General features: G+C 39.6%; 1 pseudogene; it reads right to left on the reverse strand.

Annotated features, from left to right (window-relative positions):
* Nucleotides 1–11,385: 11,385 nt before the first annotated feature.
* Nucleotides 11,386–36,442, reverse strand: LOC127218571 (F-box only protein 33-like; annotated as a pseudogene).
* Nucleotides 36,443–72,089: the final 35,647 nt, after the last annotated feature.

Raw genomic sequence — 72,089 nt, forward strand, 5'->3', positions numbered from 1 at the left:
ACCTACATGACCCCAAATGGAATGGCATTCCCCTACATATGGAATTTGGGTGGGGTGATGGGAGGGGAGGATGGTTAGAGTGCATGTGAGAGGGCAGAGAGAAAAAAGGAAGGGAAGGAGGGAGGGAGGAAGAGAGGGAGAAAGACAGGGAAGGAGGGAGGGAGGGAGAGGGAACTGGGATCGACATTAAAATAATAAATTAAATTAAAAAAATGCTTTGACTCCAAAATTTAAGTTCAGGGACAAGTTACTGGGGAAAAGGATTTCTATTTTTGTTTCCACAGAAAATGAAAAGATGTGGATTCCTTCCAGACTAATGTGGATTGATCAAACCAGACCACCTGAAACAGAGTACCAGTTGATCCTACATTCAAAACAGCTGGACCAAGCTTCCTTACAGACTACAGCCAGGATATCTGCAACTTCTTGGAATACCCTGTGACAGCGCCCCTTACCAGCAGGAAGTATTTTGGAAAGAATGACGCCCAAATTCCCAAATATTGTCTATAAATGTTTGTTTTCATTTAAATGGACTTGGTTATATAAAATTTAAAAAAAGTGTCGGGAGCCGTATTTGCCATTACAAGATGGCACTGGCTTCCTGCTTCCTGGTTCTTGTTTACAGCATTAGCTATGTTAATTGCACATGCGCTACTATATGGTAATTTCTATATGGTAGCTCTCCCTATCAGAGAGGCTATATCATTTGGGCGTTTTGCGGAGCACCAATCACAGACGAATACGTCGCCCTGCGGGCTATTTAAGCCGTGCGCATTTGGGGCTTGGGGTCCTTCTCCATCAGCATGTAAAGAGCTCTACAATAAAGATTCTGCTGGACAAATCTTCGGTTGCTGCGTCTTCCTTATCGGCAAAGGTTGCGTGCGACAAGTGGTGCCGAAACCCGGGACGTGCCGACCCTGGGCGGAGGAACGACTCGAAGGACCCTCGACTGCTCGTCGAAGGAAGATTCAAGCCAGTGGAGCGAGAAGCTGCAGCACTTTTCAGCAAGGTATGATCTCCGTGGTCTGGGTGATCCCGTTTCTTGTTGTTCGTTTCATTTTCGTTTTACTGTGTTGTCTGTGTCTTAATTGTCATAAACGGGAAAAGACTTGCTGCTCACCTTTTTGTGACCTAGCTTAAGTGGCCCTAAGTTTCAGGTAAATAACTGAGCCGTCACACCCTCTCCTGTAGATAAAGGAGTTATGGGGAACCAGCCGACCAAGCCTATTGCAGATGCAGCGCAGGCGCTGCTGAAGCAGAGAGAGCTGAAGATTCCAAACAGAGTTTTGCAGAACTTCCTTAAGGAGGTTGACCGTGTTGCTCCCTGGTTTGTGGTCTCCGGGACCCTCTCCAAAGGAACATGGGATAAATTGGGAGGAGACCTTATGCGGGAGAAGGAGCAAGGAACCTTAAGGGCTGGTGCATGGCCATTATATAAATTGTTAAAGTCTTGTATTGAAGATGAGAGATGTAAGGAACAGGTCAAGGAGGGGCAGAGAGTGCTTTCAGACCATCAGGATAGTCTATCAGAAGCTGAAAAGGGAAAGAAGGGAGAACAAAAGAAGAAGTTCTCCAAAAAGAAGTCAGATAAGAATGAGAATGTGCACAATAAACTAGCGGAACTAGAAAAGAAAGAAAAACAGCTCGCCGAAAAGAAAGAGGAACTTAACCGACGAGCTAGAAGTTTAAAGCTTATGCCTGCTCCAAAAGAAGGAGCATGTAAGGATTGTGAATGTGAGGATCCAAAATTGTACCCTCTCCTCACTGAGTTTAAGCATTATACTATAGATTCTTCCTCCGAGGGGGAGACGTCCCCCGGAGAGGAGGATGAATCTGACCTATCAGAATCAGAGGGAGATCCAGAGCTGAACCCTGCCGAGCAGGCAGAATTAGATGAGGAAGCTGCAAAATATGAGGTAGGAAGGTATGGGCGTGCCCCGCCTTATGCATCGGGCTATGAACCAACGGCACCACCCTATGATGTCATACAGCAACAAAAGATGCCCAAAAAAGGAAGAAATTCTATGATTCCAGATAAGGAGACAAAGAGAATACAGGCAGCATTCCCCGTATGGGAGGATGCCCAGAATCAGAGGCAACATACTCCATTGGATTTGAAACAATTGAAGGCTTTAGTGGAAGCAGTGCAGACATATGGAGTTAGCGCCTCCTTTACCACAGCCCTTATTGAGAGGCTAGCCATGAATGCAATGACTCCAGACGATTGGAATAATACAGTTAAAGCATGCTTATCTATGGGTCATTATTTAGATTGGAAGTCCATTTATCAGGAATTGTGTGCGGCCCAAGCGAAAATAAATATAGCCAATCAGCGACCTCAATGGAGCTTTGATATGCTCACGGGTCAAGGCCAATGGGCTGTGAATCAGACTGCCTATATGTCATTATATGGATGACATTTTGTTATGCCATTCTGATCACGCCCTTTTGCAGCAAGCCTTTGGCGTTTTGTCTAGTGAATTGAATAATAAGGGTTTGTTTATAGCTCCTGAGAAAGTACAAGAAGGGGATATTGGGAATTTTCTTGGCTCTACCATTTATCCTATGCAGGTAAAGCCACAAAAGATTGTTATTAGAAGAGATGTTCTTAAAACACTTAATGATTTCCAAAAGCTTTTAGGAGATATTAATTGGATAAGATCATATTTAGATCTAACTACGGCAGAGCTTAAGCCTTTATTTGCTATTTTGGAAGGAGATTCAGCCATTACATCTAGTAGGCAATTGACTGCTGAAGCTGCCCAAGTGTTGGATAAGGTGGAAAGGAAATTGGGTGAAGCTTCTTTAAACCGGCTAGATCCATCTAGCCCGTTTCAGCTATGCATTGTTTCCTCACCTCAACAGCCTACAGCTGTGCTATGGCAAAAGGGACCACTATTATGGGTCCATCCTCAAACTTCTCCTGGCAAAGTTCTAAGCCATTATCCCACTCAAATAGGAGAAATGGCCTTAAAAGGTTTACAACTAGCTTTGACCCATTTTGGCTGTGAGCCAGAATCTATTATTGTGCCTTATACTGTTTACCAAGTAAATGTGTTATGTGCCACCTTGGATGTTTGGGCGATTCTTCGTTGCACCTTTTCTGGAAATATCGATAATCATTATCCTAAACACCCCCTGTTACAATTTGTCTTAACTAATGCCATTATTTTTCCAAAAATTACTAAAAGTCAACCGATTGTAGGAGCTATTGATGTTTTTACTGATGGGTCCAAGACAGGTATTGGCAGTTATGTTGTTAATGATCAGATATTTCAAAAATGCTTTAATTTTTCATCCCCACAATTGGTTGAATGTGCCATTGTAGCTGAGGTTTTACGAGTTTTCCCTCAACCTCTGAATATTATCTCCGACTCATATTATGTGGTTGGAGCAGTACAAATTTTGGAGACAGTGGGACTAATTTCTTCAAAAAGTGCTGTCGCACAAGTTTTTGCTGATATTCAGCAATCAATCAGAACGAGATTACATCCTTTTTTCATACAGCATATGAGAGCACATACGCTGTTGCCTGGACCCATGACAAGAGCTAACGATTTGGCTGATAAAGCTACTAAGGCATTCTATTTTATCCTTAATCCCATACAAAATTCTGTTGCCTTTCATGAGCTGTATCATGTTCCGGCGGATACACTCAGAAGAAAATTTGGCATTTCACGAGCGGATGCCCGTGACATTATACTTAAATGTGTCAATTGTGCAGAATTTAGATCTGTACCTACTTTTGGTGTCAATCCTAGGGGATTAAAACCCTTACATATTTGGCAAATGGATGTCACCCATATTTCTGCCTTTGGTAAGTTAAAATATGTTCATGTCTCTGTGGACACCTGTTCCGGAATTGTCCACGCTACACCGTTGTCAGGAGAAAAAGTGGCTCATGTCATCACCCACTGCCTGGAGGCATGGGCAGCGTGGGGAAAGCCACGGCAGTTAAAGACTGATAATGGACCTGCTTATACTTCTAAAACATTTCAACAATTTTGTGCTAAAATGGAAATCCACCATGTGACCGGGTTACCTTACAACCCACAAGGACAAGGTATGGTGGAACGTGCTCATAGCACTATTAAAATGTACTTACAAAAACAAAAGGGGGGAATCTGCCCCGCCATAAATATGGGTCAGAAAGCTACTCTTTCCCTCACTTTATTTACTCTAAATTATTTAAAATTGGATCCCAATGGACAGTCTGCTGCAGACAGACATGTCACTCATGCATCTCCAAAAGAACTGGTGAAATGGAAAGATGTACTTGATAATCAATGGAAAGGACCGGATCCTATATTAATAAGATCCAGGGGAGCTGTTTGTGTTTTCCCACAGGGTCAAGAAAATCCAATTTGGGTTCCAGCGCGATTGACTCGAATGGTGAAACATGATGGCCCCGCTTTGGATTCTGACACTGCTGGGAATGCTGATGAGCTCGCAGACGACGAGTCAAGAGATACGCTGGGGAATCCTGTCGACCTTCCCTTGGAATGACTTTATTTTTGGGACTGTTCCTCTGTTTTTGGTTGCTTTGCAGATTCAAAAGACAACAACATGCTAAAAATGTGGCCATTGTGCAAGCTATGCTGGCTGTTGAGCAGGGAGCATCCCCCCAAGTATGGTTAAGTATGCTAAGCCATTGAGACGCTGTCAGAACTCCAAACACTCCTGAAGGGCACAGGTTCCCATTGCACCAGGATGTTGTTCTGGACAGACCTCTGCATCTCCTAGGGCTCAGGTTCCCATTGCACGGGGTCTCCGATGCAAAGGGTCTCGTTTACTGTGTAACCTCCTTGATCGCTCAAGCTGTTGATTCAGCAGGCTGATCGGAAACCTCATGGTAATGTGTCTGGCTCTGCATATAATTTAAAAGAAAGGGGGAGATGTCGGGAGCCGTATTTGCCATTACAAGATGGCGCTGGCTTCCTGCTTCCTGGTTCTTGTTTACAGCATTAGCTATGTTAATTGCACATGCGCTACTATATGGTAATTTCTATATGGTAGCTCTCCCTATCAGAGAGGCTATATCATTTGGGCGTTTTGCGGAGCACCAATCACAGACGAATACGTCGCCCTGCGGGCTATTTAAGCCGTGCGCATTTGGGGCTTGGGGTCCTTCTCCATCAGCATGTAAAGAGCTCTACAATAAAGATTCTGCTGGACAAATCTTCGGTTGCCGCGTCTTCCTTATCGGCAAAGGTTGTGCGCGTCAAAAAAGGAAAGAAACCCCAGTTTTTCCTCAGTTCTTCCACACAGTGACACACTGCCACAAACAAGGCCATACCTCATAATAGTACCACACCCTTTAGTAGCCATTTTCTTTCCAACCACCACAGTTGGCCTCTCAGATTTTGAGACACCTTCACCCCATCTCATTTTGTAGGCTCGACTACATGCAAGTTGATGGTTTTGTTGCTGAATTGGTCTCTCAGTCCCTCCACTGGACAAGTCACGTCCTTCTAGAATATGGCAGGTTGAGATTCTGGATACCCTATTACTAGTCTTAGCTGGCGTCACCCTTGTAGATCCCTGGGAGTTTCTATTGTCCTAGGTTTCTAGGTCATCCCTGACATGTGCACCATAATCTACTCATCTCTCCTAGTACTCTCTTCCTCTCACTTCCACCCTTACCTATGCTTAAGTGCTTCCATGCCCATTTGGTTTCAGTCCACTCACTAAATCGACTCTATTTCCCATTCCTAGGGAGATTCCTGAATATTGTCTCCCCTACTCCATGTTACTTAGACTCTCTGGTTCTGTGAATGTAGCATGGTTATCCTTTTTTGATATGTTTGTTTTTCTGGGTCTCTGTTACCTCATTCCAGAAGATTTTTTATCTAATTCTGTTTACCTGCAATTTCATGATATTTTTCTTTTTCTAAGCGCCGAGTGACACTCCATGTTGTAAATGTACCATGTTCATTTATTGTTTCTTTGGACTGTTTCTAGTTTCTGACTCTTACTAATGAAGCTCCTACAACATAACTGGGCAAGTGTCTGGTGGTAGGATGGTGTCTTAGTGGTTTTATTGCAGTGAAGAGATATCATGACCACAACATCTTTTATAAAGGAAACATTTAATTGGCGTGGCTCACTTACACATTCAGAGGTTCAGTCCATTATCATTATAGCAGGGGGAGCATGGTGGCACACAGGCAGAGTAGGTGCTCAAGGAAGAGCTGAGAATCCTACACTTTGCAGTCCATAGGAAGTACTGAAAATCTGGGTGCTATCCTTTTTTAGGAAACCTCAAAGCTTATCCCCACAGTGTCACACTGCCTCCAGCAAGTCCAAACACACTCTAACTCCAGAGAAGCCTCATCTCCTAACAGTGCCACTACCTGTGAAATTAGGGGGGGGCAGTTACATTCAAACTCCCACTTTCCACTCACTAACCCTCAGAAATTTGTAACAATAACATAATGCAAAACGCATTTAGTTCACATCTAAAAGTCCCCATAGTCTGTCACAGAGTCTCAAAAATGTTTTAAAGTCCAAATTTGCTTCTAAGACTCATGCAATCTAATACCTCTAATCTCTTATAAAAATCAATATCAAAATGCAGATCACATGCTTTTAATACATAATGGCACAAAATATACATTACCATTCCAAAAATAAGTAAGGGAGCATAGTGAAGAAATACTCTACCAAAGCAAGACTGAAAACCAGCTGCCAACTTCAATCATACATCTCCCTGTGTGATCTCAAAACACTCTTCAGTTTTCTAACTATGTTCAGGTTTTTTAAGTGTAAGGCACTTTGCTATCTTGGGCTGGTTGCACTCTCTGAGAGTATTTCTCTTTAGCAGGTATTCCTGGCATCTCTAATAATTGGTTCTCTAAGGCTATCCAGGCTTTACATTCATATTTTTTCACAATGGTCTTTGTACTAGGCCTCCATTCAGGAACACCCCAGAGTTTATTCCATAACTCTTTCTTCCGTCCTGGAACTTACTGTGTATTCAATTTGGCCTCCAGAAGATCTGCTTGCTGGGATTGAGAGGACCCACTACTGGGCTCCAAGTCCAGTTCTTATGTAAGACATAAGAAAACTGACAGAAAAGCCTGGAATTAGGCAGGTGGATAAAGAATCAGAAGATGAGCATTTTAGTTCAGTATTTCATTCTTCACTTGCATGCCAATCCTCTTTACTCTTTCTTTTGCAAACACATGGGTATATTTTATTTTTACACATACACAGATGCTGAGTCAAATTATCAGATTTGTCTATGAATAAAAGAATCAGTTGACACTAGAAAAGTTCAAGGAGAAACAGTGCCTGTGAAGTAAGAGTCTAGAACAATAAAGTAAGGAAAGGTAGAAAAAAGAAAGAAGCTATGTTCTTTCCCTTTGTATGATAGCTGTTAATATCAAGGACCAAAAAAGGAGATCATATTAAGAAAATAATAATAGGGCTTAGCATGTATCTAACAGTGGTAACAATCTCTGCATCTAATAAATGTAAAAAGAGGCCCATTTAAATTACTGATAATGTATACTAAATGTATAGTACAGAGGGATTTTGTTAAACAGTCTAGAGCCTTTTTTGTTTGTTTTTTAGGTATGGTCTAAAACAGCCAAAGCTGGCTTCAAACTTGCACCAGTAGTTGTCTGCAATGGTTTGAATAAGAATGGCCCATTGGCTTATGTTTCAATATTTGATGGACAGTTGGTGGAACTCTTTAGGAAGTATTAGGATGTGTGGTCTGTAACTGAGTTTGGGCGTGATGTTTTGAATGAGAATGGTCCCTGTAGCTGATATATTTGAATGCATAGTCACCAATTGGTAGACTGTGAAAATTAGTAGGTGTGTCTTTGTTGGAGGTTGTTTGCCCTGGGAATGGCCTTTGAAGTGTCAAAAACCCATGGCCGGTCAAGTCTATCCCCATCGCCTGGCCCCACCCCATTGCCTCAGTATGAAGTTGTAAAACTCTGCTACTTGAAGAAACCATCCTGAATGAGGTAACCCAGTCACAAAAAGAGGAACACAGTATGTACTCACTCATATATGGATTTTAGACCTAGATGAAAGGATCACCAGCCTATAATTCATACCACCAGAGGAACTAGGATACACGGTGTATTCTAAGAGATTCACATAAAGTTCCCCAGAGAACCAGGAAGGGAGAAATCCCCCAGAGCAAAGGGGGAATGGACGGGGGAGAGAAGCAAATGGAGAGAGAAGTAGGAGAAAAGGAGTGCAACCAGGAATATTGAGCCCGGTTAGGAATAGAAGACAGGACAGGAAAGAGGGAGAGAGAGAGAGAGAGAGAGAGACAGAGAGAGAGAGAGAGAGAGAGAGAGAGAACATAAAAGAGGGAGCCAATAATGGTTTGAAGATAAAATTAAACACAAAGAAAGGTCTAGAGAGCTACAAGACTGCTGCCAACTAACAATTTGAGCTTCTGTTGAAAGGCTAACATAACTGTCCTACCCGGAGAGTGAGATCAACAACTAACTTATCCATGGAGCCCTCAACTAATTCCTGATGGAAACAGGAGTAAACACCCATACATAAACACTGGCTCGAAGTAGAACCCAGATGCAGATGGAGAGGACAAGACCAGGTTGCAGAAACACATAGAGACAGCTGATGTGAACAGAGAGGAGCTAAAGGGCCACCAGACTGAAAGCTGGAAAGCCAGCATGGGACTGACTCAGGGCCCCCTGAATATGGGTCTCAGCCAGAAGGACTGAGCATCTAAGGGACCTCAAACAGTGGAGCCAGGATGTATACTTGGTGCACAAAAGGACTTTGCGAAGACCTCCCCCTTGGAGGGATAACTGCCTTAACCTAGAGACAGGAGAGAAGCCCTAGTCCCTACATCACATGACCTGTCATATCTACATGACCCCAACTGGATGGCATTCCCCTACATATAAATTGGGATGGGGGATGGGAGGAGAGTGTTGTTAGAGTGCATTTGAGAGGGCAGAGAGGGTTAAAGGAGGGAAGTAGGGAGGCAGGGAAAGAGAGAGGGAGGGAGGGAAGGAGGGAGAGGGAATTGGGATCGACATTAAAATAATAAATTAAATTAAAAAAATGCTTTGACTCCAAAATTTAAGTTCAAGGACAAGTTACTAGGGAGAAAGATTTCTATTTTTGTTTCCACAGAAAACGAAAAGATGTGGATTCCTTCCAGACTAATGTGGTTTGATCAAGCCAGACCACCTGAAAAAGAGTACCAGGTGATCCTACATTCAAAATAGCTGGACCAAGCATCCTTACAGACTACAGCCAGGATTTCTGCATCTTCTTCGAATCCCCTGTGACAGCGCCCCTTACCAGCAGGAAGTATTTTGGAAAGAATGACGCCCAAATTCCCAAATATTGTCTATAAATGTTTGTTTTCATTTAAATGGACTTGGTTATATAAAATAAATAAATGAAAATAAAAAAATAAAACACTCTGCTACTTCTTCAGAACCATCCCTGCCAGCTTGCTGCCATTCTCTTCACATGTTGATAATTGTCTAAGCCACCAAGACTGTAAGCAAGCGCCCAGTTAAATGTCTCCACTTACAGGAGCTACCTTGGTCATGGTGTCATTTCACACAGCAATAGAACAGTAACTAAGATATAGCACTGTAAGGTTTCAGAAGACCTGTGCCATATTCAGTTCTTCCTGCCTCCTACTTGTGGATGAAGAAGAGAGTTCTCAGATTTTCCTGCTGCTGTCCTGCTTTTCTTCCACCATTGAAACTGTGAGCCCAATTAACCACATTCTTTTATAAGATGCCTTTGTCATGGTGCTTTTCACTTTAACAGAGAAGTAACTGATACAGTGACCTTCAATTTACAATATTCCTGTTGTCTCTAAGACCTAGGATTATAGGAGTGTGTGAGCATGCTTGACTTTGTTTGTAAGCTTGGATTTACTCAAAGTGAAAAAAAAATCTTAAGCTTTCTAAACTCTGCGGCCAAAGAGTTTTATTTAGACATCGACAGTTTGTGTTTCATATACAGTAAAATATATTACAATGGTCACTTTTTAATGCTTTCTTCAGTGATTAAAAGTATATATATTTAACATAAACCATACAACATCCATCATTGGGTCAAACATTTTGCTGGTTTCCTTACAGATTCTGTCAAGAGTTGCTTTATCTGATGACCTGTACAAGAGAAACTCTCACCACATCTGGAATTTACACACACTGTGCCAGTGGATTCACACTACAGATGCACATATAAAATCAAAATAGTATGTGCTCACTGGACAAAACAGTGCACGTCTGTCAAAAGTTCATTTAATATAAGATGGGAAAACCATTTTAAGATTTATATAGTTGTTCCATAAATAAATTGTGTTTCCAAACTTCCAATGGAGCAGCCATGTCTCAGCACTGCTAGCCACCCATGTCGACTACTTACTTTATTATTGGAGGCTGTCCTTAACGTTAATGTATGTACCATAGCAACTCACACCTGTCATGGAACAAGCTTTTGTGTTTCCTTTTCGACATTAAATAGTATAATCTAGCAGCATCCAGCTGGCCAAAGCAGCCAGACCCTGCCAGCATGTGGGCACTTTTTCATGCAGATCTATTCTTTGCCAGCTGACATGCATACTGACAGAGAGAATCCTGTGACTTGTTACAGATTTTATGGCTAATATTGTTTTGCAAGCCTGTGTGCCTACAGTTCTGTTCTTTCACTTAGCCTTGAAGTATTCCCTGGAATACAGTTCCTTTCTTCCTCCACTGTTTTGATATCTGGGCTGAAGAAGCTAACTTGAATGTAAGAGGTGAAAAACTTTAAGCCGGATATAGCCTAAATTATCCAGCAATTTGAGTGTTCAGTTTATATAAATGCATTTAAAAAGGATGAAACAATATCTAACTTATACTATATGAAATTCAGAAGGGTAATTGGCAGTATCAATTATTATATAGTTAATAAAAGTTAAACTCAGGTTTCTGTTAAAGATATCTTGTTTGAGACACTACCTTCCCTTCTATTTTAAACCAAAATCAATGAGATGCTACCAGAATACATAGATGCAGTGCATTGCATTCAATCCACTTGGCTATGCTATGAATGTGTGTGTGTGTGTGTGTGTGTGTGTGTGTATTTGGCTTCTGAGCTCGGCATTTTGAAAAAGAAAGAATAAAAATGTCCAAAAAGCAGAGTACCTCAATGAAAAAGTTAGGCAGCAACCTCAGATAATTATTGGCTATTTGCTCTTAAGGTTTGGTGACAATCTAATCAACCAAGAAAGCCCTGTACAATGTAACATTCTACTTGTAAAACCAATACCTAAATATTTTCTTTGATCAAGAAATAGAATATACATATATAATCCTATAAAGCTGATTTAACACAGCACAAAATGTTTAGTTTACAATACTGAAAAAAAATACTAAGACCCTACTTGCATATCTGGCCAAAGAAATTATACATTTTACAAAACATAATGTCTTCATTGAAGTTTAGTATGTCTCTGTAAAAATGACAATTTGGTTTTGTGAAGACACTGAGTGATTATATGTCCAGGACTGCTTGCCAAGGTTGACCAAGGCCCAGTGATACTTGCTCTGCTCAATAAGGTTATGCACGGGAGCCACATCATCCTCGGTTAGTTCACCTTGGTAAAAATTAATGCTTTCTTCAGTGACTGCAAGCATTTGAGATGAGAGCCACAAAGACCAGCAATAGCAATGAGGTTGGGTGCCCACATGGTATCATCTTAAATATAAGAAGAAGGCATCTGTCTTTCTCTTCTGTTTTATTCTGTCTTTGGTAAGTTTACTCTGTTCCTCGGTAAGTGCTTCATAAGAAGCTATATATTTGTATTTCACCATGTCAGTCCTTTCCCTTTAAAACAAATTGAGAATAAAAAAAGTCATGACTACCTAGGTGTTTCATACTGTCTTAAGAATGTCACAGTGTTGTGAGCTGTCAAGTGGTATTTCACTCAAAAAAAAAAAAAAAAAAAAAAAAAAAAAAAAAAAAGACATTTGGATAATGATTTATCATAAGGAACACATTTTATTTCCCACTTAAGTCATATATATATATATATATGGGCTGTGATAGCCTTTAGAACCAGTGCTTTGGAGTCAGAGGCAGGCAGATATCTGAGTTTGAGTTCATCCTGATCTACAGAGTGAGTTCCAGAATAGACAGGGTACACACAGAAACCCTGTCTTGAGGACCAAAACAAACAAACAAAAACCCAATATACAAAACAGGACTTTTTTTTAATTGCAAAAATATTTCCTATGGCTTCTCACAGTCCTCAGTCATGACATCTGGAAATTTTCGAGCAATGGTTGATTATCAGAAGTCATAGGAAACATAAGACTATGTGTCAGCCTCAAACAGAGGTCACCTCTGGGAAAGGATAAGTGGGGAAGATGATGAAGCTTTATTTCTATCTAACACCCTGAAAGAAGAAAAAAATTTATAAAAGGATTATTTGGCAATCCCTGTTTTTATTTTACACAATGTGCATGCATGCAAGTGTATGCCAACTTGTAGAGGTCTAAAGGTGACACTGGATGCCTTCCCTGTTTGCTCTCTGAGTTATTAGTTGAGAGAGGATCTTGACATTGAACCAGAACTTGAATAGCTAGCCAGCATGACCCAGGGAGAGATTCTATTCTCTGTTCCTGAGTAGAGGACTTGAGGTGGCCACCAAACTGCCTGGCTGTTAGATGGGTTCCAGATATATGAACTCTAGTCCTGTACCTGCACATTAAGCACTTCATTCCGTGAGCCATCTTCCCCAACAACCACTTGCTAATTTTAATATGGAACTTTTTCTGCCTATTACCTCTTATTCTATGGCCAATTATAAAGTAAAACTTAAAAAAAAAAACACAATTTCAGGCTTAGAAAAATAGTTTCAAAAACAATGAAAGAGTTACTATAGAGGTGCTTAAAACATTCTTTGCTTGTTTTGTTACCTATTTGTTGGTTCTTTTTGTTTTTTGAGTTAGGATTTTTCTGTGTAGCATCGCTGGTGGTCCTAGAATTAGCTTTGTAGACCATGTTGGCCTTGACCTCATGGAGATCTGTATTCCTCTGCCTTTGAAGTGCTTGGATTTTACATGTGTGCCACTATAATCTGCTTATTATTAATTTATGAACATGGTCTCACACTGTATCTCAGGCTGCCCTAGAATACTTATGTAGACCAGACTGCCCTTTCAAACTCTTGGCAATCTTCCTACCTCATCCTCTCAAGAGCTGAGATAATGTACTTGTGACGCCATGCCTAGGTAAGACATTTTCATATATTGTTGGTATTAATGGTTTTGAAGTAAAATGTTCTCTTAGTATATTTGAATAGCAACTCTATTCAAAAGAGAATAGTACACATACTAAGATGAATGGTTAGGAAGTAAGCATATGTATAACTAATAGATAATTTAAACAATATAGTAAATACATCAACACTAGAATCTAAAAGATGAGGTTGTAAGTATAACAGTCACACTTCCCTTCTTTCTGTGTCCCTTCTCCTAATCATTTCAAGAACTTCTGATTGGAGTGAATATACCCAATGTAGGTAGTTACATATCTGTTTCCTTAGCTACATTAGTATCCTTTCCTCATGACAGGTAAAATCATTAGAGGGAACCAGGGACAGAGCACTCAGGGTTGAGACAGGACTTTCAAACTTGTGATATATTTACCAGATGAAAGACTTTAAGGTATGATGCCAGTATAAAGTTATAGTGAACAAAACCACACACCATGAGCTTTGTGCACTTCCATGCTGATAAAACCAATTGATCTTTATTGCACCTGTCACAAAGATCTGGATAACCAGACGTGTCACTTACATCAATTAACTATAAAAATGGGTGAGAAACTTGCTGTACTGCCTGGATATAAGATCGACAATAGCCCCTGAGACACAAGTGGCATAGCTGACAAACTGAACCCTCTCAAGTGGTATACTGGGTTTCAGAATCTTTACCATGTCTTCTCCTTTCACATCAAAAGCCATTAGATAGACCTGAAGGCTGGAGATCTTTCCTGCTAGCACTTTGCAGTTCTCATCACTTGGCATGTTGTGTAATCATTTGTGCATCACTGAAACATTGCGGACCAGGAGATCCCTGTGAAGACACATGGTTGCTATCAGTTAAGACTCTTGCCATCTCAGCTGTAAAGTCACAGAAATTCAGGGTAAGTGAACTCAGATTTACACACCACTCTAGTTCAACTGCAGTAATAAGTGTGCTGTTGCAAGAAATATCATTGTCCAGTAAAATCAGGTGTCCCATAGTGTTGGCAATTGAGTTAGAGACAACAGGGATTTTGGGGGTCATTATTTCCAGCAGAAACACACAAGACAGCTATTTTAGTCGCCTACTCCTACTGAGTATTTTTCAAACAGCTGCTAAGTTATACAAGGAAACAGGACACAATGTTATCATTAGCACGTGACACTAATCTTTTGGAAATGGGCAATACACAGCATTCAATGTTGAGATATATTTTTCTCATTACTTTATTTCTATCCAATCTACAAATGCAATTAGTCTCACATTACAATGTAATCAGAAAGATACATTAAACATGCAGAAAAGATAATAAAAGCAAGTGAAAAAATAACACCTTTAAGTAGCAGGAATGGGATTTGTGTAAGAGAGCTTTCTCTGCAGAATAATCCAGGTTCATTTTCCAGCACCCACCCACCAGCACACTACCCACACTCACTACATTTACAAGAGAACCAAAACCTCTTCTGACTTGTAACAAACAGACATATATGCGGTATATATAAACCCATGCAGGCAAACACTTAAAATGCATAAAATAAAATATTAACAATTCACATAGCAATAATTACCCAGCAAGCTATATGATTTATCCCAAAAGATTTATGCCATCAATTGCCACATAATCACAACTAAAATGCAGTTAAGATATTTCTAGGGCATAGATTCTAGCCCAACACTGTGTGTGTGGGAGAGAGAGAGATAGAGAGAGAGGGAGAGAGAAAGAGAGAGAGAGAGAGAGAGAGAGAGAGAGAAAGAGAGAGAGAGAGAGAGAGAGAGAGAGAGAGAGAGAGAGAGAGAGAGAGGCAGAGGCAGGCTCTCTCAATCAAACCAGAGTCTGCTGACAGGGCTAGCCTCTGTGGGCCAACTTGCTCTGGGATACCTGACCTTGGGCCTGCCAAAGCTATAATTGTAGGTAGTCCATCATGCTTCTACAGCATTTACATGACATCAGGAAATGTGGATTCAGACCTTCTTGCCTGTACATTACCTCCATAATTTTTAAAGTTCACTGTTCTTGATTGTGTCTTATTACTTTTCAGTCAAACTCTCGGCTTGTTATTAACACATACCCCTGTAAAGCTTACTGTGAGACTTCACTGATTAATCTTCTTGAAGTCAACTTCTTCCCTCTTGAGGTATGTGCTGGATAGACTTCTTTGCTTCTATCTCCAAACAGACTAAACTTCTGGAGTTTCCTATAGGAGAAAATGGTCAAAATGATTTTCTAAATGTTTAATATAAGCACATGCTAAAATATGTCTAAAAGATATTCTAGAGTAGCTTCTACCATCAAATTCATAGCCAAATGACATTCAGACTGTTGTGCATATTCAGAGTTATGGCAAGTACAGAGAAACAGCAAACATGGTAAAGGGCATGGACTAAGTACAAAGCTTGTATTCAAATTTAATGACTGTGGACAACACTGTAACCAAAGCCAAATGCTGAGCTCACAGGTCCCACAGGTACAAGTAATTCGGTTACACAGGGAACAGGAGCACTTTAAGTTATAAGACTTGTCAATCACAAGAACTTCTCAAGTCAGACAGGAGGTAATGGTGCATACCTCCCAGCACTGGAGCCATAAGTACATAGATCTCTGTGAACAGTTCAAGGACATCGTGGTGTATAAAGTGAGTCCAAGGACAACCAGAGTTGTGACACAGAGAAACCCTGTCCCAAAAAACCAAACCAAATCAAGCGAAAACTTTGTAAAATTCTTTAAAGTTTTAGATAATTTCAGTGACAAAATAACTCTCTAATAGAAAACTCATAAATAAAATGCAAGAAAACAAAGGAATAGTTATGATACAAACTCCTGTATGGTAGTGTTCACTTTCAAACCTGGGACGAATGCTAAGTGTCTATGAGCATGTCAACTTGGAACTAGCTGCCAGGTTCTACCAATATCTCTCAGTTCCGCGTTACAGTATCCAGCTGGCATACCTTCCCTTTTATAATTCAGACATTTTGGTTACCTGACCTTTTAGTACCTCCCCCCTCCTAGCTGTTGCACCTGTTTCCCTCTCACCCTTCTGCCTTCACCTTCACCTCCTCCCACATGGTCCAGCTCAGCCTGACTCTCCCAGATGTCCCCGTGTCTACCTACTTTCTCCATTTTTTCTACAATACACTTTCTCCTTCACCATCCCGAAGCATTTTCCACTTTGTCATCTCTACATTCTAATTTGTCACATCTGGAATTCAGAAAAAAAGGCAATTTTCTCAGGAGAAAAAACTGAAATATTTCTAAAAGAAAATGTGTAGATGATGGGATTCTATAAAGTAAAAAGTGCATCATTTTCAATTACTACTGATATTTAGAGCAGTCATACAATATCAGTGTTTTGCCTTCAGTCCAAACTTCACTAGTGAGTATTACAGTATTCCACATGCCAGCAAACCATTATCTCAAGAAGCTAAGTATCAAATTACCCTATTAAAAAGTAAGGTACTGAACTAAATAGAGAATTCTAAATAGAAGATTCTAAAATGGCTGAAAGATACTTAAGAATGTGTTCAATATCTTTAGCCATCATGGAAATGCAAATCCAAAAACTCTGTTATACCATCTTGCTCCTGTCAGAATGACTAGAATCAAAAGCACCAAAGACAGTTTATGCTGGAGAGGATGTGGAGAAAGGGGGACATTCTTCCACAGCTGGTGGAATCTGTTCAACTATATTCCTAGAAGCATTCGATTTTGGAATGGCCAGAACCTGAAAGTAACCTAAATGATCCCCAACTGAAGAATGAATAGAGAAAATATGGTACATTTACACAATGCAGTACTACTCAGTGAAAAGAACAACAGAATCTTGAAATTCACAGCAAATTGGATGGAAATAGAAAAATCCATATTGAATGAGGTAAGCTATGCTATGTTCTCACTCGTATATGGGTATTAGACTTGGAGCAAAGGATTACCAGCTTACAGTCCACACCACCAGAGAAGCTGGGAAGCAAGGAGGACCCTAAATGAGACATGCATGTTCCCCCAGAGAAGGGGGAAGGAAGAAGATTTCTTGAGCAAATTGGCAGCATGGGAGTAGAAGAGGGAATGAAGAGGAAGAGAAAGTGAGAGGAGGACATGAGGGCCAGGAAGACTGAGTAATCTTCCCCTATAATGTGATTGATGACTATTTTATATGCCATCCTAGAGCCTTCATCCAGTTCATGTTGGAAGCATAAGCACATACCCACAGCTAAAAACTGAGCCAAACTCCTGGAATCCTATTCCACAGAGGGAGGATTGATGAGCAAATGGGTCAGGACCAGGCTGGAGAAACCCAGAGTAACAGCTGATCTGAACAAATGGAGCTCATGGACTACAGTCTGATATCCGGAAAACCAGCATAGGGCTGACCCAGACCCCCTGGAAACTGGGTGTCAATTAGGTGGACTGGGTAGTCTATGAGGACTCTGGTAGTGGATCAATATTTATCCCTAGTGTAAAGATGTACGTTGGGTTCCCATTCCACCTAGAGAGTTACTCTCTCAGCCTAGACACATGGGGTTAGGCCCTGTTCAAAAGATGTACAATTTTGAAGCTCTCACATAAAAGTTCTCACCCTCCCTGCAGAGCAGAACATGGATGGGACAGGAGGGCGGTGTGGGGCATGGTTGGAGGGGAGGGAGAGGAAACTAAGACTGATGTGTAAAACAAGATTACTTCCAATTTCAATACAAAATCATTAAAAAGTTATTAGAAAAAAGTCCATTAGTATGGTAGTGATTAATGTGACACATTTATAAAATTAAGAAAGATATGTCAGTGTTAACTGCATATATCAACTATGAATGCTATGTATATAAATTTTACTATAATAAACTTGATTATATTTATATTTACCAAAATAGAACCAAGTGCTAATACATAGTATAATATGGATATAAATTGCATCCATCGTATTATGGCATACAATACCATTGTTTTCATTGTATTCTATCTGTATGAAAATCTAGAACAATCAAATTCCAGGGTTAGATCATTAATTCATTACAGTAAATGATAGGGGGGGAAAGATAGAGGACACAGTAGCATTTGGTTGATTAAAAAAAAAAGTTCTAAATCTTGAATCTGGTGATTATACAGCTGATTTAGTCTATAAACTGAGCTAAACTCTTAAAATGTGGGTAAGAGGAGGTTAGAGAAATGGTGTAGAGTCTAAGAGCATTAATAGTATTTTCAGAGGTCCTGAGTTCAATTCCCAGCAAGGACATGCTGACTCACAGCCATCAATGATGGGAGCTGGTGCCCTCTTCTGGTGCAGGAAAATGTAGATAGCACACTATACATGATAAATAAATAAATCCATAAGAAAATGATTAAATAGCAGGGCTATGTTGGCCCATGACTTTAATCCCAGCACTCACGAGGCAGAAGCAATTGGATCCCTATGAGTTCGAGGCCAGCCTCATCTTCAGAGCTAGTTGCAGCATAGGCTACAAAGCAATAAAGAGAAACCCTGTCAAGAAAAACTAAAAAGAAAAGAAAAAATTAAGAGTAAGGGCCCAAAGAGATGGCACAGCCGTTAGGTGTTTACTGGATTGCTCATGACCTGCTTTCAATTCTCAGCACCCATACTGAAGTTTGCAATTGCCTTTGTCTTTAGCTCTGCAGATCTAACCCTGCAGGCTCAAGAACATATGTGTTATACAAATATACACTCATACAGATAAAATTAAATAAACCCTTTTGCTTGTTTTGTTTTTTTTTTTTCCTCAAGTATTTTCTGCTTATATAAGTACCTTCTCAGCTTCTGAGATTCATGCGCTCTGAAGATGAAAATAATTGTAAACCAAAAGTGCACTTAGAGCTGAAGGCCATTTATTTCTATTTAAGTTGAGGAACAAGAATGAATGTGAAATTTAGTCAATTTCTTTGAGTGAATCTGAGATAAACTGATTTTCATAATTTGAACTAAGATATAAAACTGACAGCAACATAACAATTGCAGCGTTAATCATCTGTCTTGGTGCATTTTCTGATGGTATAACTTAATAGTCTAGATCAGGTAATTTACAAAAGATACAAATTTAGCTAGCACATAGTTATGGAAGCTGGGCAGTTAAACAACAGGAAAGTAGCATCTGATGGGCACATTCTTTTTGCATTTCACCATGGGGAAGAAAGGGATTGGGAATCATAGCATGATCAGTCAAGCTCACCAGTTCCTGTCTCTCTTGCTTTCAAAAGTTATTAAGGCTAACATAGTCTTACACTTATGATATAATTCTAATGGTCTCCCTATGGTTCCTTCTCCAAATCCACATGGATTTGAGGATAAAGCTTTCGATTTTGAAACACTTCTCACTGGCTTTGGACCCCAGCACCTATGTGGTGATTCACAATTGCATTTACCTCCAATTCCATGGGATAAAATGCCCTCTTCTGGCTTCTGCAGGCACTGAAGACACAAGGTACACAGACATACATGTAAGCAACACCTGCACATATAAAAGAGATATCTAAAAGAAAACCTGCCTTGTAAGGTGTACGGTTTTTTCCTCCCGTCACCTAGTCTTGTCCCGCCGCCACGCCAGCCCCAAATAACACACAGAGACTCTGTATTTGATATTATGCTGTTAGGATGGTACTAGTTTCTTATTGGATAGCTCTGTCTTAAGGATTAACCCATTTCTGCTGATCTATGTATTTCTCTTACCGGGGAGCCGGCCAGCATACTGAATTCTCCAGACTCTCCATCTTGGCTCTTTCTTACTACTTCCTATTTCCTTCCTGTCTCCTAGTCCCTCCTATCTTCCTTTCCTATTGGCCAACAGTGCTTTATTCATTAACCAGTATGAGAAACATATACAGAATGACATCTCCCATCACTGCCTACATAGCTTAAAATGGGAAATCTGGTATTTGTACACCAGATGGTGGGTAAAGGACGGCTGCACTGGCTTATTCATGGTACTATGGTGGTGAGTCGTCATAGGAGAGACAATGTATTCAAATTTCACCTCCAATGAGAGCAGTAGTCACTGCATTTTTATATTCACAAGCCATAAAGTTCTCCTCTTTCTACTAACCTTGTAAGCAACCACCTGTGGAATACTCCTTTACACTGTGTGAATATGTCAATGTGATTGGTTTGATAAATAATATGATAGTCCAATATCTGGATAGGAAAAGGTTATGGGGGGAGCCAAACATAGAATGCTAGAAAGAGGAAGGGAAATGTCAAAGGAGTATTGAGCAGATGCAGAGAGAACCAAGATGGATATTCATTAATTAGAAAAGGTACCAATCCACATGGCAAAGTCTAGTAAAAGAGAAAAATATGGGTTAAGTAAAATGTAAAAGTCAAATATTCATAATTAATATTAAGCCTCTGTTTGCATTGGGAGAGGCTTGACGGACACATACTTCTGCCTACAACAAATTTGACCCAGTGCATGGCATACCCTAAGGATCCAGGGGATAGTACACTAGATCAAGCAGGATTAAACATATCAGGAAACAGCATAAAAGCCACAAAACACATTCAATGAAATTACAGCAGAAAGCCCCATCCCCATATTTGGGGGAAGTTATAGCCATCTAAGGTCGGGAAATATCTAGAACTCCCAGTATGACCAAAAACGAAAATCTTTCATTGAATGAGAGCAAAGAAAGAATACACAAAGCTGCAAGAGAAAACCCATGTTACTTACAGCAGCAAACCAAACAGCATCACATCAGAACTCAGGAGAAAAGTAAAGGTCAAGAAAGCACAGGATCATATGCTTCTGGCCTCAAGAGTAAATAACTGCAAGCCAAGTTTTCTATATCTAGTAATGTTACTTAACCCTTAAATGGATGGACTAAACAGACTCAAGGAGAAGCACAATCTAAGCAATTACTGATCTCTTAAGTCAGTACCACAAAAAAATAATACTAAAAAAAGAATACTATGTACAGATGAGAAAGGTTGTCATGATAATAAAAGACAAGAATAAACATCATAAGAATAAATGAATGTCAACACTGAACAAAGGAGACCTGACTATCCACGCGGGAACACCCATAATTTCCACCTGCTTGGTCTCTGACCCCACCTCCAGTAATCTGCTTGAGTCCCGGGCCCCTCCCAGAGATCCGCCTATTTCTGTGGGTCCACTCTGAGTTCCTGCGGGCAAGATCCTTGACCCCCAAATCCTGGCCTCTGCTAAAGAAAGAGGCCTCAGCTGGAGAGTTCCAGTTTCCAGTAAGATCCAACTATCCTGCAAAACTTTCCCAAGTTCCAGCTCAGCCCTTGTCCTCTTCCACCAGCTATTGGCCAGAGGTGAATCTGGGCTCAATCGGGGCTGCCTGTCCCCTACAACTTCTGCCCCACTGCCTGAACTCCCTGGGTTGGCCCCTGATCCTGCTGCTCCTGTCTCCTGTCCCCATCGAGAGCAACCTTGGAGCTCTGATACACCCCCACCCATCCCCACCTCAAGCCTACCCCCCTACCCTACCCATGGTCCTGACACTCTGTTTGAGCACAGGAACAGAGAGTGGGGCCAATAGTTCACCCTACTTCGGAGACTTCTCGGAGCAACTCTGAACAAAGGAGACCTGAAATTACGTGGGACCACCCGTAATTTCCACCTGCTTGGTCTCTGACCCCACCTGCAGCCCTCTGCTAGAGTCCCAGTCCCCTGGTTAGGAATAGAAGATAGGAAAGAGAGAGTGAGAGACACAGAGAGAGAGAGAACATAAAATAGGGAGCCAATATTGTTTTGAAGATAAAATTAAACACAGAGAATGGTCTAGAGAACTACAAGTCTGCTCCCAACTAATAATTTTAGCTTCCATGGAAAGGCTATTATAAATGCCCTTCCCAGAGAGTGAGATCAACAACTAACTTCTTCATGGAGCCCTCAACTAATGTCTGTTGGAAACAGTATCAAACATCCATACATAAACTTTGAGTCGAACTAGAACCCAGATGCAGATGGTGAGGACAAGACCAGGCGGCTGAAACACATAGAGATATATTACCTAAACAAGGAGGAGATAACGGCCACTAGACTGATAGCTGGGTAGCTAGCATGGGACTGACTCAGGCCCCCTGAATATGGGTCTCATCCAGAAGGACTGAGCAGTCTAAAGGACTTCAGACAGTGGAGACAGGATGTATCCCAGGTGCACAAAAGGACATTGCGAACACATCCCCCATGGAGGGATAACTGCCTTACTCTAGAGACAGGAGAAAAGCCCTAGTCCCTGCTTCACATAACCTGTCAGATATACATGACCCCAACTGGATGGCATTCCCCTACATATGGAATTGGGTTTGGGGATTGGAGGGGAGGGTGGTTAGAGTGCATGTGAGAGGGCAGAGAGAGTAAAAGTGAGGGAAGGAGGGAGGGATAGATGATTGGAGGGAGGGAGTTAGGGAGGAAGGGAGGGAGAGGGAACTGGAATCAACATTTAAAATAATAAATTAAATTAAAAAAAAAAAAGCTTTGACTCCAAAATTTAAGTTCAAGGACAAGTTACTTGGGAGTAGGAGTTCGATTTTTGTTTCCACAGAAAAAGAAAAGATGTGGATTCCTTCCAGAATAATGTGATTTGCTCAAGCCAGACCACCTAAAACAGAGTACAAGGTGATCCTACATTCAAAACAGCTGGACAAAGCAGCCTTACAGACTAAAGAGAGGATTTCTGAATCTTCTTCCAATCCCCCGTGACAGCACCCCTTACCAGCAGGAAGTAGTTTGGAAAGAATAACGTCCAAATTCCCAAATATTGACTATAAATGTTTGTTTTAATTTAAATTGGCTTTGTTGTATAAAATAAATTTAAAAAACTTAAAAAGAGAAAGAATAAATGATTGTAAAGCCTGGCATTGGTGGCACACACTTTAATCCCCGCATTTGAGAGAAAGAAGCAAACAAACACTCCTGGCTCTCAGGCCAGCATAATCTACAGAGCTATCTCCAGGACTGCTGACAGCCACACAGAGAAACCCTGCCTCAAAAATGAAAACAAAAACAAACAAACCTAAAAATTGTAACAGAGTATATAATGATGAAGAATCAAATATTTTAGTCAGTAAGCCAGCAAAACTCTATGACAAAGGAAAAAGAAGATTCAACCAGGAAAATACTACAACAAAATTGCAGGAAATAACACATAATTATCTTTAAACCCCTAAATTTAAATACTCATCATTTCCTAATTTAAATATCACTGAATACTAATTCTGAAAGGGTTAAACTAAAAAGCGGACCAGACCTTCACTTGGACCCCTGCATTATCAGCCTTGACAGGCTGCAGAAAAGATATGGAGCACATGAAACAAAGAATCTTTTTATCTCCTGGCCTCCCAGAGCGTATGGCCAAACCTGGACAAAAAGAAACTCCAACATCACCTTTAGTCTCCTAAATACTTGGTTCTGGAAACTGGCCATAAAAGAAAATCTGGTGTAGACCAAATCCTCCCCTGTGGTATCCAGGATACATTTGGAAACACTATTTGTATCTATGAACAATAGGTCACCTGCAAGTAACAACACAAAGATATAGAAACCAGAGAATGTTCCCTCTCAGCATTAATGATAGTAAAAGCTACAAAGGTATTTCATTTCAATAATATGACTTTGAGAAATCCCCTGATTGTTTGCCAAATGTCAATCAGTCAGAAACCAATCCATACCTAGTGATGTATTCCTGTTATTTTGCCTAGAAAACCTGACAGTAAACAGGAAACTGTCAGAAATGGTGATTCTTTCAGAAGTTCCTTTATTTTACAGGGCTGTTTTCGGTATCCTGTTTTTTGTTTGGTTGGTTATTATTGATTTTGGTTTTCCATATAAAGTTGAGTATTGTCCTTTCAAGGTTTGTGCTGGTATTTTGATTGTGATTGCATTGAATCTGTAGATTGCTTTTGGCAAGATTGCCATTTTTAATAGGTTGCTCCTACTTATCCAAGAGCATGAGAGATCTTTCCATTTTCTGGTATCTTCTTTAATTTCTTTCTTAATGACTCAAAATTCTTGTCATACGTGTGTTTCACCTGTTTGGATAGATATGCCCTAAGATAATTCTTGGTCTTTGTGTCTTTTGTAAAGGGTGTTGTCTCTCTAATTTCTTTTCATCCACTTTGTTGTCTATTTATAGTAGGGATCCTAATTTTTTTTAAGTTAGTCTTCTATACAGCCACTTTGCTGAAACTGTTTATCAGATGGAAGGAGTTCCCTGATAGATGTTTTTGGATCACTTATATAAACTATCAAATCTTTAAAATAGCGTAAGTTTACTACTTCCTTCCAACTCACAATGTGAGCAATAGTGGAAAGGCTATCATAAATGCCTTACATTTATTAGATTGATAACTAACTTATATGCCACCATAGAACCCTCATCTAGTAGCTGATGGAACCAGAAGCAGCACCTACAGCTAAACACTGAACCAAACTCCCAGAATTCAGTTTCAGAGAGGGAGGGATGTTGAGAAAAGGGATGAAGATCAGGCTACAAAAACTCACAGAGGCAGCCTACCTGAACAAGGGGAAACTCATGTACCCAAAACTGATAACTGGGTAATTAGCATTGGACCAAATTAGACCTCCAGAACGTGGGACTAAGTAAGAAGGCCTGGTAAGTCTAAGGGGCATCTGACAGTGGAACCAGGATATATCCCTGGTGCACAAAAGGACATTGTGTGCACATTCTCCATGGAAGGATATTCACTTAGCCTAGATCCAGGAGGGAGGGCCTAGTCGCTACATCAAATAATTTGACAGATTTAGATGATCCCACCTGAAGGCATCACCCTCCCAGTGGAGGGTTATGGGAATAGGATGGGAAGGGTCCCAAGGGGGCATGGGAGAGAGAGGGAACATGGACCAGTATCTAAAACAAGAAAAAATAATAAATATAACAAAAAAACGATTCAAATGTGATTTTAAAGGAGAAAATCTGAAATCGTGTACAGCACCTAAACAAGCTTTGAATTTCATGTAAACGTTGTACTTCTTTTATGGCGACATATTGGGCTTCTTTCTCTGTTTTTTATCTTAATATTTTTTTTCATTAACAGGAATGGGTGTTTTTCTGCATGTACATCTTCATACTATATACATTCAGTTTTCTGGAAGGATACAATAAGCCTTCAGATCCCTTGAAACAGGAGGTAAGAAGGTGTTAGGAATTAAACCCAAGTTCTTTAGGAGAGCAGACAGGGCTCTTAACCTGTAAGCCATTTAGCAAGCCTATGTGGATTTTTGAGACAAGATCTGCCCATAAGGCCCAAACTGGCTTTTAATTTACCATCTTTCTGATGTAGCCTGCCAAAATGCATGGATTACATGGACCATCAAAACCTGTCTTGTGATCTCAAATATTTCGCAGAAGTTTACAAGCCAACAATGAGAATGTTAACTCTATGTACAGGTATATTATGTTAATATCATAATATCACAAAGTAGAAGAGCTCTCACCTTGTTCAAATAAAAGAGAAACTAGTTGTGGATTCTTGGGTAGAAGTCAGTTTCCAGTACTTAACCCAGGGTCTGTGTTTTTGGCATTCTTCTTGTATTCCAACGTGGAGGATGCTGGCCCATCTAGACAGGAAAATTAATCCAGGAGAACTTCATGAGTTCTCACTTTATCCCACGACTGTTTCCAGATCCAAGTGACCCTGACATGTTTCACTCCCCCTGGCCAGTACAGAGAACAACTAGACACAAATACAATAGTATTCCTCATTAGTGTCCCCAAAGCACAATGAGAACTTTGGAAATTTCGATAGGAAAAAAAACACATTCTTTTGCAGTGTGCTGGTGACCTTTCCAACAGGCACTTAGGAAATCTTACTGTGGTAGCCTAAGTGAAGAAATCAGGATGAAGCATCTGCTTCCTCTGTCTATGTGTGCCATCCCTTCCCTCAGTATATAACATATATTTTTGGTAAAAAGTACCCTTATAGATAACAAATACACAATGAAAATTGAAATGCTTTCATTTTATACTTAATGTGATTTTGTGTCATACCTACAGTAGATACACATCTTTCCCAACTTCTGAGGGTAGTGAGTGATAACTGAAGAAGTCCAGTGGATTCATTCAAAATTTCAAGAACTTCAAAAATAATTATGTTGGAGAGGATGTGAAGGAAGGTCAACGCTCATCTGCTGGTGGTAGGAGTGCACACTTGTACAGCCATTTTGGAGATGAGTATGGTGGTTCCTCAGGAAAATGGGAATCAGTCTACCACAGGTCCAGCAATGCCACTCTCAGGCATATACCCATATCATTTACATCCATGCAACAAAGACATGTGCTCAACTATGTTCATAACAGCATTATTTGCAATATCAAGAACCTGGAAGCAATGTAGATGCCCGTCAACTGAAGAGTGGATAGAGAAGATGTGGCACATTTACACAATGGAATTCTATTTCGCAGAAGGTTACAAGCCAACAATGAGAAGGTTAACTCTAAGTATGGGTATATTTTATTAATATCATATCACAAAGTAGAATAGCTCTCACCTTGTTCTACTAAAACAGAGAAACGAGTTGTGGATTCTTGTGTAGAATTCAGTTTCTAATACTTACCCCAGGGTCTATTTTGGTGGCATTCTTCTTGTGTTCCAACGTGGAGGATGCTGGCCCATCTAGACAGGAAAATTAATCCAGGAGAACTTCATGAGTTCTCACTTTATCCCACGACTGTTTCCAGATCCAAGTGACCCTGACATGTTCCACTCCCCCTAGCCAGTACAGAGAACGACTGGCCACAAATCCCATAGTATTCCTCATTAGGGTCCCCAAAGCACAATAAGAACTTTTTTCCATAGGAAAAAAAACACATTCTTTTGCAGTGTGCTGGTGACCTTTCCAACAGGCTCTTAGGTAATCTTACTGAGGTAGCCGAAGCGAAGAACTCAGGATGAAGCATCTACTTCCTCTGTCTATGTATGCCATCCCTTCCCTCAGTATATAACATATATTTTTGGTAAAAAGTACCCTTATAGATAACAAATACACAATGAAAATTGAAATGCTTTCATTTTATACTTAATGTGATTTTGTGTCATACCTTCAGTAGATACACATCTTCGCCAACTTCAGAGGGTAGTGAGTGATAACTGAAGAGGTCCTGGGAGATTCAATCAACTAGATGAAAAATGATTAAATAAGGTAACTAATAAAGAACATGAAACCAAGAAATTTTACTTGTTGTCTTACACATACAGGAAAGGATCAAGAGCCTATAATACACACCTCCAGAGAAACTAGGATACAAGGAGTATTCTCAGAGATTCACTTAAGGGCCGTCAGAGAAGGGGAAAGGGACAACGTCTCTGAGCATTTTAGAAGTGGGGGGGACAACAGTGATTGTAGAGGGAGCTAGGAGAAAGAGAAGGGGAGGAGAGGAAAGCACGTCGGACTTGGAAGATTGAGTCAGAGGAGCAATAAACAAGAGGAGAGAGAGAGACAGAAAGAGAGAGAGAACCATAAAAGAGGGAGCCATTAAAGGTTTGAAGAGAAAACTGACTCTAGAGAAATATCCAGTGACCTACAAGACTGACCTCAACTAACAATTTGAGCAACAATGGGAAGGCTACCATAAATGCCATTTCATGATAAGGAGATCAACGACTAACTTATCCTCCATCATGGAGCCCTCATCTAGTAGCTGATGGAAACAGAAGCAGACACCCACAATTAAACACTAAGCTGAACTGGAATCTAATGCAGAGAGGGAGGACAAGACCAGACTTCAGAAACACACAGAGATAGCTGACCTGAACAAGGAGGAGCTAATGGGCCCCAGGCTGATAGCTGGGAATCCATCATGGGACTGAATCAGACCGACTGAACATGGGTCTCAGTTGGAAGGCCTGGGCAGTCTAAAGGACCTTGGACAGAGGAACCAGGATGTATACCTGGTGCACAAATGGACTTTGATAGCACATTCCTTTAACCTGGAGACAGAAGGGGAAGCCCATTCCCTACTCGAAATGACTTGACAGATTTAGGTGACCCCTCCTGGAATGCATCACCCTACATGTGGAGTGGAGTGGTGGGAGTGGAGGGTGGTCTGAGGGCATGGGAGAATGGGAGAGAGGGAAAGAGCATGTGAGGGAGAGGGAACTGGGATTGTTATGTAAAATAAATAAAGAAACAAACAAACAAATAAAAATTGTATATCTCCCTCTTTATAAATATAAAATATAATCATGTGGGAACTGCTATTCAGGAGTAATACTTGAAACCACTTTTAAATAACATTTAGAAAACATATAACTAATTATTCAAATAATGGCCTCAATGTATTCCTATGAAAAGAAACACACATAATTAAAATCTAAAAACTACTTTCAGCTGGGCATTGTTGATACAGGCATTTAATCCCAACACTTGGGAAGGAGAGAGATATGGATTTCTGTGAGTCCACGGCTAGTCTGTTCTACTGAGTGGGTTCCAGGGCAGGCTTCCAACATATACAAAAACTTTGCCTTGGGGAGAATAAAACAATCAAACAAAAATACCCCACAAACAGTCTGTACATTTACTGATCTTCTGGCCTATCACAGCACAGTTCAAATTCAATGTTCCCTGAGGTGGATCAAGGTGAAACCTTGACTTACTTTGCTGATGGAATGTATGTTTGAACCATGAAAATGGTTTACCCCTTAAGTTGGTTCTGGCCAGTATTTCTCCCAGTAACAGAAACCAAACTTGAATAAAAGAACAGACAAACATTGACATATACAGGAACCTTTAAAAATGCCTAACTGGCACTGGAGAGAAAGGTGGGCCTGCAAAGTGTCCTGGGTGTGACATACTGTCCGGAATCTCCACAGATGTTTCCAGGAGGAGGTGGAGGCGGGATTGGGCCTCTTGGATTCCCTGGAAAGGCAGGACCTCTAGGGATTCTGACCAAAGGATCCAGTGGAGGAATCACATCATGACCAACTGCATTACATTCAGGAGGGCTAGAGTTGGGCAAAGGTGCCTTCTGTAACAGAATCACAATCAACAGTCACTGAAGCTTCTTGATTCATAGCTCCTTTCCTGTGAGTGTAGGAATTCCAGAAAGCCTAGGAACAGGCTGAGTTTTCCACATGTGTGTGAGATCCACTTATTCACAGTCAGAAGTAGTTTTATTACCTCAATAGAAAACTTTATGGATGGAAGTAATCCTATACCTAGCTCCACCTCAAACACAAGTACAGTAAAAGCAGATAGATCAAAACAGACACTTTTAAAAACAGATTCACACCAGTATATGGTGGCACAGGCCATAAATCTCAGAACTAGTCTATTAGAGTAAGGTGTATATCTGTCAGAATGAGGGTGCCTGGTCAATAAATGAGTTCCAGGACTGACCCAGCGTTGGGTTGAGAGAGCTGACAACATGTAACTGTCCCGAGGTACTTTTTTCTGAGGTAGGGAGTTGAATTGTCTTCAGACTGGTGTTCATGTTCTTGGTCTTGCATACTGATAGGAATGGAGGGTGAGAACTAACTAATGAATTTCCCATCAGTGGGTTTAATCAGTGATTTTTCTTTATTCAGTTGGATTTTTCTTAGATGTCAAGGGGCAGCATAAGAACTCATTCTCTTGCACAGAGCTCTGATAGTGACTAGAATGGTTTCCTAGTGTCATTGGGAAAAGTCAGTGGTCAGGAGGTGTTTCTGCTTCAGACAGAAAGCAAAGCTTTGTGTTGAACACACGGTTTCCCCCTGTTCTGTTTCTACATTTTTACAATATGTATTTCTACCTCATCATTCCCATTTTATTCTTGATTGAGGTTATTTAAAAGAACTTACGACTGTTATTTATTTACAATAAAGTTTTATTTTGAAACTTTTGTAATCTTGACATCATTAAATCTCTGTTTCAACCCGTTTTGCTTCTTTATCTTCCCTGGACCATTATTTTACCATCTGTTAGCTATTTCTATTCCCAAAATGCTATTAATTTTACCGTGCATAAAAGCATGCATAATTGTTCTATATCTGACCTAAAATTTACAATTCAAGAAATCAAACTCATGATTTAAGGATTAATTCTGTCATGAAGTAATCACATACTAAATTTCAGTCCCTTTCTCTGTGAATCCTAGAGACCACGTTTTATGCTATGTCATCATATGCTCTTAGCATCAAGACAAGAGCCTGAAAACATATTTAGTTTCCCTTACACTTTGGGTAATTGAAGTAATAATGAGAAGGGTGAAAGCTCAAGAAATTGAATTGTGCATTTTTTTGACCAATACAAATGTATAATCATAGGTTACATGAGTACCATTCTCTGCTTCATCTGCCTTTAAAAACCAAACATAAAAGCAATATATAATCCTTAGAAAGTTAGACAATGGCAGATACAATGGAAAGCATCTGTTCAGAAGTGATGTTAAAAAGTCTTCAGAGGATGCTGCCATATGGCTTTTGTCCTTCAACTGCCTTTTTAAATATAGATTCTTATATTGACAGCATATTGTATATTTATATAGATCCATGAACATATTTTTAAAATATTTTTTTTCATTTCACATAGAAACAACATATTCTTCTCACTCTCCTTCTGCACAATGACATACTTCCACCAATAAGGCCATACATCCTAATAGCGCTACTCCCTTTGGGAGCCATTTTTTCCCAAACAACCACAGTTGGCCTCTCACACAGATTGTGAGACATTTCCTCTGCCTCTTTTTGTAGGCAGGACTACTTGTAAGGTTAAGGTTTTGTTTCTGAGTTGGTCTCTCAGTCACTCCATTTGAAGCCTCACTTGATTATAGAAAATGGCCAGTAGAGGATCTGGATCCCTTAGCTGTGGTCAGCCTTGTAGTTTCTAGGGAGTTTCTATAGCACTAGATTTTTTGTTCATCCCTGACATTTTCCCACACAATCTACAAATTGCTTAGGGTCCAACTGGAAAGGTCAGCAGCACATGACAAAATAATATCTGTTCTGTCTCCATCTGCTTTGAGAATCCTAATGAGGAACACTATTGTATTTGTGTCAATGCATTCTCTTCCCTGGCAAGGGGAGTGGAACTTGTCAGTGTCATTTGTATCTGAAAATGGTCTAGGAATAAAATAAAATTCATCAAGTTTTCCTGGTTTAATTTTCCTGTCTAGATAGGTCAGTATCCTCTACTTTGGAATCCGGGAAGAATGCCAGCAAACATAACCCTGGGGTAAGTATTGAACACTGAAATCTACCCGTGGATGCACAAGGAGTTACTTGGTTTGATTAGAACAAGACAGAGCTCTTCTACTGTATGATATCTCCATATTTATGAAATATATCTGAACTTAGCATTAACCCTTTCATTTTTGGCTTATAACCTGGGAAATTGTACAGATCGCAGACCAGGTATTGATGGTCCATGTAATCCTAGATTTTGGCAGGAGAATTGTAATTTGAAAGCCAGTTTGTGTTGTATAAGCAGATCTTGTCTCAAAAAACTACATAAGCTGGAGAAATGGCTTACAGATTAAGAGCCTTGCCAACTCTCCTAGAGGATCTGGGTTTATTTCCAAGCACCTGAGTGATGGCTCCCAATACTTAACTCCTGTTTCAAGAGATCTGAAGCCCTAGTCTATACTTCCAGAATACTGGATGTGTGTAGTATGCAGACATACATGATGGCAATATACCAATTCATGTGAAATTTAAAAGAAAAATATAATAAGGTACCTAATATTTAAAAAAGTTCAACGTTTAGAGGAATTTCAAATTTTTTTTACATGCTGTACACTATTTCAGATATTTCTTCCTTGATATCTTATTTGAATATTAAAGTTTATTTTAGTTTTCAAAAATAGCATTAATTTTGGCCATATTGAAAAATCAACATCTTTACCATTTTCCTTTTATTGGTGTGTTTTGTAAAAGTTTCTTTTACTTTTATGCTCGCCCCCCCACCCCACCCCCCGGAGATAGGGTTTTCCAGAAGCTATGGAGCATGTCCTCGAACTCAGAACTCACCAGACTGACCTCAAACTGGCAGACATCCACCTACCTTTGCTTTCTGAGTTCTGTTATTTAAAACATGTGCTACCACCCCATGATACATTTCTATTTTTAGAGTGTCTTTTTGAATTGTACTTGCATTTTAGGATGAGCTAAATAGAGTGTTACTACCTATCATGCTTAAAGATTTCTCTTGAGTTATTTAAAATACTTAGGATAACAAATCAGGGGCTCCTACACTTCTGTGGAAAACTGCCTGTTCTCATGCTTTCTGGAGTTCCATGTACTGCTTTCTTTTATTCCGTTCACTTCCAGTAAAGGAGCTGTGAATCAAACAATTTCACTGACTGTTGATTGCCACTCTGTTACAGAAATCAACTTTGCCCATTTCTGGCTATGCTGAATTCAAAGCTTCTAGACAAGACTTGAATGTTCCACTGGTTCCTGAGACCAGATGCGCCAGAGGCCCTGCCTTCCCAGGGGGTCCAGGTTGCCATGTTCTGCCTCCAGGAAACATCTATGGAGATGCTCCACAGTATGATCCACCAAGGGACTTCCCAGGCCCACCCAGGCCCATCTTCTATGCCAGGTAGACCTTTTGAAAGGACCGTGTATGTGCATCAGTGTTTATCAGTGCTTCCTTTCAAGTTCGCTTCCTGTTAGTATAAGAAACACGGGCCAGAACTAACCTGAGGAGGAAAGGGTTTATATGGCTCACAGCAAGAAAGGAAGTCAAGACCTTACCTTAATCCACCCTAGGTAAATATAATTTAATATGTCCAGTGTTAGATCAGATAATCAATAAATTCACAAGCACATTTTCCTTGTTTTATTCCTCCAGGCAGGGTTTCTCTATAGCTTTGGAGACTTTCCCAAAAATCAGTGTGCAGACTAGACTAGCCTTGAAATCACAAGTATCCACCTGTCTCTTCTTCCCAAATGCTGGGTTTACAGTCTTGAGGCACAAATGTCCTGCTACAAGCAGTTTCACCTTAAAATATTTGTATTTTATTTGACAGAAATTTTTGAGGCCATTATAGTAATTAATTATAGTTGATTTTCTTAATATATCTGACTAAAATATTTTAAATCATTTCTCCTGAGTAGTAGTTCTTACAGAATCATATTTAAAATCTAAGATCATAGTTATTAGTTGAATTCATTGAAATATTTTCCTACCATTACATTTTAAAAGAAATGTAATGTACTGCTTTTACATCATACTTTCTCCTTTGGAATCATGAGTTTCTACACAGTTAATTATGTCTCTAAGTAATAGATAAGAACCAGCTTAGTTGTCTTAGGTATCTCTCTCTCTCTCTCTCTCTCTCTCTCTCTCTCTCTCTCTCTCTCTCTCTCTCTCTCCTTACCTCTGCTCTTAAACTTCTATTGGCATGGCATGAGTTTTGTTTGGGAAGTTTTAAGTTAGTCCTTGGCATTAGAGGAAATGTTTCTATTAGGATATCAGGTCAGGATCACTGATATGCATGTTAAGTTTGAAAGTTTTACTCCTTGGAAAAGCTGTTTAACAGTAAGTGTGGATTATATTGAGATCTTTTTATCTGCCAAGTTAGGACAAACAAACCTGAAAGTGTTGTTGATGTTCTTATTATTCCTAAGTAGATAAGAAGTCCAATTTTGAATGTCAAGTTTTATATGTGAGAACGAATATTGTGATGTGAGTGTTTGGATAACAGAGTAGGGGCTGGAGTTAGTGTTTTAATAAGTGTGCAGTACAGGATTTCTTCTACCACTGTCTTTTACCCATCTCTTTGAACAGGGAGAAATGTGCATGAACCAAGTTGCTTTCCACCTAATCTTCACCCAAGAGTTGGGTTCTTTCTCCCACTCCCATATCCTCCAGAAAACATCTACGGTGATCAATGTGGATATTTTCCTACAAGAGTCTTCCCTGGTCCACCATTTCCCCCAATGCCAGGTAAGGTTTTTTAATGGTTCTTGTGTATGTCAATGTTTATCTGTGTTTTCCTTCAAGTTTGCTTCCAGTTACTGTGTTAAAACTAATCCTTAACCAACTTGAGGTTGTAAGGGTTTATATGGTTCACAGGTTATATCCCAGCCACAAGGGAAGTCAAGGCTTCACCTTGATTCACCTTAAGGAATTTTGAATTTTGATTGTTTTTTGATAGGTCAGAAAAATCAGTAATATTACCAGAGGGTTGGTTTTTTGTTTGTTTGGTTGTTTGTTTTGTTTTCCTCAAATCAAGGATTTGCTATCACTTTAAAGCCTGTGTTGGAACTCTATCTGCATACTAGTTTAGTCTGCTTACCTTCCAAATTAGTACAAACACACCTGAAACTGATGGTGAAGTTATTGTTTTTCCTACCTAGGTGAGAAGTATTTATATGAGAGTTGAAATATGTTGGTGTTAGTGTGTGGATACCAGGATATGGGCTTGACTTAGTGGTTGAACAATTGTGTAGTATGTGGTTTCAACTTGCATTGTCCTTTACCCATCTCTTCCAACAGGGAGAAATGCATACGAACCATGGGGATTTATACCTTACCTTCCTACAAGAGCTGGGTTCTTCTCCCCACCACCGTATCCTCCAGAAAATCTCTATGGAGATCCAAGACATTGCATGCCACCATGGGATTTTTCTAACCCACCTTTTCATCCATTTCCAGGTAGGCTATATGAAAGTCCATGTATGACTCAATATTTATCAGCTTTTGTTCAAGTTTGGTTACTATTACTGTGAGAAACACAGGCCAGAACAATCTTCAGGAGAATAGTGTTTATATAGCTCACATGTTACAGTCCAGCAAAAAAGAGTTCAAGGCTTCACCTTGATCCACCTTAGGGAATTTTGAATTTTATTCTAGTATGACAGATCTGAAAATCAGTAATTTCTCCACCAGATTTAACTTTTAGATTTTTTTTCCAATGCAGAGTTTCTCTATAACTTTGGTGCCTTTCCTTGAACTCTCTCTGTATGCTAGGCTTATATTAAACTCATAGTGATCCACATGTTTCTGCATGCAAGTTACAGGGATTAAAGTCCTGTGCTACCAGTGCCCTGCTTCAAGCAGTATTTAGGTCCAAATTATGTGTATTTCATTTTATACAAATATATAAGTGTAAGGAGTAAAGTTTTTCTTCCTGCTGCTGATCTGTGCTGCCACAGCGCCAGCCCCAATTAACACACAGAGACTCTGTATTTGATATAATGCTATTGGCCCGGTTCTAGTTTCTTTTCAGCTAGCTCTGTCTTAAGTAGTAACCCATTTATGCTGATCTATGTATTTTCACGTGTTATAACCGAGAGCGGAGGAACGGGGTTATGTTCTCTCTCCACTTTCCATCTTGACTCCTCCTTTCTACTTCATCTTTCCTCCTTGTCTCCTAGTCCCTCCTATCTTCCTTTCCTATTGGCCAACAGTGCTTTATTCATTAACCAGTATGAGAAACATATTTACAGAATCGCATCTCCCATCATATAAAGGCCATTGCTTAAAGTAATTACTTATATTTTTGTCTTAAGATTACTGACAAAGGTGTTTTAAAGTATTTTCCTAAGTACTAGTTCCAACATGATCATATTTAATATTTAAGATCCTATTATTTGTTGAATTCCTGAAATTCCTTCCTACACTTATATTTTAAATTAAAAGCAGTATGTTTATTTTATAGTATAATATCCCTTAAGGCATCACACATTTATAAACAGTAAATCATGTTTTCAAGTAGCAAACAAGATGCAGCTTTGTTGTCCTATGTGCCTGTCCTCTACACTGTCTTCTAGTTTTAATCTTCTAGGAGAATGAAACGAGTTTTGTTTGGGAAGTTTTATGTTGATCCTGGTCATTACAAGAAATGTTTCTTGTGGGCTATTCCGTCGGGTTTACTAATGTAAATGTTAAGTTTGAAAGTTTTACTACATTGAAACAGTGTTTTACAAGATCTCTCAAGTGTATTGAGGTCTGGCATAGCTGTTAGGACAAATACACCTGACATTGTTGATGGCCTTTCTTATTAATCCTTTGTAGCTTAAGAAGTCCATTTGTTAATGTGAGGATTTATTTGTGAGATCAATATTGTGATGTGAATGTTGGGATATCAGAAACAGGCTTGGAGCTATTGGTTTTGTAAGTGTGCCCTGCAGGGTCTCAATTTCCACTGAACTTTACCCATCTCTTGGAACTTGAGAAATGTGCAGGAAATGAAGGGCTTTCCATCTTACCTTTCCCCAAGAGCCGAGATTTCCCTGACTCCACACCATGAAAGCAGAAATGAGCTCCATCAGTACTCAATTTCCCCTTCCCAACAACCTGAAGCTGAGCCTGCAGCCTGCACCAGGACTACCAGAAACACAAGGAGACCTGATACTTTCCAAGGCAATCATTTCTTCTCATTTGCAGTTTAGTCAACTGCTGTTCCTTATGTGATTCTGCTGTTGGTCAGTGAAAGCTTAACGCAATCAGAATTTGAGAATAGTATATTGTAAGGAAGGATTCCATTCTGGATAGCATCTTTTACTTTGATTATTACCTCTTATATAATCATGGTAGTTGTGAATGTGTCTGTGTCTTTAGACCAGGAATGTGTAGAAACATCTGGTTGCAGACAAATTTAAATGTAACTGTAGCTATAATTATTCAAATTTAAATTGAAGTCTTATTTGGCATTGTTATTAAAACCAGCCAGTGTCCTATAATCATGGTTCCTTGAATGAGAACTTTTGCTGGAGGGTCTTTTGCTGGAGAAAAGTGGATCAGTGGTTAAGACTGGCTCCTACATCAGAACATAGTACTTGAGCTTTGTCCCCAGCATCCACAAAGAGCTTCACTGCAAGGCACTTCTCCTTCCAGGGCTGACTTCATTCCCTTTTAGCATCTCTTCTTGGCAGATACCCATTGACTCTGGCATTTCTGAAATCTTATTTATTTCTGTGTATCTCATGCATGCCTGATGCCTGATAAGGTCAGAGCAGAGCACCTGAGCCTCTGGTAACAGAGTTCAAGACTTTTGTGAACGGCAGTGTGCTTGCTGGGATATATGCACAGTCCTATGGAAGAGCAACCGGGACCCTTATTCCTGAAGCCATCATTCCCGCCCTTTATTGTTATGTCATATTTCAGGCATGTAATCTAATGTATGCTTTTGAGGTTAGTTTTGACCCTTATTAAGGGTTTCTTGTGTCTGTACATAATAGAAATTTTATTGTGTTTCATACCAATCATCTCATTGTTTTTAGTCCATTTACATTTATCATATTTACCAGTAAGTAATTTAGGCAGGTAAATGTCAATGGATATGTAAAAGAATACCAGAAATATAATTTGGGAAATTGTTCTTAATGCATGATCTTATTTAATCATTTAGTATTTGGTAGATTGAATCTGTAAGGACCTATTCAACTATCTTTCACTACCCAATGAAGGTGAGAAAGGTGTGTATCTATTGTAGGTACTAAACTAGCTAACATTAAGAAAGAATAAAATTCAGAACTTTAAATTTTCATTGTGTATTTGTTGAGTTATTTATTAGGGAAATTTTTACATAATAGTATATTCTATATGCTGAGGGCAAGGTTGGCATAGGTAGAAGGATGGAACCGGGTGGTGCATCCTGAGTTGTTTCCTTAGGCTGACAGGGCTGAATAGGTCAACATCACCCTCCCAAAGGATATCTGTGCTGTTTAAATTTCTCCTAGCCTGAGGCTGCTTTTGGCACCCTAATGAAGAATATTATTGTATTTAGGTCGCGATGTTCTCTGTCCCAGCAAGGGGAGTGGAATATATCAGGGTCATTTGCATCTGTTAATGGACTGGGAATAAAATTAATACTCATGTAGTATTGGTTTGGGGGGTTGTAATTTTTGTCTAGATGGGCCAGTAACTTCCACTTTTGAATCCGGAAAGCGTGCCACCGAACATGATACTGGGGTAAGTATTAGAAATTGAATTCTACCTGTGGATCTACAACTAGGCTCTTGGTTTTATTAGAACAAGGCTTGAGCTCTTCTACTTTGTTATATTAATAAAATGCACTTACACTTAGCATTAACACATTCATTATTGGTTTGTAACATTCTGTGAAACAGTATGGAACACAAGGCAGGTTTTGATGGCCCATGTAATCCTATCATTTTGGCAGGTTGAGGCCAAGCATGGTAATTTGAAAGCCAATGTGGACTATATGACTATATGAAATAGCATTTGTCTCAAAAAAATATAAGCTTTAGAAATGCCATACCCTTTAAGACCACTGTTGGCTCTCCTACATTACCTGAATTTGATTCCTAGCACCTGAGTGTGGGCTCACCAAACTTCTTAACTCCATTTTAAGAGATATGAAATCGTATTCTATCCTTCCAGAATACTGAATGTATAGAGTATGCAGATATGCATGAAGAAAAAAAAAACACATTCCAGTGAGATGAAAAAGTATTAAAACAAACAAACAAAGCCACCTGATATCTCCCACTTTACGAAGTACAACTTTTAGATGAATTTCCAAGCTTTTTTATGTACTATAGACTATTTCAGATTCCCTTCCTTAAAATCTTAATAACTATGTATTTTCTTTACAAATATAGCATTGATTTTTATCATTATGATAATATTGAATTCTCAACCTTTTTCTTATCTTTTTGTGTTTGATAAAGGAGTCAATTTTTTTCCCTTGAAGTTAGGGTTTCCCATTAGATATGTTGCAAGTCTGGGAACTCGCTGTATTTAAAAAGGCTAGATTAGTAATGGTACTGACAGAGATACAACCTGCCACTACTGAATTTCTTGAATTAAAGGCCTGTGCCCTCTCTTCCTGATGTATATATATCTTAAAAAGTGTCGTTTTTTGATGTAGCTGAACTGTGTTTTTGTTTTAGGGTGAGCTAGGTAGATTGTTACTAATATGCTTAAAGATTTCTGTTTAATTAGTAAAAATAATTAGGATATCAAATAAGCTGATCCTACACACATGTGGGAAACTCAGACTGTTCCCAGACTTGCTGGAATGTAATGGACTTCCTTTTCTTTGCCTGACACTCCCAGTAAAGGAGCTGTGTCAAGCCACTTCACTGACTGTTGATGTAGATTATCATTCTGTTACAGAAGGAAACGTTGCCCACCACTAGACCTCCTGCAAACAATGTAGCTGGTCATGTCTTGACTCCTCCACCTGTTCCCGGGCTTAAAGGCCCTAGAGGCTCTAGAGGTCCCAGAGGCCCTGCCTCTCAATATGATCGAAGAGGCCGGATCCCACCACCTCCTCCTCCACGAAACATCTGTAGAGGTCCTGGACAGTATGTACCACAAAAGAAATTTGCAGGCCCACAGTTTCCTCCAATGTCAGGTAGGCTTATCTAAAAGTCTCTGTATGTGTCCATTTTTTTTTCTATTCTTTCCTTCAAGTTTGATTCCTGTTACTGTGAGAAACACAGGCCAGGACCAACTTAAGGAGGAAAAAATTGCATGGGATCATGGGTTACATTTCAGCAGCAAAGGATTTCAAGGCTTCAACTTGATCCATCTTATGGAATGTTGAATTTCAACTGTGTTATGATCAGCCAGAAGATCAGTAAAATTACAAGCTGTTTTTTGTTTATTTGCTTGTTTTTGTTGTTGTTTTTTTCCTCTACATTGCAGGATTTCTCTAGCTTTGCAGCCTGTCCTGGAACATTCTCTGTAGATGAGGCTTCCCTTGATTAATGGAGATCCACCTGTCTCTGCTTCCCATGTACTGGGATTAAATTCAAGTTTCAAACATAACCAGAAGCAAATAGTATTAGGATTAAAACTATGTGTGTTTCATTTGATAGTAATGAATTGAGACCATTATTTCAAATAATTATTAAATATGGACTTACAATTATGGACTAAAGTGATTCACAGTATTACTTCTAAGAAATAGTTTTTACATGATCATGTTTAAAATCCAAAATCAGTTTATTATTTGGTGAATTCATGAAATTCCTTCATACACTTACATTTTAAAATAAATGTAATTAGTTGCTTTTACAGCATAATTACCCCTTTCACATCATGTTTTTGTACACAATAAATCATGTTTTCAAGTAGTAGAAAAGAACAAGCTCAGTTGTGTTTGGTGTCTTTTCTCTGCCATGGCCTCTAGTCTTAAGCTCCTTAGAGAACGATATGTGTTTTTTGAGTGAATTTATTCCACTGGCATTATAGGAAATTTCTCTTGTCGAATGTCAGGTCGATATTATCATGGGACTGTTAAGTGTGAACGTTTTACTGTATTGAAATCTATTTTAAAATAGGTCTCCAGCATATTGAGATCTGGCATAGCTGCAAGATCGGACAAATACAACTGAAATCATTGGCGATGTTCTTACTTATTAATCATATGTAGCAAAGAAGTCCATTTTTCAATGTTAAGATTTGTTTGTAAGATCAAGTATTATTTTAGTGTTGACATATTACCACAGGGGCTGGAGCTATTGGTTTAATATGTGTAAGGTATAGGGTTTTACTTTCTGATGACCTAGACCCATCTCTTGAAATTGAGAAAAGTGCATGAACCTATGGGCTTTCAAAGTTTCCTCAACAAAAGTGCTGCATTTTCCCAAACCCCAACATCCTGAGTGTAGAAATGATCTCCCTCCAGAATCGATTCCACTTTCTCAACATGCACATGAAACTCCATCTACACCAGGACCTCCTCAAACACAAGGACAACTGGCAATTTCCATGGCAATAATTTATTGTCATTTGCACTCTGACAACTGATGTTCCTTCTGTGACTCTGTTGTGGTTCAGAAGGGCGCTTAATACATTTAAAATTCATAATAGTATTTTGGGAAGAAGGATGATTTAAATACTATCTTATGAGTAAATTATTTCCATTTATTTCACTATGGATAGTAACATTTACATTGATTATTACCTCTTATATGATGAAGGGAGTTATGCATACAGTTTTAGTAATTAGGATACTTTAAACTCTAACCTCTGTGTCCTTACACTAGTAATGCATAGAACATTATGGTTGTAGACATTTGTAAAATTAACTGTAGCTACAATCGATCAAATTTTAATTGAAGTAAATTCTTATTTCACAGTGTTAATATTAAAGCCAGCTTGTGTCCCATAAACATGGTTCCATAAATGAGTACTTTTTTACTCTGTAGTTCCAGAGGGAAGGGTCTGAGCTGGATAATTGGAGGATCACTGGTTAATACTGGCTCCTCCAGCAGAACTGAGGACTTGGGCTTTGTTCCCAGCATCCACATATAGCTACAGTGCAAGGCAATTCTCTCTGTTGGGCTGGTAGTACTCCCTGTTAGCAGCATATCTTGGCAGATATACCATGACTGTGGCATCCCCACTATCTTCTTTCTGTGTATCACATTCATTTGTAATGTATGAGAAGGCCAGAAGTGGGCATCAGAGCCCCTGGAAGTGCTGTTACAAATTGTTGTGAGCTGTTGTGTTGTTGCTGTGAATTAAACACAGGTCCTAAGGAAAAGCAGCCTGTATACTTAAACACTGAACCCATTTATCCACAACTTATATGTTGATAATATTTTAGGAGTGCCATCTAATGTATGTGTGGAACGGAAATTGTGTTGACATAGTAATTATTTCCTATATTTGGCCATAGTACAAACTGTCCTTTGCTCCCTAGGTATCATCTCATTGGTCTCTATTTGCAGATGATATGATAGTTTACATAAGTGACACAATAAACTCTACCAGGGAAGTTCTACAGCTGATAAGCACTTTCATCAAACTAGCAGGATACAAGATAAACTCAAAAAAGTCAGTAGCCCTACAATTTTCAGACAACAAAGAGATAGAGAAAGAAAACAGAGAAACATCACCCTTTACAATAGCCACGAACAACATAAAGTATCTTGGTGTAACCTTTACAAAACAAGTGAAAGACCTATGTAATAACTTGGTCACTCAAAACAAAGAAATTAAAGATACCAGAAAATGGAAAGATCCCCCATGCTCATAGATAGGTAGGATAAATATAGTAAATATGGCACCTACAGATTCAATGTGATCCCCATTAAAATCCCACCACAATTCTTCACTGACCTTGAAAGGATAATAATCAAGTATATATGGAATGCAAAAGACCCAGGATAGCCAAAACAACCATATACAATAAAAACTTTCAGGAAGCATCACCATTCCTGACTTTAAGCTCTACTACAGAATTATAGTTCTGAAAACAGCCTGGTATTGGCATAAATCCTCATATTAACCCACATACCTATGAACACCTGATTTTTGACAAAACAGCAAAAATTATACAATGGGGAAAGGACAGCATCTTCAACAAATGGTGCTGGCACAATTGGATGAGGGTATGTAGAAGACTGCAGATAGACCCATGTCTGTCACCATGCACAAAACTAAAGTCCAAATGGATCAAAGTCCACAACATCAATCCAGCCACATTGAACTTCTTAGAAGACAAAGTAGGAGATATCCTTGAATAAATTGGTATAGGAGGCCACTTCCTGAACATAACTACAGGGGCACAGACACTGAGACAAACAATTAATAAATGGGACTCTTCAAACTTTTGGTAAAGCAAAGGACACAGTGGACAAGACCAAATGGCAGCCCAGAGAATGGGAAAGATGTTCTCCAATCCTATATCCAACAAAGGGCTGATCTCCAAAATATACAAACAAATCAAGAAACTAGTCAACAAAACACCAAATAACCCTATTAAAAAATGGGGTACATAACTGAAGAAAGAATTCCCAATAGGGGAAATCAAAAAGGCTGAAAGACACTTAAGAAAGTGCTCCACATCCTTAGCTATCAAGGAAAAGCAAAGCGAAACAACTTTGAGATACCATCTTACTCCTGCCAGAATGGCTAAAATTAGAAACACAAATGATGACTCATGTTGGAGAGGTTGTGGAGAAATGGGAACACTCCTCCACTGCTGGTGGGAACACAAACTCATACAGCCATTTTGGAGATCAGTATGGCGGTTCCTCAGGAAAGTGGGAATTAGAACCTGGAAGCAACCTAGATGCCCCTCAATTGAAGAATGAATAATGAAGATGTGGCACATCTACACAATGGAATACTACTCTGCAGAAAAAAATAATGGTATCTTGAAATTCGCAGGCAAGTGGATGGCACTTGAAAAAACCATCCTGAATGAGGTAACCCTGTCACAAAAAGAGGAACATAGTACATACTCACTCATATATGGATGATAGACCTAGAACATCCTATAATTCATATCACCAGAGGAACTAGTATACGAGGTATTCATTTAAAGTCCCTCAAAGAACCAGGAAGGTATGAATCCCCCAGAACACAGGGTTAATGAAATGGGCAGAGAATGGAGAGAGAAGTAGGAGAAAATGAGGGAGAGGAAAGGAAAACACGTGTGACCAGGAAGATTGAGCCCGGTTAGGAATAGAAGACAAGAGAGAGATAGAGAGAGAGAGAGAGAGAGAGAGAGAGAGAGGAGAGAGACAGACAGAAAGAGAGAGAGAGAACATAAAAGAGGGAGCCAATATTGGTTTGAAGAGAAAATTGAACACAAAGAAATGTCTAGAGAACTACAAGACTGCCACCAACTAACAAATTGAGCTTCCGTGGAAAGGCTACCATAAATGCCTTTCCCTGAGATTGAGATCAACAGCTAATTTATCCATGGAACCCTCATCTAATGCCTGTTGGAAACAGGAGCAAATACTCATCATACCCTGAGTAGAACTAGAACTCACATGCAGATGGAGAGGATAAGGCCAGGCTGCAGAAACACACAGAGACAGCTTAACTGAGCAAGGAGGTGCTAGCTCGTAAGCCAGCATGGGACTGACTCAGGTCTCAATGAATATATGTCCTAGCCAGAAAGACTGAACAGTCTAAGGGACCTCAGACAGTGGAGCCAGGATGTATCTCTGGGTCACAAAAGGACCTTGCGAACACATCCTCCATGGAGGGATAACTGCCTTAACCTAGAGACAGGAGGAAGCCCTAGTCCCTACTTCTTATGACCTGTCAGATCTACATGACGCCAACTGGATGGCATTCCCCTAAATATGGAATTGGGGTGGGGGATGGTAGGGGAGGGTGGCCAGGGTGCATGTGAGAGGGCAGAGAAGGTAAAAGTGAGTGAGGGATGGAGGGGGATAGGAAGGGGAACTGGGATAGACATGTAAAATAATAAATTAAATAAAAAAAAATTGGCTCCAAAATGTAAGTTCAAGGACAAGTTACTGGGGCAAGGATTTCTATTTTTGTTTCCACAGAAAATGAAAAATTGTGGATTCTTGCCAGACTAATGTGGTTTGATCAAGGCAGACCACCATAAACAGAGTATCAAGTGATCCTACATTCAAAACAGCTGGACAAAGCAGCCTCACAGACTACAGCAAGGTTTTCTGCATCTTCTTAGAATCCCCATGACAGGGCCCCTTACCAGCAGGAGGTGGTTTGGAAAGAATGATGCCCAAATTCCCAAATATCGTCTAATGTTTGTTTTCATTTAAATGGACTTGGTTATAAAAAATAAATAAATTTATATACATATAAAAGAAATTGAAATTTTCATGGGGCATGTGTTGTGTTACGTGTAAAAATACTATTTAAATAAAAGTACATATCCTATTATAAGCTAATGGTTACCATATTAAGAACATTGGAAATGGATGATGCATCTCCAGATGTATTTCAGGCTGACATGTCATGGTCGTCTTAAAGCTAGCTATAAATGTCAAAAGCACAAATCAAAAACGCATCTTTTCTGTTGTATTTTTCCAAGTTTGAAGGAGATTTTTCCTTCATGAGAAACTATTATATACTTGCCGACCTATTCGCAGTTGGGACAAGGAGATAGGAACATGTCAGTATATTTGGATCTAAAAATGGTCAGGGCATAAAGGGAAAACTCATGAATATCACTGGTATAATTCTTGAGTATCATCTCATAGATTTCTGGCTATTTGACCACACCATTCATGCTGTGAACGGTATACGTATGTCAGCTAATGCGTCTGTGTGTGTAAGGTTAGTTTTGACACCAAGTCTGAGGCTGCTTTTTTCACAGTGATGAGGGGTGCTATTGTATTCCTGTAGCCCGGTTTTCTATCCAGACAAGGGGAGGGGACATATAAGTGGTATTTGGATAGGGGAAGCCTGACAATAAGAGAAGACATCATGAATTTTCCTGGTTTAACTACTAGGTGAGCCAGTGAATTCAACATTGCAATCCAGGAAGAGTGCCACCACTGTTAGAAACAGTTCCCAGAACCAACATGATAGGGAAAGGGTCGTGAGTGCTCTCAGTTTACAGAACAACCAATCCGTGCCCTTGGTGTCTCCTCTCTGCCATAGCCTCTAGTTTTATGCTCCTAGGTGAATGCTATGCCTTTTTTGGGGTGTAAGTTCTTTCTCTGACATTACAGGGAATTTCATGTTTAGCATGTCAGGTTGGTCTCATGATAGGAACGTGAATGCTGAAAGTTTACTCCATTGGAAACCCCTTTTACAGTATGACTTCAGTGCACTGAGATCTCATATAGCTCTTTAGATAGGACAAATACACCTGAAAGTGATAGTAATGTTATTTCTTATTAATGCTATGTAATTAACAAGTACATATTACCACTCAAGATTTATTAGTTTGATCATATATTGTGGTGTTGATTTGGGCACATCAAAAATATGGTCTGCATATTTTAGTTGCGTAAGTGAACCATACACGGGTTCAGCTTCACTGCCCTACTCCTAAATCTTGGAGCCTGAGAAACTTGGAGGTGCCGAGTCACATTCCACCTTACCATCCCAAAAGAAGCACAGTGGCCCCACTCACACATCATGAAAGTATATATATGAGCCCCCACTAGACCTGATTCCCCCTTCCCAACAACCAGCTCCGGAAAATGCAAACTGCACCTCAGGCACCTCCTGAAACACAAGGAGACCTGGCACTTTCCATGGCAGTCAGTTCTTCTCATTGGCTGTTTAGGCGACTGCTGTTCCTTCTGTACTGCTGCTGTTGCTCAGTTGGAAGCCTAATGCAATTAGAATTTCAGATTAGTTTATGGAAATGAAGTGTGATATGATTACTAATCTTATGAGTAAGTTATTTCTCTTTGATTTCAATATGGATAGTATCTTTTAATTGGATTATTATGTCTAATATACTCATGGTTGTTATGCGTGCAGTCTCAGTATTGGGGATATCTTCACCATTGCTATCTATTTTTTAGACCAGGAATGTGTAGAAACATCTGGTTCCAGACAAAGATATAGGTACCTGCAGCAATAGTAACTCAAATTTTAATTGAATTAAAGTCTTATTTGGCAGTTTTAATATTAAACCCAGGCAGTGTCCCATCAACATGGATCCATAATGAGTACCTTTTACTCTGTGCTTCCAGAAGGAAGGGTCTGTGGCTGGAAAACTGGAAGGTAACTGGTTAATACTGGCTCCTCCAGCAGGACTGAGGACTTGGGCTTTGTCCCCAGCATCTACATAGAGCTTCTGTGCAAGGCACTTTTCTCTTTTGGGCTGGTAGTACGCCCTCATAGTAACCCTCCTTGGCAGATATCCCATGAATGTGGCAATGCTTCCATCTTCTTTCTGTGTATCACATTCATGGGTGAGGCATGTGAAGGACAGAAGAAGCCTCCAGAGACCATGGAATTGCAGTTACAGATGGCTGTCAGCTGCTGTGCAGTTTCTGTGAACCAAGCATGGGTCCTAAGGAAGACTAGACTGTACCCTTGACCATTTGACCACACCATTCATGCCTGTGAACGATATAGGTGTGTCAGCTAATTTGTGTGTGTATCTGTCAGGTTAGTTTGATGCCATAGTAATGCCTTCCATTATCCGGCCATAATACAAACACTCCTGAGTTCCATGGGTATCATCTCATAGATTATAGGCCATTTTTATCCATGCTGTTTCCTACAACGATATGAAGCCGGCCGATGTCAGTGGATATTTAAAGGACTACCTGTAATATCATTTGTTTTCTTGTTCTTAATTAATTATCTTACACCATCATTTCATATTTAGTAGAGTTAATCTGTCAGGATGCCTGCTACTGTCACTCATTATGCACTGAATCAGGAAAGGTGTGTATCTGTTGTAGGTATAAATGCAATGGACATGAAGAAAAAAATAATATTAAGAAATTGAACTTTTCATTGTATATTTGTTGAGTCACGTTTAAGGGTACTTGAACATAACAGTGCCTGTCCAGTCCTGAAGGAAATGTTGGCATACCATGCAGTCAGGACATGAATGCTGAATCTCTAGTTGTTCAATAAGGCTGATAAGGCAAGATTGCCTAAGAGCCAGCTGTCCAGGTCACCAGCACACTTCAAAACCATATGTGTTCTATTGAAATTCTCCCAAGTCTGAGGCTGCTTTTGTCACCGTGATGAGCATTGCTATCATATTCCTGTAGCCTTGTATTCTATCCCGACAAGGGGAGTGGGACATGTCAGTGGTATTTGGATTGGGACACCTCCTGAAAATAAACTGAGAACTCATTAATTTCCCTAGTTTAACATCTAGGTGAGCCAGTATACTCAACATTGCAATCCGGGAATAGTGCCACCAAACACGACCCCGTGGTAAGTTTTGGGCATTGACATCTACCCGTGGATCCACAAGGAGTTTCTTGGTTTCATTTGAACAAGACTTGAGCTCTTGTGCATTGTGATATTTATTAAGTATATTTGCACCTAGCATTACCACTCAGTGTTGACTTGTAACCTTCTGTGAAATCATACAGATCATAGGCCAGGCATTGATGGCCCACATGTTCCTAGCCTTACGCAAGTTCAGGCAGGACCACGGTATTTTCAAAGCCTGCGTGGGCTATATGAAGAGAATGCGCCTTCAAAACCTGGTAGAACTGAAAAGGCATACACTATTAAAAGCACTCATGCTCTTCTGAAGGACCTGGACTTGTTTCCCAGAAACCCTGTGTTGGCTCACCACCCATCTTAACACCAGTTCAAGGGATCTGATTTCCTATTCTGCCCTTCAAGAACAGTGGGTGAAAATAGTATGCAGACATACAAGCAGTCAAAAATGCCCTTTATGTGAATTGAAAAAAAAAAAAAAGATAACAAAAACAAGAGAAAAAAAACTGATATCACCCACTTCAACTTTTACCACTTTTAGATGACATTCCAAACTAGTTTATGCAATGTTCTATTTCAGACTTCCATCCTTCAAATTTTCCTGGGATCTTAATCTATTTTACTTTTAACATACAGCCTTGATTTTGTTCATTTTGAACATGTCGTCAACTCAACAGTTTTCCTATTTGTTTGTGTCTGATAAAAATCGTCATTATTTTTCGATTCCAGATAGGTTTTTCCATTAGAGATGATTCCATTCTACTATCCCACTGTATTGACAATGTGACCACATACTGACAGAAATATACCACTATCTGAATGGGAGTTCATTTGTTCAAGGCCATTGGCTCTACCTACCTCAGGTGCATATCTGTTTCACAAAGTGTCTGTCCATCTAGATCAGCATGAACTGTGTTTTTGGTTTGAGGGTGGGCTAGGGAGAGTGTGACTGCCATGTTTAATGATTTGTGCTGAACTAGTAAACCTAGTTAGGGATAGTGAGTAGGAGGCACCTACACACAAGTGGAAAACTGGGGCTGTTACATGGCTTGCTGGAATGTCATGGAATGCTTTCTTCTGTGCCTGACACTCCCAGTAAAGGAGTAGTTAAGCAAACTACCTCACTGACAGCATATTATCACTCTGTTACAGGAGACACGTTTTACCACCTCTGGCCATGATGCACATGATTGAGCTGGCCATGACTTGACTACTCAACTTAGTCCTGAGCTTAGAGGACCTGAAGGCCCTGTCTTTGCAGTGGTTCCAAGAGGCCAGATCTCACTAACACCTCCTCCAGGAAATATCTGTGGAGGTCCTGGATGGTATATCCCACCAGTGGACTTCGTGGGCCCACCGTTTCCTCCAGTGACAGGTAGGTTTTGTTTTAAAAGTCTGAGTATGTTTCAATGTTGATCTGTGCTTAACAAAAAGCTTGGTTCTTGATTCTGTTAGAAACAGTGGCCAGAATCAACTTGATAGGGAAAGGGTCGTGAGGGCTCTCAGTTTACAGTCCAACAGTCTCTGATGTCAAGGCTTCATCTTGATACATATTCTGGAATTTTGAAAATGAATTGTGTTCTGCCAGGCCTGAAGAACAGTAAGTTTCCAAGTTGTGTCTGTTTTTATTGCCTGATTACCGTTTTTTCTCTCCTCCTCACATGGTGAGCTTGTCCCTGAATTTTTTGTTCATCAGGACACCCTAACATCATAGATATCCACATATATTTGACTCCCAGGTGCAGAGAGTAAATTCCTGGGCCACACATGCCCATCTGCAAACTGTTTACAGATTAAATTTCTGTGTCTTCATTGCTGACAATGTACCGAGGCCAATATAGCATGTAATGACTCGATGTTTTGGCTAAAATTTCCGGAGTCAATTACTTCAAAGTTTTTCCCCAAAGTCATAGTTCCCACCCAATCTTGTTTAAAATCTAAAATACATTTAATATTTTGTTGCTGTGAATCATGTATCCATGTGTCTATAACATGAAGAAGAAGAACCAATCAGTGCTCCTAGGTTTCTCCTCTCTGCCATGGCCTCTAGTTTTATGCCCTTAGGTGAATGAAATGCCTTTTTTTGGGGGTGCAAGTGCTTTCTCTTTCATTACAGGGAATTAAACTTTTAGGATGTCAGGTTAGTCTCATGATAGGAATGTGAATTCTGAAAGTTTACTCCATGGAAAATTAAGACTTCAGTGCATTGAGATCTCATATAGCTCTTTAGATAGAACAAATACACCTGAAAGTGTTAGTAATGTTATTTCTTATTAATGCTATGTAATTAACAAGTACATATTTCCACTCAAGATTTATTCGTTTGATCATGTATTGTGGTGTTGAGTTGGGCACATCAAAAGCATGGTCTGGAGGTTTTGGTTGCATAAGTGAACTGTACAGGGGTTCAACTTCACTGTCCTGCTCCTAAATCCTGGATCCTGAGAAACGTGGAGGTGCCGAGTCGCATTCCATCTTACTTTCCCCAAAGAGGCACAGTGGCCCCACTCACACATCATGAAAGTATATATGAGCCCCGACCAGACTCGATTCCCCCTTCCCAACAACCAGATCCCGAAAGTGCAACTGCACCTGCAGGCACCTCCTGAAACACAAGGAGACCTGGCACTTTCCATGGCAGTCAGTTCTTCTCATTGGCTGTTTAGGTGACTGCCGTTTCTTCTGCACTGCAGCTATTGCTCAGTTGGAAGCCTAATGCAATTAGAATTTCAGATTAGTTTTTGGAAAGTATGTGTGGTATGATTACTAATGAAGTGTGATTTGATTACTAATCTTTTGAGTAAGTTATTTCCCTTTGATTTCAATATGGATAGTATCTTTTAATTGAATTATTAAGTCTTATATAATCCTGGTTGTTACGCGTGCAGTCTCATTATTGGGGATATCTTCACCACTACTATCTATTTCTTTATACCAGGAATGTGTAGAAACATCTGGTTCCAGAGAAACGTATAATTACCTGCAGCTATAGTCACTCAAATTTTAATTGAAGTAAAGGCTTATTTGGCAGTGTTATTATTAAACCCAGCCAGTGTCCCATCAACATGGTTCCATAATGAGTATATTTTACTCTGTGCTTCCAGATAGAAGGGTCTGTGTCTGGAAAAATGGTAGGTGACTGGTTAATACTTGCTCCTCCAGCAGAACTGAGGACATGGGCTTTGTTTCCAGCATCTACATAGAGCTTCGGTGCAAGGCACTATTCTCTCTTTGCCTGGTAATATGCCCTGCTAGCAGCCCTCCTTGGCAGATATCCCATGAATGTGGCAATGCTTCCATCTTCTTTCTGTGTATCACATTCATGTGTGAGGCATGTGAAGGAGAGAAGAAGCCTTCAGATACCCTGGAATTGCAGTTACAGATGGCTGTCAGCTGCTGTGTAGTTTCTGTGAACCAAGCACAGGTCCTAAGGAAGAGTAGACTGTTCCCTTGACCACTAGAGCCATTTGACCACCCCATTCATACCATGAACGATATAGGTGTGTCGTCAAAGGTGTGTGTGTGTGTGTATAAGGTTAGTTATGATGCCATAGTAATGCTTTCAAATATATGGCCATAGTAAAACACTCCTGGGTTCCATGGGTATCCTCTCATAGATTACAGGCCATTTATATCCATCCTGTACCCTACAACGATATGAAGCCGGCTGATGTCAGTGGATATTTAAACGACTACCTGTAAAATAATGCTTTTTCTTCTTCTTAATTAAATATTTGACTCCACCATTTCATATTTTGTAGAAGAAATCTATCATGATGCCTGCTTCTGACACTCAATATACACTGAATCAAGAAAGGTGTGTATCTGTTGTAGTTATAAATGCAATGGATATAAAGAAAAAAAATAATAATATTAAGAAATTGAACTTTTCATTGTATATTTGATGTATTACGTGTAAGTGTACTCGAACATAACAGTGCCTGTCCAGTCCTGAAGGAAAGGTTAGCATACCATGCAAACAGGACGTGAATGCGGAATCTCTAGTTGTTCATTAAGGCTGATAAGGCAAGATTGCCTAAGAGCCAGCTGTCCATGTCACCAGCACACTTCAAAACCATATGTGTTCTATCGAAATTCTCCCAAGTCTGAGGCTGCTTTTGTCACCGTGATGAGCATTGCTATCATATTCCTGTTGTCCTGTATTCTATCCCGACAAGGGGAGTGGGACATGTCCGTGGTATTTGGATTGGGAATCCTCCTGAAAAATAAAGGGAGAACTCATGAATTTTCCTGGTTTGACTTCTACGTGAGCCAGTGTACTCAACACTGGAGTCCGGGAAGAGTGCCACCAAACAAGACCCCGTGGCAAGTTTTGGGCATTGACATCTACCCGTGTATCCACAAGGAGTTTCTTTGTTTCTTTAGAACAAGACTTGAGCTCTTTAGCGTTGTAATATTTAATAAGTATAATTGCAACTAGCATTACCACTCATTGTTGACTTGTAACCTTCTGTGAAATCATACAGATCACAGGCCAGGGATTGATGGCCCACATGTTCCTATCATTTGGCAGGTTCTGGCAGGACCACGGTATTTTCTAAGCCTGCGTGGGCTATATGGACAGAATGCACCTTGAAACCCTGGTAGAACTGAAAAGGCATACACTATTAAAAGCACTCTCTGCTCTTCTGAAGGACCTGGATTTCATTCCCAGAAACTCTGAGGTGGCTCACCACCCATCTTAACTCCAGGTCAAGGGATCTGATTTCCTATTCTGCCCTTCAAGAACAGTGAGTGAAAATAGCATGCAGACATACATGCAGTCAAAAATGCCCTTTATGTGAAATGAAACAAAATTCTATCAAAAACAACAGCAAAATTAAAAAAAAAAACTGATCTCTCCCACTTCAGCTTTTACAACTTTTAGATGATATTCAAAACTTGTTTACTTGCAATGCTCTATTTCAGACTTCCGTCCTGCCAATCTTACTGGAATCTTAATATGTATCTATTTTACTTTTCACATACAGCCTTGATTTTGGTCATTTTAAAATTGTCCTCATCTCAACAGTTTTCCTATTTGTGTGTCTGATAAAAAGTGTCTTTATTTTTTCCATTCCAGAAAGGTTATTCCATTAGAGATCATTCCAGTCTTTGATCCCACTGTATTGACAATGTGGCCACATACTGACAGGACTGTAGCTCTATCTGAACACTAGTTCATGTATTCAAGTCCATTGGCTCTACCTACCTCCTTGGGCATATCTATTTCATAAAGTGTCTGTCTATATAGATCAGCATGAACTGTGTTTTTGTTTGAGAGTGAGCTACGGAGATTGTAACTGCCATGTTTATTGATTTGTGCTGAACTAGTAAACCTAGTTAGGAGAGCGAATAGGTGGCACCTACACAGAGGTAGAAACTGGGGCTGTACATGGATTACTGGAATGTCATGGAACGCTTTCTTCTGTGCCTGACACTCCCAGTAAAGGAGTAGTTAAGCAAACTACCTCACTGACAGCATATTGTCACTCTGTTACAGGAGACACATGTGCCCACCTCTGCCTATGGTGCACATGATGCAGCTGGCCATGACTTGACTCCTCCACTTGGTCCTGAGCTTAGAGGAACTGAGGGCCCTGCCTTTGCAGTGGATCCAAGGGGCCAGATCCCACCACCCCCTCCTCCAGGAAACATCTCTAGAGGTCCTGGATGGTATGTCCCACCAGGGGACTTTGTTGGCCCACTGTTTCCTCCAATGACAGGTAGGTTTTGTTTTAAAAGTGTGAGTATGTTTCAATGTTGATCTGTGCTTTCCTTAAAATTTGGTTCTACATTCTGTGAGAAACAGTGGCCAGAAACAACTTGATAGAGAAAGGGTCGTGAGGGATCTGGGTTTACGGTCCAACAGTCTATGATGTCAAGGCTTCACCTTGATACACATTATGGAATTTTGAAAATGAATTGTGTTCTGCCAGGCCAGAAGAACAGTAAATTTCCAAGTTGTGTCTGTTTTTATTGCCTGTTTTTCTTTTTATGTCTCCTCCTCACATGGTGAGTTTGTCTTGGAATTTTCTGTTCATCAGGCCTCCCTAACATCACAGATATCCACATAGATTTGATTCCCAGGTGCGGAGAGTAAATTCCTGGGCCATGCATGCCCATCTGCAAACCGTTTTCAGATTAAATTTCTGTGTCTTCATTAATGAGAATATACTGAGGCCAACATAGCATGTAATGACTCGATGTTTTGGCTAAAAATTCCGAAGTCAATTACTTCAAAGTTTTCGCCAAATTCATTGTTCCCACACAATCATGTTTAAAATCTAAAATACGTTTAATATTTTGTTGCTGTGAATCACGTATCCATGAGGCTATAACATGAAAAAGAAGAACCAATCAGTGCTCCTAGGTGTCTCCACTCTGCCATGACCTCTAGTTTTATGCTCCTTGGTGAATGATATGCCTTTTTTTGGTTTGCAAGTACTTTCTCTGACATTACAGGGAATTTCAATTTAAGGATGTCAGTTTGGTCTCATGATAGGAATGTGAATTCTGAAAGTTTACTCCACTGAAAAGCTCTTTTACAGTAAGACCTCAGTGCACTGAGGTCTCGTATATCTCTTAAGATAGGACAAATACACCTGAAAGTGTTAGTGATGTTATTTCTTATTAATGCAATGTAATTAACAAGTACATATTTCCACTCAAGATTTATTCGTTTGATCATGTATTGTGGTGTTGAGTTGGGCACATCAAAAACATGGTCTGGAACTTTTGGTTGCATAAGTGAACAGTACAGGGCTTTAACTTCACTGTCCTACTCCTAAATTTTGGATCCTGAGAAACGTGGAGGTGCCGAGTCACATTCCATCTTACTTTCCCCAAAGAGGCACAGTGGCCCCACTCACACATCTTGAAAGTATATATGAGCCCCCACCAGATTCGATTCCCCCTTCCCAACAACCAGCTCCCAAACATGCAAACTGCACCTGCAGGCACCTCCTGAAAAATAAGGAGACCTGGCACTTTCCATGGCAGTCAGTTCTTCTCATTGGCTGTTTAGGTGACTGCTGTTCCTTCTGCACTGCTGCTATTGCTCAGTTGGAAGCCTAATGCAATTAGAATTTCAGATTAGTTTTTGGAATGTATGTGTGGTATGATTACTAATGAAGTGTGATATGATTACTAATCTTTTGAGTAAGTTATTTCCCTTTGATTTCAATATGGATAGTATCTTTTAATTGGATTATTATGTCTAATATAATCCTGGTTGTTATGCATTCAGTCTCAGTATTGGGGATATCTTCACCATTACTATCTATTTTTTAGACCAGGAATGTGTAGAAACATCTGGTTCCAGACAAAGATATAGGTACCTGAAGCTATAGTCACTCAAATTTTAATTGAAGTAAAGTCTTATTTGGCAGTGTTAATATTAAACCCAGGCAGTGTCCCATCCACATGGTTCCATAATGAGTATATTTTACTCTGTGCTTCCAGATAGAATGGTCTGTGGCTGTAAAAATGGCAGGTGACTGGTTAAAACTGGCTCTTCAAGCAGAACTGAGGACATAGGCTTTGTTTCCAGCATCTACATAGAACTTCGTGCAAGGCACTATTCTCTCTTGGCCTGGTAGTATGCCCTGTTAGCAGAACTCCTTGGCAGATATCCCTTGAATTAGGCAATGCTTCCATATTCTTACTGTGTATCACATTCATGGGCGAGGCATGTGAAGGACAGAAGAAGCCTTCAGAGACCCTGGAATTGCAGTTACAGATGGCTGTCAGCTGCGGTGTAGTTTCTGTGAACCAAGCACGGGTCCTAAGGAAGATTAGACTGTCCACTTGAGCACTGGAGCCATTTGACCACACCATTCATGCTGTGAACGATATATGAGTGTCAGCTAATGTGTGTGTGTATCTGTCAGGTTAGTTTTGATGCCATGGTAATGCCTTCCATTATCCTGCCATAATACAAACTCTCCTGAGTTCCATTGGTATCATCTAATTGATTGCAAGCCATTTATAACCATCCTGTTTCCTAAAACGATAAGAAGCCTGCCGAAGTCAGTGGATATTTAAACGACTACCTGTAAAATAATTGGTTTTCTTGTTCTTAATTAATTATCTTACTCCATCATTTCATATTTAGTAGATTTAATCTGTCAGGATAGATACCTGCTTCTTTCACTCATTATGCACTGAACCAGGAAAGGTGTGTTTCTGTTGTATTTATAAAGAAAAAAATCATATTATGAAATTGAACTTTTCATTGTTTATTTGTTGAGTCACGTGTAGTGTAAGGGTACTCGAACATAACAGTGCCTGTCCAGTCCTGAAGGAAAGGTTGGCATACCATGCAGACAGGACATGAATGCTGAATCTCTAGTTGTTCATTAAGGCTGATAAGGCAAGACTGCCTAAGAGCCAGCTGTCCATATCACCAGCACACTTCAAAACCATATGTGTTCTATTGAAATTCTCCCAAGTCTGAGGCTGCTTTTGTCACCATGATGAGCATTGCTATCATATTCCTGTCGCCCTGTATTCTATCCTGACAAGGGGAGTGGGACATGTCAGTGGCATTTGGATATGGAAACCTCCTGAATATAAAGGGAGAACTCATGAATTTTCCTGGTTATCTTCTAGATGAGCGAGTGTACTCAACATTGTAGTCTGGAAAGAGTGCCACCAAACAAGACCCCATGGTAAGTTTTGGGCATTGACATCTACCCGTGTATCCACAAGGTGTTTCTTTGTTTCTTTAGTACAAGACTTGAGCTCTTTAGCGTTGTGATATTTATTAAGTATTCTTGCACATAGTACTACCACTCATTGTTGACTTGTAACCTTCTGTGAAATCATACAGATCATGGGCCAGGGATTGATGGCCCACATGTTCCTAGCCTTACGCAAGTTCAGGCAGGACCACGGTATTTCCTAAGCCTGCGTGGGCTATATGGACAGAATGCACCTTCAAAACCTGGTAGAACTGAAAAGGCATACACTATTAAAAGCACTCACTGCTCTTCTGAAGGACCTGGATTTGATATCCAGAAACTCTGTGGTGGCTCAAGACCCATCTTAACTCCAGTTCCAGGCATCTGATTTCCTATTCTGCCCTTCAAGATCCGTGAGCGAAAATAGCATGCAGACATACATGCAAAAATGCCCTTTATGTGAAGTGAAAAAAAAAATGCTAACAAAAACAACAGAAAAATAAAGAAAAGAAACGATATCTCCCACTTCAGCTTTTACAACTTTTTGATGACATTTCATCTTGTTTACTTGCAATGCTTTATTTCATACTTCCATCCTGCAGATCTTACTGGTATCTTAAATTGTATCTATATTACTTTTCCCATACAGCCTTGATTTTTTTCACTGTGAAAATATCTTCAACTAAACAGTTTTCCTATTTGTGTTTGTCTGATAAAAGGCGTCTTTTACCTTCCCCAAATAGGCACAATAGAAACATCTGGTTTCAGACAAACTTATAGGTACCTGCAGCTATAGTCACCCAAATTTTAATTGAAGCAAAGTCTTATTGCCAGTGTTACTATTATACCCAGGCAATGTCCCATTAACATGGTTCCATAATGAGTATGTTTTACTCTGGGCTTCCAGAGGGGAGGGTCTGTGGCTGGAAGAACGGTAGGTAACTGGTTAATGCTAGCTCCTCCGGTATAAACTTAGGACTTGGTCTTTGCTCCCAGCATCTACATAGAGCTTTGGTGCAAGGCACTATTCTCTCTTGGCCTGGTAGTATGCGCTGTTAGCAGCCCTCCTTGGCAGATATCCCATAAATGTGCCAATGTTTCCATCTTCTTTCTGTGTATCTGAATCATGTGTGAGACGTGAGAAGGACAGAAGGAGCCATGAGAGACCCTGGAATTGCAGTTACAGATGGCTGTCAGCTGCTGTGTTGTTTCTGTGAACCAAGCAGAGGTCCTAAGGAAGAAGAGATTGTCCACTTGAGCACTGGAGCCATTTGACCACACCATTCATGCTGTGTCAGATATAGGCATGTATCTAATGTGTGTATGTGTGTAAGGTTAGTTTTGATGCCATATTAATGATTTCCTATATCCTTCACCTCTTAAGCCATTTATCCAGACCTTTGTTTTTGGCTTGTAATCCAATATATGTGTTGAAGATTGGCTTTGATGGGAGAGGAAGGGTTTCCTGTATTTTGTTGTAATACAAACCTACTCTTCCATAGCTTCCATCATTCTTCTTATGGCATTTACGTAGATCCTGTTTAGCACAAAAGGACATTAGGCAGGCAAATATCAATGGATATGTAAAAGACTACCCGTAAAACAATTTGTGTTCTTGTTCTTAATTAATTATCTAATTTAATATGTTTATATACAGTCGATTGATTCCTTCAGGATGTTTTCAGCTATCACTAACTATTCACTAATGTAGGCAATGAAGTTTATCTACTATAGATATTAAAGTAACTAATATTAAGAAATAATAAAATTCAGAAATTTCAATTTTCATTGTGTAATTGTTGCATTATCTATAAGGGTACCTATAAACTGAATGTATATTATATGTACTGAGGGAAAGGTTGGCACACCTTGAAAACAGGAAGTGCATGCTGTATCCGAATTTGTTCCTTTAGGGTGACAGGTCAAGTTTGCCAAGTGTCATTTTTATGCATCAGCCACATACCAAAGTAGGTCCGTAATTTTGAATTTTGTCTAAATCTGTAGCCGCTTCGTGTCGACCTGTTCTGTGTCCCAGCAAGGGGAGTGGAACAATTCACTGTCATTTGGATCTGGAAATGATCTGGGAATAATGTGAGAACTCATGAGTTTCACTGGTTTCATTTTTCGGTCTAGATGTACCAGTAACTTCCACGTTGGAATCTGGTAGGAGTGCCTCCAAACATGACCCTGTGGTAAGTAGTAGAAATTGTATTCTACCTATAGATCAACAACTGGTTTCTTATTTTATTAGAACAAGGATAGTGTCGTTTCATGTGTGATATTAATTAAATATACTTTCAATTATCTGTAACACTTTCATTGTTGGCTTGTAACGTTCTGTGAAATTTTACAGAATACAAGCCAGAGTTTGATGGTCCATGCGTTCCTTGCAATTTGCTGGCTGACCCAGGAGGAGGGGAATTTCAAGCCAGTCTGGGTTATTTAATACAATTTGCCTCAAAAAATTCACTTAGAGTAGAGAAATGGCTTACACTTTTAAGACCACTGGCTGGCTCTCCTACAGGACATGGGTTTAACTCCCTGCTCCTGTGTGGTTGATGACCATGCTTCTTAATTCCTGTTCATGGGATATAATGCCCTATCATATAATCATATATTTCCAGAATATTGAATGGATACAATATGTTGAAATACATGCAGGCAAATTCCCATGTCTCTGAAATAAAAAATATCCTAAAATAAACAAACAAGAGAAATAAACCAGATATCTCTCACTTCAAGTAGTACACTTTTAGATGAATTCCAAGCATGTTCACTTTCAGTACCCTCTTTCAGATTTTCTTTCTTGAAATCTTTTTGCGATCCTATTATGTATGTATTTTACCTATTATATATGTATTTATCCTGCACATTGTATTCTGGGAAGAATGCCATCAAACATCATCCTAGCGTAAGTACTGAACTTTGAATTCTACCCGTGGATGCACACCTAGTTTCTTGTTTATTTTAGAGCAAGGCATGAGTTAAATGTACTTGCACTTAACATTAACTTTCTTTGTTGGTCTGTAACATTATGTGAAATTGTTTAGCTCACTAGCCTTTGTTTGATGGTTCATGTGATCCCAGCAGTTTCCACAGTGAGGCAGTAGGATGGGAATATATAAGCCAGTGTGGGCTATATATGCAGAATGTGCCTCATTAAACCACACAGACTTGAGAAATGGCATTCAAGTTAAATGCATTGGCTCCTTTTCTACAGGACCTAGGTTTAATTCCCAAGCTAGGAGTGGTGGCTCAAAATCCATCTTACCTCCAAGGGATTTGCATATTCTATCCTTAAAGAACACTGAATGACTATAGTATGCAGACATACATACAGAAAAATATACTATATCTGTGAAATGAAAAAAAAAATACTAAAATAATCCAACAAGAGAAAGAAACCAGATATCTCCCATTCAAGAAGTTCAACTTTTACATGAACTTCCAAGCTTGTTTACTTGCTTTACAAAATTTCATATTTTCTTCCTTGGAATCTTATTTGAATATTAATATTTATGTATTTTAATTTACAAATGACTTTTTCATTTTATAAATGTTCACATATCAATCATTTTCTTCTGTGTGTGTGTGTGTGTATGTGTGTGTGTTCGATTAAAAAGTGTCTAAGTTTTCTTTTCTTTTTTTTTTTTTAACTAGAGATAGTCTTCCCATTAAATATAGTGCCATTCAGGGACCTCACTGAATTTGTTGAATTCCTCAATTTCTTTCCAGCCTTTACAATTGAAAATAACAGTTATTTGTTGTTTATACTATACAGCATAATTTTCTCTTTTGCTTCACATGTTCCTATACGGTAAATCAAGTGTTCAAGTACTAGTCTAGAACCAGCTCAGTTGTCCTAAATGTCTGTACTTTGTCATGGCAACAACTCTTAACCTTCTAGGAGAATGACATGAGAATTTTGGAGGGAAATTATTTCATTGGCAACACAGGAAATGTATCTTGTAGGATATCAGGTCAGGATCATAATGGGAATGTTAAGTCTGTGAGATTTACTCCATTGAAAATCTATTTTACAGTAAGTCTCCAATGTATTGAGATCTTGCATAGCTGCCAAGATAGGGAAAATATACATGAAATTTCTGGAGACATTCTTTCATATTAGTCTTATGTAGCTAAGAAGTTTTTTTTTTTTCAATGTCAAGATTTATTTCTTAGATCAAGTAATGTCTGAGTGATGGGATATCAGTACATGTGGTGAAGATTTCGGTTTTGTATTTGGGCTTTGAACTTAAACTGTCCTTTACCCATCTCTTGGAACATAAGAAATGTGATTGAACCAAGGGCATTTCCACTTACCTCACCACAAGTTCCGAGTTTCTTCCAACTCCCACATCATGAGGCAGGAGTATGGTACATTCAAAGCCAGTGTAGCCAATATACATAGATTGTGAATCAAGAAACTACTGAGCTGGAGAAATGGCTAAAAGTTTAATAACACTGGCTGCTCTCCCATAGGAGCTGAGTTTGAATCCCAGCACATGATTTCAGGCAGACAATCCTTACCTCCAATTCAAGGGATCTGAAGCCCTATCCTATCATTCTTTCACAATGAGTTTATAGGGCTGGAGGTTGGCTCAGCCATTAAAGGCAAGGCTCACAACCAAAAATTTAACAATGAATTTTTCGAGTATGCAGATATACATGCAAGCAAGACACCCATTTCTTTGGCATTAAAAATATACAAAAAAAAAAAAAAAGCAAGAGAAAGAAACTTGATATCTCCTACTTAAAGAAGTACAACTTTTAGTAGAACTTCAAAGCTTGTATATGAGCTGTCTACTACTTCAGATTTTCTTCCTTGAATCTTATTTGAATTTAAACATGTATTTCATTTTTCAAATATACAATTAATTTGGATCATTTTAATATCACCAACATGTTAAACATTTTCCTTGTGCATCTATGTTTGATAAAAGATCTATGTTTGGGGGGTGTTGTTGTTGTTGTTGTTGTTGTTGTTTGTTGTTTTTTTCCTAGAGATAGGATTTCCCAGTAGATCTTGAGTCAGTCCTGAAACTCACTCTATTGACCAGTCACCCTCATTCTCACAGATATCCACCTTTCTCTAAAAGACAAGTTCTGAGATTTATGGCCTTTGACACCGTATCCTGGTGTATATCTTTTTTAAAAGTGTCTGTTTTGATCTGCTTTTACTCTACTTGTGTTTGATAGAGGATTAGTTCCATCCATAAAGCTTTCTGTTGAGATAGTAAAACTACTTCTGACTGTGAATAAATGGCTCTCACACACATGTGGAAAACTCAGCCTGTTCCCAGGCTTTCTGGAATTCCTACACTCACAGGAAAGGAGCTATGAATCAAGAAGCTTCACTGACTGTTGATTGTGACTCTGTTACAGAAGGCACAATTGCCCAACTCTAGCCCTCCTGAATGCAATGCGGTTGGTCATGACGTGATTCCTCCACTGGATCCTTTGGTCAGAAGACCTAGAGGCCCTGCCATTCAGGGAATCCACGAGGCCCAATCCAGCCTCCACCTCCTCCTGGAAACATCTGTGGAGATTCCGGACAGTATGTCACACCCAGGGACTTTGCAGGCCCACCTTTCTCTCCAGTGCCAGGTAGGCATTTTTAAAGGTCCCTGCATGTGTCAATGTTTGTCTGTTCTTTTACTCAAGTTTGTTTTCTGTTACTGAGAGAAATACTGGCCAGAACCAACTTGAGGTGGAAACAATTTTCATGGTTCAAAGATACATTCCATCAACAAAGTAAGTCAAGGTTTCACCTTGATCCACCTCAGGGAACATTGAATTTGAACTGTGATGTGATAGGCCAAAAGATCAGTAAATGTACAGGCTGTTTGTGGGGTATTTTTGTTTGATTGTTTTATTCTCCCCAAGGCAATGTTTTTGTATATGGAACTCACTCAGTAGAACAGACTAGCCGTGAACTCACAGAAATCCACATCTCTCTGCTTCCCAAGTGTTGGGATTAAATGCCTGTGTCAACAATGCCCAGCTGCAAGTATTTTTTAAATTTTAATTATTTGTGTTTCATTTCATAGGAATGCATTGGGGCCATTATTTGAATAATTAGTTATATGTTTTTTAAAAGTTATTTAAAAGTGGTTTCAAGTATTACTCCTGAATAGCAGTTCCCACATGATTATATTTTATTTTTTTAAAGAGGGAGATATACAATTTTTATTTATTTGTTTCTTTCTTTATTTATTTTACATATCAATCCCAGTTCCCTCTCCCTCACTTGCTCTTTCCCTCTCTCCCATTCTCCCATGACCTCAGACCACCTTCCCCTCCCACCACCCCACTCCACATGTAGGATGATGCATTCCAGGAGGAGTCACCTAAATCTGTCAAGTCATTTCGAGTAGGGAATAGGCTTCCCCTTCTGCCTCCAGGTTAAATGAATGTGCTATCAAAGTCCATTTGTGCACCGGGTATACATCCTGGTTCCTCTGTCCAAGGTCCTTTAGACTGCCCAGGCCTTCTAACAGAGACCCATGTTCAGTCGGTCTGATTCAGTCCCATGATGGATTCCCAGCTCTCAGTCTGGTGCCCATTAGCTCCTCCTTGTTCACGTCAGCTGCCTCTGTGTGTTTCTGAAGTCTGGTTTTGTCCTCCCTCTCTGCATTAGATTCCAGTTCAGCTTAGTGTTTATTTGTGGGTGTCTACTTCGTTTCCCTCAGCTACTAGATCAGTGCTCCATGATGGAGGATAAGTTAGTCGTTGATCTCCTTATCATGAAATGGCATTTATGGTAGAATTTACATTGTTGCTCAAATTGTTAGTTGAGGTCAGTCTTGTAGGTCACTGGATATTTCTCTAGAGTCAGTTTTCTCTTCAAACCTTTAATGGCTCCCTCTTTTATGGTTCTCTCTTTCTCTCTCTCTCTCTCTCTCTCTCTCTCTCTCTCTCTCTCTCTCTCCTCTTGTCTATTGCTCCTCTGACTCAATCTTCCAAGTCCGACGTGCTTTCCTCTCCCCCTTCTCTTTCTCCTAGCTCCCTCTACACTCACTGTTGTCCCCCCCACTACCAAAATGCTCAGAGACGTTGTCCCTTTCCCCTTCTCTGACGGACCTTAAGTGAATCTCTTAGAATCCTCATTGCATCCTAGTTTCTCTGGAGGTGTGTATTATAGGGTGGTGATCCTTTACTGTATGTCTAAATTCCATATATGAGTAAGTTCATATCATGTTCCTCTTTTTGTGACTGGGTTACCTCATTCAGGATGGTTTCTTCAAGTTCCATTCACTTGCCTGTGAATTTCAAGATTCCATTTTTTTTTCTGTAAAGTAGTATTCCATTGTGTAAATGTGCCACATCTTCTCTATCCATTCATCATTTGAGGGGCATCTGGATTGCTTCCAGGTACTTGCTATTACAAATGATGATGCTATGAACATAGTTGAGCACGTGTCTTTGTTGCATGGATGTAAATCATTTGGGTATATGCCTAAGATTGGCATTGCCAGACCTGTGGTAGACTGACTCCCGTTTTCCTGAGAAACCATCATACTGATCTCCTAAATGGCTGTATAAGTGTGCACTCACACCAGCAGTGGATGAGTGTTCCCCTTCCTCCACATCCTTTCCAACATAAGTATTTTTGAAGTCCTTGAAATTATTTATACACTTACATTTTCCAATAAAAATAATTTTTGGTTTTACATTGTAATGTTCCCTTTGGTTACTCAAGTTTCTACACAGTAAATCATGATTTCAAGTAATAGACAAGTACCATTTCAGTTGTCATAGGTTTATATTCTTTTCCCTGACACCATCCACATTGCAGTTCACTATAAGTCACTTCTCTTCTTTGGCCTGGTTGCATTCCCCGTTAGCACCTTTCCTTGGTAGGTATCCCATTAATCTGTCATCTCTAACATCTGATTTCTGTGTATGGCATGTGTGTATGATTCCACAGAATGCCATAACAGGACATCAGTGCCCCAGGAAGTGGAGTTACAGATGGTTGTGTGCTGCTGTGTAGTGGCTTGCTATTAAGAATAATTCCTAAAGGAGAAGCAGCCCATACCATTACCCTGTAAACCCATTTCTCTAGCCCTTTCTGGTTGTGTCATATTTCATGTATGTCATCTAATGTATTTGTTAAGGTTAGCTTTGTTGCCATGTGAAGGGTTTCCTTCAAGGGTTGTAATACAAACGTTACTCTTTTCAATAGCAAACTTAACTTTTTTTTTTTTTTACTACTCATCTTTTTAAACCATTTATTTATATGCAGTGTAGTAGTGAAAGATTTTAGCCAGGAAAATGTTCGTTGATATGTGTAAGACAACAAGTAAAATTTTTTGGTTTCATGTTCTTTATTAGTTACCTTATTTAACCATTTTTCATCTAGTTGAGTGAATCTCCCAGGACCTCTTCAGTTATCACTCACTACCCTCTGAAGTTGGGAAAGTTGTGTATCTACTGTAGGTATGACACAAAATCACATTAAGTATAAAATGAAATCATTTAAATTTTCATTGTGTATTTATTATCTATGAGGGTCCTTTTTACCAAAAATATATGTTATATACCAAAGGGAAGGGATGGCAAACATAGACAGAGGAAGTAGATGCTTAATCCTGAGTTCTTCGCTTAGGCTACCTCAGTAAGATTACCTAAGAGCCTGTTGGCAAAAGAATGTGTTATTTTTTTCCTATTGAAAAAAAGTTCTTATGGTGCTTTGGGGACCCTAATGAGGAATACTATGGGATTTGTGGCCAGTTGTTCTCTGTACTGGCCAGGGGGAGTGGGACATGTCAGGGTCACTTGGATCTGGAAACTGTTGTGGGATAAAGTGAGAACTCATGAAGTTCTCCTGGATTAATTTTCCTGTCTAGATGGGCCAGCATCCTCCACGTTGGAACACAAGCAGAATGCCACCAAAATAGACCCTGGGGTAAGATTTGGAAACTGAATTCTACCCAAGAATCCACAACTAGTTTCTCTGTTTTAGTAGAACAAGGGGAGAGCTATTCTACTTTGTGATATGATATTAATAAAATATACCCATACTTAGAGTTAACATTCTCATTGTTGGATTGTAACCTTCTGAGAAATAGTACAGATCACAAGACAGGTTTTGATGGTCCATGTAATCCATGCATTTTGGCAGGCTACAACAGAAAGATGGTAAATTAAAAGCCAGTATGGGCCTTATGAGCAGATCTTTTCTCAAAAATCCACATAGGCTTGCTAAATGGCTTACAGGTTAAGAGCCCTGGCTGCTCTCCTAAAGAACTTTGGTTTAATTCCCAGCACCTTCTTACCTCCTGTTTCAAGGGATCTGAAGGCTTATTGTATCCTTCCAGAAAACTGGATGGATATAGAATGAAGACGTACATGCTGGAAAACACCCATTCATGATAATGAAAAAACAATATTAAGATAAAAAACAGAGAAAGAAGCCCAATATGTCGCCCTAAAAGAAGTACAACGATTACATGAAATTCAAAGCTTGTTTAGGTGCTGTACACGATTTCAGATTTTCTCCCTTGAAATCTTATCTGAATATTTTTAGTTATATTTATTATTTTTTCTTGTTTTAGATACTGATCCCTGTTCCCCTCTCTCCCATGCCCCCTTGGGACCCTTCCCATCCTATTCCCGTAACCCTCCACTGGGAGGGTGATGCCTTCCAGGTGGGATCATCTAAATCTGTCAAATTATTTGAAGTAGGGACTAGGCCCTCCCTCCTGGCTCTAGGATAAGTGAATATCCTTCCATGGAAAATGTGCACCCAATGTCCTTTTGTGCACCAGGGATACATCCTGGTTACACTGTCAGAGGCCCCTTAGACTTAACAGGCCTTCTACCTGAGACCCACGTTCTGGAGGCCTGACTTTCACACCTTTTCTCAACATCCCTCCCTGTCTGAAACTGCATTCTAGGAGTTTGGCTCAGTTTTTAGCTGTGGGTGCTGCTTCTGTTTCCATCAGCTACTAGATGACGGTTCTATGGTGGCATATAAGTTAGTTATTAATCTAATTATCAAGGTAAGGCATTTATGGTAGCCTTTCCACTATTGCTCACATTGTGAGTTGGGGTCATTCTTATAGATCTCTTGGCATTTCCCTAGTGCCAGATTTCTCTTAAAACCTGTTATGACTCCCTCTATTATAATGTCTCCTTTCTTGCTCTCCCCTAATCATTCCCTAACTCAAATTTCCTGTTCCATCATGCCTACCTCTCTCATCATTTTCTCCCTAACTCCCACCATCCACAATTCTCCCAATTTACTAGGGAGATCTTGCCTATTTCTCCTTCTCAAGGACAACATGTATGTCTCTCTGAGGGTCTGCCTTGTTTCCTAGCTTCTCTGGCATTGTGGATTGTCAGCTGGTCGTCCTTTGCTCTGTCTAAAAGCTATATATGAGTGAGTACATACCATGTTTTTCATTTTGTGACCAGGTTACCTCATTCAGGATAGTTTCATCTAGTTCCTTCCATTTGCCAGCAAATTTCCAGATTACGTTGTTTATTCCCTCTGAAAAGTATTTCCTTCTTTAAATGTACCACATTTTCTCCATCCATTCTTCAGATGAGCAAATAATGTTTCAATGAACATAGTTGAACAGATGTCCTTGTTGTATGAGTGTGCATATTTTGGGTATATGCCTACGAGTGGAATTACTGAAACTCAAGGTACACTGATTCCCATTTTTCTGAGGAACCACCATACTGATTTCCAAAGTGTCTGTACTAGTCTCCATATCCTCTCCAGCATAAACTGTCATTGGTGTTTTTGATTTTAGGTATTCTGACAGGAGTAAGATTATATCTCAGAGTTTTTTGATTTGCATTTCCCTTGTGACTGAGGATTTTGAACACATTCTTAGGTGTCTCTATTTATTTCTGTACCGTAGTTTTTAATTGGAATATTTGGTGTTTTGGTACCTAGCTTGTTGAGTACTTTGTCATTGTGGAAATCGGCCCTCTGTCAGATGTGGGGTTGTTGAAGATGTTTTCCCATTGTGTAGGCTGCCATTTTGTATTGATGACTGTGTCCTTTGTCTTAAAGAAACTTTTCAATTTCAAGAGGTTTCATTTATTAATTGTTGATCTCAGAGTCTGTGGCACTGGAGTTATGTTCAGGAAGCAGTCTACTGTACCAATTTGTTCATAGATACCTCCCACTTTCTCTTCTGGGAGGTTCAGTGTGGCTGGATTTATGGTGAGGTCTTCCTTTGATATATTTTGACTTAAGTAGAATGCATGGTGATCTGGAGTCTTCTACAGGTCAGCCTCCAATTATGCCAGCTCAATTTGTTGAAAATACTTTTTTATATTCCATTGTATAATTTTAGCTGCTTTGTTAAAAATCAGGTATTGGCAGATGTATGAGTTAATATCAGTGTTTTAAATTTGATTCCATTGGTCTTCCTGTCTATTTTTGTGACAGTTCCAAGCTGTTTTCAGGACTATAGTTCTACAGTAGAGCTTGAAGAAAGGGATAGTGATGCCTCCAGAAAGGAGATCCTTTGTTATACAAAGTTGTCTAGCCTACCCTGGGTCTACTCTTTTTCCATATGAAGCTGACTATTGTTCTTTCAAGATTGTGAAGAATTGTGCTGGGGTTTATGATAGGAATTGCATTAAATCTGTATATTACTTTTAGAAAGACTACTATTTTTACAATGTTGATACTACCTTTCCAAATGCATGAGAGTTCTTCCCATTTTTCTGGTATCTACTTTAATTTTTTTTTCTTTAAAGACTCAAAATCTTATTAAATAAGTTATTCACTTGTTTATGTTGTCTTGGATAATGAAAAAAAAGGAGATGTTTCTCTGATTACTTTCTCAGCATCTTTATCATATGTATATAGTAGGGTTAGTGATTTTTTTTTTATATTTTTGTTAATTTTGTATCCTGCCACTTTGGTAAAGGTGTCTATCAGTAGTAGGTATTCCCTGATGTAACCTGTCAAATCATCTGCCAATAGTGAAAGTTTGATTTGTTACTTTCAATTTGTATTCCGTGGATCTCCTTTTGCCATCTTAATGCCCTACCTAGAACTTCAACTACAATATGGAAGATGTGTGGAGAGAGTGAAGTCAGTAAACTACTTAGAATAACAAATAAGCAGCTCCTGAAACTTTATGGGATACTGAGCCTATCCCCAGCCTTACTAGAATGTAATGGACTGCTTTCTTCTATGCCTTACACACCCAGGAAAGGAGCTGCTAATCCAATGTCTTTACTTACTGCTGATTGTTTCTCTGTTACAGAAGGCAAGTGTGTCCAACTATGACCCTGCTGAATGCCAACCATCTGGCCATGGCTTAATTCCTCCACTTGTTCCCAAGGTTAGAGGCCCTGGAGGCCCTGCCTTACCAGGTGATCCTAGAGGACAGATCCCACCAACTCCTCCACCAGGAAACACCTGTGCAGATCCTCAACAATATGCCCCAATAAGGGATTTTGAAGGCCTTCAGTTTCCTCCAATGCCATGTAGGCTTTTTTAACGGTAACAGTTTGTGTCAGTGCTTATCTGTGCTTTCCATCAAGTTTGGTTCCTTTTACTGGGAGAAACCCTAGCCAGAAACAACTTGAGAGGGAAAGGGTTTATATTGCTCACAGGTTACTGTCCAGCATCAAAGGAAGTAAAAGCTTCATCTTGATCAATATTAGGCAAATTTGAATTTGAATTTTAACTGTAATATGATAGGTCAAAAGATCATTGAATGTATAAGCAGGTTTTTGGTTTGCTTTGTTTTTCTCCACAAGGCTGGGTTTCCCTATAGCTCTGGAGCTTTAACTGAAAGGCTAACCTGGTCTGTGCTTCCCAAAGGCCTGTGCCACCAATGTTCAGTTGCAAGCAGTTTTAATGTTAAGTATATGTGTACTTCATGTAATATAAGTGTATATTTAAAATAAATTATTTCATATTTAGTCATATATTGAATTTTTTGAAATTCTTTCCTACCCTTACATTTTAAAATAAAAGTAATTTATTCATTTTACAGCATAAATTCCCCCTTTGGAATCACATGTTTCCACACAGAAAAATCATATTTTTTATTTTATTTAATTTTATATAACAAAGTCCAATTAAATGAAAACAAACATTTATACACAATATTTGTGAATTTGGGCGTCGTTCTTTCAAAAGTACTTCGTGCTGGTAAGGGGCGCTGTCTTGGGGGGATTCAAAGAAGATTCAGATATCCTGGCTGTAAGCTGTAGGGCTGTAAGCTGTTTTGTCCAGCTGTTTTGAATGTAGGATTAGCTTGTACTCTGTTTCAGGGAGTCTGGCTTGATCAAACCACATTAGTCTGAAAGGAATCCACATCTTTTCATTTTCTGTGGAAACAAATATAGAAATCCTTTTCCCCAGAAACTTGTCCTCGAACTTAAATGTTGGAGTCAAAGCATTTTTTTAAAAAAATTAATTTATTATTTTACATGTCGATCCCAGTTCCTTCTCCCTCCCTCCCTCCTTACCTCCTTTTACCCTCTCTGCCCTCTCACATGCACTATAAACACCCTCCCCTCCCATCCCCCCACCCAAATTCCATATGTAGCAGAATGCAATCCAGTTGGGGTCATGTAGATCTGACAGGTCCTGTGAAGGCTTGTCTCCTGTCTCTAGATTAAGGCAGTTATCCCTCCATGGGGGATATGTTTCTAAGTCCTTTTGTGCACCAGGGATACATCCTTGCTCCACTGTCTGAGGTCTCTTACAATGCTCAGTCCTTCTGGCTGAGACCCATATTTAGGGGGGCCTGAGTCAGTCCCATGTTGGCTTCCCAGCTATCAGTCTAGTGGCCATTAGCACCTCCTTGTTCAGGTAAGCTGACTCTATTTGCTTATGACACATGGTCTTGTCCTCTCCATCTGCTTCTGGGTTCTAGTTCGACTCAGTGTTATTTATGGGTGTTTGCTCCTATTTTCAACAGGCATTAGTTGAGGGCTCCATGGAGAACTTAGTTTTTTATCTCATTCTACGGGAAGGGCATTTATGATAGCCTTTCCACAGAAGCTGAGATTGTTAGTTTGGAGCAGTCTTGTAGTTCTCTCGACCTTTCTTTCTGTTCAATTTTATCTTCAAACCAATACTGACTCCGTCTTTTATGTTCTCTCTCTCTCTCTCTCTCTCTCTCTCTCTTTTTTTCCTATTTTCTATTCCTAACCAGGCTCATTCTTCCTGGTCGCACATGTTTTCCTTTCCTCCCCCTCATTTTCTCCTACTTCTCTCTCCATTCGTTGTTCCCCCCCCACTTCACATGAGCTCTGGGGTACTTGTCCCTACCCAGTTCTGTGAGGGACTTTATATGAATCTCTTACAATACACCTTGTATCCTAGTTCCTCTGGTGATGTGAATTATAGGCTGGTGATCATTTGATCTAAGTCTAAAATCCATATAAGAGTGAGTACATACTGTGTTCCTCTTTTTGTGACTGAGTTACCTCTTTCAGGATGGTTTCTACAAGTGCCATCCACTTGCCTGCGAATTTCAAGATACCATTATTTTTTTCTGCAGAGTAGTATTCCATTGTGTAGATGTGCCACATCTTCATTAGCCATTCTTCAATTGAGGGGCATCTAGGTTCATTCCAGATTCTTGCTATTTCAAATAGTACTGCTATGAACATAGTTGAACAGATGTCTTTATTGCATTGATGTGAATCCTTTGGGTATATGCCTAAGAGGGGGATTGCCGGGTCCTGTGGTAAACTAATTCCCATTTTCCTGAGGAACCGCCATACTGATCTCCAAAATGGCTGTATGAGTTTACACTGCTACCAGCAGTGGAGGAGTGTTCCCCTTTCTCCACATCCTCTCCAACATAAGTCATCACTAGTGTTTCCAATTTTAGCCATTCTCACAGGGGTACGATGGTATCTCAAAGTTGTTTTGATGTGCATTTCCCTGATAGCTAAGGATGTGGAGCATTTTCTGAAGTGTCTTTCAGCATTTTTGATTTCCTCCATTGAGAATTCTTTCTTCAGTTCTGTACCCCATTTTTTAATAGGCTTATTTGGTGTTTTGTTGACTAGTTTCTTGAGTTCTTTGTGTATTTTGGAGATCGGCCCTTTGTTCGGATATAGAGTTGGTGAAAATCTTTTCCCATTGTGTGGGCTGCCGTTTGGTCTTGTCAACTGTGTGCTTTGCCTTACAGAAGCTGCTAAGTTTGAAGAGGTCCCATTTATTAATTGTTTCTTTCAGTGTCTGTGCCCCTGGAGTTATGTTCAAGAATCGGTATCCTATACCAATTTGTTCAAGGGTACCTCCTTCTTTCTCTTCTAAGAGGTTCATTGTGGCTGGATTGATGTTGAGGTCTTTGATCCATTTGGACTTGAGTTTTGTGCATGGCGACAGACATGGGTCTATCTGCAGTCTTCTACACACCCTCATCCAATTGTGCTAGCACCATTTGTTGAAGATGCTGCCCTTGCCCCATTGTATAATTTTAGCTGTTTTGTCAAAAATCAGGTGTTCATGGGTACGTGGATTAATATTAGGATTTTCAATTCAATTCCGTTGGTCTACCTGTCTATTTTTAATGCCAATAACAGGCTGTTTTCAGAACTATAACTCTATAGTAGAGCTTTAAGTCAGGAATGGTGATGCCTCCTGAAGTTCTTTTATTGTATAGGGTTGTTTTTGTCTATCCTGGGTCTTTGT

The sequence above is a fragment of the Phodopus roborovskii genome, unplaced genomic scaffold, assembly GCF_943737965.1.
Source record: "Phodopus roborovskii unplaced genomic scaffold, PHOROB, whole genome shotgun sequence".
Classification (NCBI taxonomy): domain Eukaryota; kingdom Metazoa; phylum Chordata; class Mammalia; order Rodentia; family Cricetidae; genus Phodopus; species Phodopus roborovskii.